The sequence below is a fragment of the Magnolia sinica genome, chromosome 13 (genome assembly GCF_029962835.1).
Source record: "Magnolia sinica isolate HGM2019 chromosome 13, MsV1, whole genome shotgun sequence".
Taxonomy (NCBI): Eukaryota; Viridiplantae; Streptophyta; class Magnoliopsida; order Magnoliales; family Magnoliaceae; genus Magnolia; species Magnolia sinica.
The window spans coordinates 22,381,944-22,453,188 of NC_080585.1; the positions used below are offsets into that span (position 1 = coordinate 22,381,944).

A 71,245-nucleotide genomic window follows, 5' to 3' on the forward strand; every position below is an offset into this window, starting at 1 on the left:
TGGCTACCTCCCCAGATTTTAACTGCTTAGGCCAGGTTGTATGGATTCATGGACATTTATTGGACGGTTGAATGAATGAAAAAAAATAAAAATAAAAAATAAATTCAATGGCCCTGTTTCAACAAGTGTAAATCAGGTTAGGATTCTGATTTAGAGAAAGTGGGTTTCAATATTTAGTAGGTTTAATTTGACTTTATGTGTGTGCTTATCAAGTTTCATAATCTTCCAGAGTATGAAATGAATCAGCTATGATATTATACAATATGGTGCAATGTGTGTTTGTTACAATCTAAATTCTCGCAACTCATGTACTGTATATAGAGTCTGGCCGTCGGAGTAGCCCGAAGATCATACTAATTGGGCAATTGTAGCCGTTCAATAGGTGATCATGAAATTGACTTGATAAAAATGGGGGCCATCATCTAGATGGTTCTGATTGGGGTTGATATATGCCATGTGTACATCTAATGAGTTGCCACAATTTAGCATATTACTGTGGCAAACACACATTGTAGCGCAACCACGATATTATTTTCACTATTGTTTTTTGTTTATATTTTATTATATTTGAATTATATATGCCGTTATGTAATCTTTTAAGAAAATCTTTGATACTCTAGCAGAGAATAATGGGAGATATGCAGGCACTTAGAAATTTCTTAGATATTGCATACGTGGCATACAGGTCATTTAAACTGGTAGTGTACAACTTACGGTCCCTGTTCAGATGTATATCATGAATAAAAAATTCCGCTTGTTTTGGCTATTAGATTGGTGGGCATTGATTGGACGGTTAAAGATGAAAAATGTCCAAGAGACCTACTTCAATAAACAATTGTCCACAAAACAAAGTTAAGGAATTTTCAACCAATCTGATTTGGGGAATGGTTTAGCAGCATATTTACTACGATAAGGATTTGAACCTTTCATGTCAAACAACCACTTACTTTAAAAGCTGGAACATTCAGAGAATGTGTATCAAGGGATTTTAACATTCCAATACGAACCTTTCTAGTGCATATGATCTGAATTTTGTATTGGGTTATTCATAGTAAAGCAAATCTATTGGATGGGTTGGTTGTCATCAACACATGATTAGGTAGGCCTCATAATAACTTGGTACTAATATCTCCTTTATTTTATAATCAAGGAAGAATTTGTAGTCATTTCATTTTCCTCACAAATTTCAAAATTACCAAAAAATAATTAAATACAATGTAAGCGAGGTCTACCATGGTGTCTGTTTTGTACGGGCATTCAAAGCTGGATGAGAATTCGGTATGGTCCTACTTATACTGATGCTTGTATATTCACCATACAGTAGAATTTGAGTAGACAGTCAGCTACTGTCATAGATGGACTCATACATGGTATGTTTGAAAGTTGTTCGGCGAACTATTCTCAACTAGGCTCATATCCTACAGCAGTTTGTTATCCCGCTGCATTGTGCTTGTACTGATGTTGGTACAAGCAAAAAGGGTACCTAATCTAGCATCCTTCAAAATTGCCCGGCAGAGTTGGCCCACCATAAACATGGAACACCCTAAAAGTCACCTCAGCCTAATCGTCAAGTGGTCACAAGATCATAGGTAACAAGGGCTAGACTGCTAGGTTAGTTCTACACACATGGCATAGAACTAGGATGGTAGAAATTACTTACCTAACTGTGACTTGACCATAATTAAAAAATTTCTCTGAAAAAATAATATGAACCATCTTATCTTCCCCTTTCAATTTGAACCACTCACTATTTTGATTTTGAACTTTCATTTGATAACCATGGTTAGGATTTCTTAATCAATGTGATTTTAGATATATGCTCTATCCAAAATGTGACCCACAATTTAGATGGTCTGGGCCCACACTACAATAGCGCGATATATGAGAAGGATGAGTCGGTGCAAAATTAATATAGTGAGTTTAGATCGACCTAGAGAATTGTACACAAACACCCAAACAATGTGTATAAATAAATTTTTACATGTATACAAATAAGTTTTAGTTGTATATGAATAATTTTTACAAGCATATGAATAAGTTTAATTTATAAGTTAAGGCTGCGAAGTTTCATGATATTTGGTCCAACCAAACACACCTTAATCTACAACTGGTACAGAGCATCTGGTCTCAAAAATGTATAGATCCGTTTTAAGTCCAGCAGATTGCGTTAGGGCTGCAACTTGGGTGGCTAACTGCGAACTGACAGTGGGGTGTACTAACCAGCAAACAGAACAAGAAAAAAAACAGACAAAAAAAGAGGGCTGCAACTTGGGTTTGGGTATACCCAATCCCACCTAACTTAACTCAAGTTCAAATCAGATTGTCATGGTCCTGGGATGGGTTAGTATTGAAAAACACAGCCTGATTTGAAACTTTGCTGGTTTAGGGTTGAAAAAATTCAAGTTGGGTTAGGTGGTCATGAAAAAGTATATGTATTTGGGCTGGATTGGATCAGTTTAGGTCTTAACTAGAGAATTTTGGACTGAGTTGGGGTTGAGTACTTCAGGTTGAAATTCCAGTTAAGTTAGGCCGCGGGTCGAGTCTTTCGAAGGTCATGTTAGGATTGGGTTGACCCTCAGCCTCATTTAATGACGCAGGTCGTACCTCTAAATTTTAGTGAATTTTGGAAGGACAACATGGGTGGGTGCGCATTCAATCAGGACTGGGGGACCCACCCTGATGTACGCGTTGTATATCCAAGCCATACATCCATTTTTCCAACTCATTTTATGACATGGGCTAAAAAATGAAGCAGATCTAAATCTCAGGTGAAACACACCTCAGGAAACAATGATCATTGAATGCCCAATATTAAAACCTTTCTAGTGTCCACCGTAATGTTTATTTTCCATCCAACCGGTTTATAAGTTCACACAGACATGGATGAAAGGAAAACGCAAATATTATCTTCGTCCAAAAATTCTGTGGCCTACCAAAAAAAAAAACAAAAAACAGAGAGAGATTTTAACAGCCAATCCCCGTTGTTTTCTGTGATGTAGTCCTCCTGATTTAGATCTACTTCATTTTAGGTACATGCCCTAGAACGAGTGAGCAAGACAGAAACGAAGTGGGTATACAATAAATACAACAAGGTGGGCTCCACAGTCAAACCAAACTCTCTCGGGTTTCTGTCCCGACCTGACTGAATCCGCGCCGGGATTAGCTGAAACCACCCTCATTTATGTGTCTGCCAACAGCACACTTTAATACAGTCGGACGCGGATTGCCTGCCGAAGCCTATGGCAGAACTTTTTTGGAAAATTAGGTGGGGTCCACTATGATGCTATTGAGAAATCCACCTGTCTATCTATTTTTCTGGATCATGTTAGGACATAGGTTAAGAAAAGAGGCAGATCCAAAACTCAAGTGGGCCACACGAAAAAATAGTTAAGATTGAACATCCACGGTTGAAACATTCATAAGACTACAATAGTTTTGGATCATGCTAATTTTTCAACATAAGCATTTTCTTAATTTTATTCTCATCATGCAACCCACTTGAGTTTTGGATCTCCCTCATGTTTAGAGCCATGTCCTAACAAAAGGGATGGATGAGATAAATTCTCACAAACATCACCCTGGCCCACCTAACCTTTTTAATAGGGTAGGCTTTTGCAGACAAGTCGCCGTCCTTTTGTATGTCGACTACGCAAGTATGTGAATCAACGTGCATGTAACGTGGCATCCCTCACGAAGATGACCATAGAATAAAATAAAATAAAGGGTGGTCCACTCATCAGACGGGCCACACATAAATTAGAACGTGGATATTAACATTTTTTATCAGGCGTCCTGCTTTTTCACGTAGGAGTGGACCACTGATGGTTTTTCGTACCCGCCTTTCACGGCACAGGGCCCCACAAAAAAGATGAACATGCAAAAAATCAGAGTTGTCTACACATCAGGTGGGCCAGAGATGCATTTTGAATTTGGATGGTCCATAAGCATTTGAAAATGTCCACTCCTTGCGTAATAGGCGTGGACCAGCTATATTTCCGTGGCCTTGCCGCTGCATAGTAATGCTCACCTAATGCAGTTTTCCGTTGTCCAGTTGACATGACATGGGGTCACATGTGAGGATGGAGATGCGTGTGGAGCTTGCAAATCTCACGTGGACTAGATGCTTCAAGGAAGTATCGTAAATACAAATCACAATTATTACCTTTGACTTTGGGGTCGTGTAGGAGGTAGCAGAAACAGGCCGACAGGGTTGGGTGGGGAGCGGATTAGGTGAGACCCGGTACTCACCCAAGATGGTGCGAGCCTTACTATTGGTCCATTTTCATGTATTTATTCTGCATCCATGCCGTCTATCTATCTTTCGGAATCATGGTGGGGCATTATCTAAAAATGAAAAAGATTCAATTATTAGGTGATTTATATTATAGGAAACAGTGGTGATTGACCATTAATAAACTACAGAAGTTTTGGATCAAGCTATTGTTTTGTTTATTTTACCTTCATTCGTGCTTATGTATAAATATTATGAAAATTGTTATGGGAAGATCCGAGCCCCTTACAATTCCAAGGGCCGACGTCATGCTGGCCCGATCGGACAGACGACTATCCTATGTCATGCCCACAACTGAAGGATTCACTGATGAGCCTCAAAGTTGCTTTGGCTCTAAGACCAATGACCGATTCGGCTCAAAACAATCTAATACTAAAATAAGAGGAAACTCAACTTGATAGAATAGGCCCGACACTTCACCTCGCACCTCATGAAAAAGCCGTTTAGAACCTCCGACTGGCAAGAGGACAAGGTCATCAGCTCAGCTTGGACTGTAAATGCGGTCACTGTTCGACGAAGGCTTGTAACCGCTCTGATTGAGACCGTATCTATCAGAAGGATCGAGCCGAGGCTAGATCCTGAGGTGGACGTTCCATGAGCTAAGTTTTGAAACTACCATAAGTGGACGTGGTCGGTTATATCGATCGCCGATACGCATGATGTGCATAATATGTTACACGATCCTTGAATTACGTGCGATATCCCGACGATCTAAAAATCCTCCTAATTGAGTGAATCGTGCCGAGAGTAATGGACTCAGACTATCCGACAGTTAGGTATAAATACGTCAAGACCCTATTGCTACAGGTACGCATGATCTTGCACTCTCCCTCTACCTTTCAACTTAGACCCGAATTCCCTTGACCTAACTTAGGCATCGGAGGGTCCCCTGGCTTAGCCAAGGTCTCCTTTGCTCACCTTTTGTGCAGGGTTAGGGTTCGACGAGCGTTCCTCTCACGAAGTGGAGGGTGATCCAGATTTTGACCTCAACATTTTTGGTGTCGTCTGTGGGAAACTGATACAAAAGGTCAGGTTCCTGTTCTCGAGCATAATAGCTAGAGGAAAGAAGAAAGCAGTAGCCGCGAAGCCAGAGCTAAATGAACAAACTTGCTCCTCCTCACTGCTTTATGCAGAATCGGCCCTGGGGCCCTCCCAGCGTTCTCGCAATCAGGCTAGTAAGTATCGAGCCATGCAGAACGAGATACAGGCTCTGCGTAATGAAGTAAACCGGATGAAGCAACAATAGGAGCTACAACTGCGCCCAACTCAGGAAAACCCTGCTCCCGAACTGATCGGCCTTGTCATGGAAGCTCACTCCGCACCAAGAAGTACGAGGCACGAAGCACCTTAACACCCCCAGATGCAGGTTTCGGGTCAGAATCCTCTTCCAACCCAAAACCGAGTCTCGGCTCGGAACACGGCCACTAGAGCTCCAACCAATGCTTCGTTCACTTCGGCCCTAGCACCAACGGACCTCCGTCATCGATTAAAACGGAGGAAGGAAAGGAGAACTCTAGAGAGAGAAGACGCCCAAGAGATCATGGCGGAAAACAAAGACCCTTGGGAAAAATGATTCACGGAGCTCAGTGACAAGTTCCTAACGCTGGAAAAGAAATAACAGCCTACGTCAGTTCCCTCCGCCGTTCAAGCGATGATGGAAGAAACCGAACCTCCCTTCACCTCGGACATTATGAACGAGGTGATGCCCCAGAGATTCCGGATTCCTCCTGTCATCCAATACTCTGGGTCCGGAGACCCATCTGAGCACGTGGAAGCTTATCGATCATGGATGCAGATCCAGACGGCAACAGATGCAATGATGTGCCGATGGTTCTCAATCACGCTCACAGGATCCGCTCAGAGTTGGTATCGGCAGCTCAGGCCAAATTCCATCAATTCCTTCGTAGAGTTGAGTCGACTATATCTTACCCAATTCATAAGTGGTAAGAGAAGTCAAAAGCCCAATACTCACATGTTTGCCATCAAGCAAGAGCCGAAGGAATCGTTGAAAGACTACATCGCTCACTTTAATGAGAAAGCACTGCTGATAGAAGATTACGATGACAAAATGGCGCTCGCTGCTGTGTTCATCAGCCTAAAAGAAGAAAAATTCACCTTCTCCATCGGAAAGAATCCACCGAAGACGTTGACCAAACTCGTTGCTAGAGCTCAGAAACATACCAACGCAGAAGAATTCTCCAATGCCCACAAAAGTGTCCAAGTGGCCAACTCGAATGGTAAAGGGAAAAAGCCTAGGAACGAAGAATCTCAGCCATCTAACAAAGGACTCGACAATCGCGCCCCCTCATGATGTCACCTGAACAGAAGACCGGAGGGAAAGTTCCGTTCCTACACCCCCCCTTAACACATCCACCAAGCAGATTCTATTGGACATCCGAGGAGAAAAGCTGCTGAATTTGCCCGTCTGTATAAGAGCCGACCCGGATCATTGAAACAAGAGTAAGTACTGTCGTTTTCACCGAGATTACGGTCATAACACGGCGGACTGTGTAGATCTCAAAGATGAAATCGAGAGCCTTATTCGAAAGGGATACCTGCACCGATATACCAAAGAAAGAAAAGCTTCTCGGAAAGAAGAGAGAGAGTGAGAGCAGTCGGACACTGTCGCGGAAGAGCCCGCCGAAATCCGTACCATCTTCGGGGGCTCATTCGGTGGCGGAGATTCGAATAGGGCACAGAAAGTCCACTCTCGAAAGTCTGAACTAGAGCATTATGTCCACTTAACCAAGTGGCCGAGCAAAGAACTCCAAGTCAGCACATGCACTCTGACCTTCATGAAAGAGGATGCGAGGAGAATCCAACACCAGCACGATGATGCCCTGGTGATTGTTATGACCATAGCAAACCGCAAGGTATACCGCATCTTGGTTGACACCAGGAGCTCGGCAGACATAATTTATTCTGAAGCCTTTGAAAGGATGGGGATTCCGAGGTCTCACCTCAGACCTGTGAAGACCCCCTTGCATGGCTTTGCTGGAGAAAGAGTAATCTCCGAAGGATCCATTTCCCTCCCTATGACTGTGGGAGAAGGGCAACACCAAGTCACCCTTATGGTGGACTTCTTAGTTATCAACATACCATCGGTGTATAACGTCATTTTGGGCCAGCCTTCCCTCAGCACAATGAGAGCAGCTGTCTCCACCTATCATCTGATGATGAAATTTTCTGCCGAGGGTGGGATAGGATATCTCCAAGGCGATCAACGCGAGACTTGGAGATGTTATGCTATAGCAGTCAAGAAGGGTCGGTTAAGCAAACACTTACCATCAACATGCTGGACCCCAGAAGACCCGCGGAAGAATCGTCTATGGAAGATCTGGAGAAAGCACTGCTCGATAAGACCGATACAAGAAGGACTGTCCAGCTTGGAACTTCACTGAACCCTGAGCAACGGTCCGAAATACTAACCTTCCTGCGAGAGCATAGAGACGTCTTTGCATGTTCATACGCAAACATGTCAGGGATCTTTCCTGATGTCTTGGTCCATAAGCTGAACGTGGACCCAGACCATAAACCAGTAAAATAAAAAAGAAGACCATTCAATGCCGAGCGGTACGAGGCCATTGTCAACGAGGTCTCTATCTTGCTCAATGCTGGTTTCATAGAGGAGGTATACTACCTCGACTGGATCGTAAATGTAGTCCTCATCAAGAAGGCCAACGGAAAATGGCGGGTTTGTGTAGACTACTCGGATCTAAACAAAGTGTGTCCGAAAGATAGTTTCTCGTTGCCTTGGATCGATCAGCTGGTGAATAGCACAACGGGACACGAATTACTCTCTTTCTTGGACGCATACTCCAGGTATAACCAGATGGTAATGTATCCACCTGACAGGCGTTGTCACGAACAAGGGGCTCTACTGTTACCGGGTCATGCCGTTTGGCCAAAAGAATGATGGGGCCACGTACCAAAGATTAGTGAATCAGATGTTCGCCAAGCAGATCGGGCATACCATAGAAGTATATGTCGACGACATGTTGGTGAAAAGTATTAAAGCATCTGATCACCTGATGGATCTCAGAGAAACGTTCACCGTCCTTTGAGAATACCAAATGAAGCTGAATCCCGCGAAGTGCGCTTTCGGAGTCGGCTCAAGAAAATTTCTTGGGTTTCAGGTTAGTTAGAGAGGCATCGAGGTGAACCCCGATAAGATCAAAGCACTCCTCGACATAAGTTCACCTCGGATTGTCAAGGAAATAAAATATCTCACAAGGCGAATCGCGACACTCGGACATTTCATATCCAGAGCAACAGATAAATGCATCTCATTCTTCCAACAGTTGAAGGGTTATAAGAAGGCAGAGTGGACGTCAGAGTGCGAACAAGCCTTCCAGCAACTAAAACAATATTTGTGCTCATCCCCCCTGCTATCCAAACTTGAAGAAGGTAAGCCCCTGTTCCTCTACCTCGCGGTCTCGGCCTTGGTCGTCAGCTCAGCCCTGATCAGAGAGGTCAGAAGCAAGCAACACCCCGTATATTACGTGAGCAAGGCTATGTACCTGCAGAAACGAGATATCCACCCCTGGAGAAGCTAGCGTTCAGCCTCGTCGTTTCAGCCGGAGGTTACGTCCATATTTCCAAGCTCATTCTGTAGTTGTGTTGACCGACTCCCCTCTCAAACAAGTTCTTCAGAGGCCCGAGGTTTCAGGTCGAATGACCAAGTAGGCCATCGAACTTGGGGAGTTCAACATCCAGTTTCGTCTGAGGACAGCGATCAAGGGCCAAGCTGTGGTCGACTTCATTACTGAATTCACCACTCCGAGCGCAAAAGAGATCAATACTAAAGTCGAAATGACTCCACCCATCCCCCTATATGACCAAAAAGTGATATTGGACCTGGGGTGGGTTCTCTATGTGGACGGGTCGTACAATATCAAAGGGGCCGGGGCCGGAATCGTCCCGATCGCACCTGATTCCACGACTATCCAATACACGATCAAACTCGGGTTCAAGGCCTCAAATAATGAGGCGGAGTACAAAGCTTTACTAGCTGGACTCAAATTAGCGGCAAGCTTAGGTGTTCAGTCCCTTCAGGTTCAATGCAACTCTCAGTTGGTAGTAAACTATATTTCTACTGAGTAGGAAGCAAATGAGACAAGGATAATCGCTTATCTCGACGAGGCAAGGAAATTAATTGAAAGATTTTGGAATTGTACTATCCATCAGATCCCAGAGTAGAAAATTCATGGGTCGATGCCCTACCAAGGCTCGCCTCGACCGGAGAAGGGAAGATCCCGCGAGTCATCCCCATTGAATTCATAGAACATCCGAACATCGACAAAGCAGAGAAGAAGGAAGTCAATCTAGTGTATGCTAATCCGAGCTGGATGGACCTGATCTTTCACTACCTCACATCCGGCGAGATCTCCAGGCGACTGAGAGTCCGAGCACCACGATACGTCATCCTGGACGGTATCCTATACAAAAAAGGGCATTCTCAGCCCTACCTCAGGTGTCTTCGACCCAAAGAGGCAGAATATGTCATTTGGGAGATTCACGAAGGAATAATATTCGGAAACCATTTCGGCAGCCGAGCCTTTGCCCTGAAGATAATCCGACAAGGATATTTCTGGCCGACTATCAAGGAGGATTCTAAAATTTATATTCAGAAATGCGACAAATGTTAATGCTTTTGCAGCCATGCCGAGGCAACCCGCTGAAGAAATGACTCCCACGAGCGGTCCCTAACCGTTCGCTCAGTGGGGAATCGACATCATCGGCCCTCTGCCTATAGGAAAAGGGCAAGTTAAGTTCGCCATTGTTGCAGTCAACTACTTCACTAAGTGGGCCGAGGCCGAGCCTGTTACTAAAATCACAGAACAGAAGGTGATTGACTTTGTTTGGAAAATCATCATCTGCTGGTTTGGGATTCCGTGCACCATTATGTCAGATAATGGCCGACAGTTCGACAACGACAAATTCCGAAGCATGTGTCAAGAACTCGGTATCACAAATGCATACTCTTCTCCTCGACACCCTCAATCCAATGGACAGGTGGAGGCAGTCAATAAAGTTATCAAACACCATCTTAAAATGAAGTTGGAGAAAGCGAAAGGCAGCTGGGTCGAGGAACTCTCATTCATTTTCTGGGCCTATAGGACCACAGCTCAGTCCTCGACTGGAGAAACTTCATTCTCGCTCTCTTATGGCACAGAGGCGATGGTGCTAGTTGAAATTGACATCCCTACGGCTCGGGTTAAGGGTTACAAAGAAAACCAGAACTCCGAGCAGATTACGGCTAACCTGGATTTGCTCGAAGAAGTCAAAGATATTTTTAAGCTCCGAGTCGCGGCTTGACATCAACAGGTTGCGCGATTCTACAATTTGAAAGTCAAGATCAGGCAGTTCTGTCCTGGGGACTGGGTCCTTCGCCGAGTATTCCAGAACACCGCTGAGCCGGGGGCTGGGACACTCGGACCTAACTGAGAAGGGCCCTACCGGGTCATTCAGTCGACCAAACCGGGCTCTTACCACTTAGAAGACCTCAAGGGCCACCAGCTTCCCCCACCCCTGGAACGTCGAGCACCTGAAAGTCTACTATCCATGACAAAATAGCCTTTGAGGCTCTCAACAGATGTACGCCTCCGAGCGAAAAGCCTTTAAGGCTCTTAATGAAATTCGCATCTTCTTATCTACATGAATGAGTTATCTACTAAGGAAAAGTTCCATCTCATATGCAGATGCGAACTAAACAAATTGATCCCTTGAAGAAGGGGTTAGGGCGTTATCCCGCGAAAATTCGACAAGGCACCCCCTCTCAGTCAGGGGAAAAGGCCTAAAGATGACTCGACTCCCCCACATAAGAGTCGGCTCATCACCGGACTAACGGATGAAGTGGAGGATTCTCGCCAATCGTGGGATGAGCCGACCTCAGTGGGTTCAGACTCAATAATGATCAGGCCATAAAGGCCTCAAAAATTCTACGAAATGACACTGGGAGGGGCCGACCTATCAAAGGGTCGGCTCGGTTATACCCTGAAATGAATCGACTTATTAACAAATCAATCCAACAATCAACAATCGACAAAAATTAACTATGGATTAACATATAAAAGAAGAATCGTGATTCATGCGCCCTCTCCAGAGAGTCAAAAATCGGCATTCATATACCTTCTTTAGAAGGTCAAAAAGTAATCAAAAAGAAAAGTTTCAACAAATTCTAAAAAAAAGGAGAGGCAAATGATCCGATCTACGCAGTCGGGGGAGGAGGAGCTTGGGAGCTTGGGCCTTCATCCGAACTGACGCTGTCGGTAGGCTTTTCCACTGCATCTTCAAGCAACAAAGGCTCTAAGTTGAGGTCGGGGTATAAGTCCTAAACCGCCTCAATATAAGCATCAAAACCGCAGTTGTAAAACTTGGTGGCTTCGGCGTCCCTCTCCTTTGATGCCTTGAAGGCGTCCACTGCAGCAGCCACCGCTATAGTGAAGGAGGCTTCGTCTTCGGCCCGTTGAGTCTCCCTTGCTTGGGAGATGGCTCGGCTCTGCTCTTCTGCTGCCTCGGCTTTAATCTGCTCAAAGACTTCACCCAATCGAATGTTCTCCTTAGCCAGCGAGTTCGCGTGAGCCTTGGCCCGAGTCAGCTCGGCAGTTGCAGCATCGCACTGAGCTTTTAAGTTATCTATGAGTCCCTATAACTGCAGCCCTCTAGCTTCAAGGTCAGTCATGACCCCTTGCAGCCGGAGCTCCCTAGCCTTTCCGTCTTCAAGCTGCCGACGCAGCTCACCCTGAGGGCCTTGAGGGTGAGCTGCGTCATCCCGCAAGACCCCCACTTCATTTTTAAGGGCCTCCACTTTAGCTTCTCTCTTCTCCAGCTCCTGCGCCCTCTCCCGAGCCGAAAGAAGCTTCGGGACAGACTGAACAAAGACGAGAATAAGCGTTCGCAAACAATAAGTGCAAAAAGCAAGGAAAGTTGACAGAAATATCGTGTAGAATACGGAAGCCATGTCATTTAAGAAGCAGTTGTCCAATTTGCTGAGGAGGCGAGCTATATCCTCCTCTGGGGCGTGTTTGGCAGCCCAAGGCGTCAGGCAAGACAGGTGGTAACCTGGTTCGAACCTTCCACTGCTCGTTCCCACCTGGGCCGAGCCTGCTACTTCTGCGAACCCAATCCTGTTGCCAACCGAGGTCTAAGCCTCAGCCCTGAGGTTATCTCCAGCCTCGGGAGGGGTATCATGGCATTGGCCATCCGAACGGCCTCCTCCCGCTCGGATGATGAAGGAATAGTTATACAGGGGGCTGCAGGACGAGCCTCTTCGATGGGGGGAACGGCAGTGGCGGAAGAGGAGTTATGGTTGCTGGAGTTGGAACAATGATTGCTGGAGTTGGAATAATGATTGCTGGAACCTGGGTCTCGACGGGCACCACAACGGGGGCTACGAAAATAAGAGTTGTAGTCAGAGCTGCAAAAACAAGAGGAGGACCAGAGGGGCCCTCCTCGCGAGGGGCAGTCTCTCGTCTCCGGATGGTTGTATTTGTCTGGGGCTTGGCCCTCGGCATCTCCTCTGCCGTTGGGGTGGTTTTCCTCCTCTGAGAACCAAATGCCTCGGTCATGCCTATGTAAAAAATAAAAAATAAATAAATCAGCAACCAAGTGATTAAGTTTGGCATTTTCAAAAGGGGACGGAAGAGAAACTTAATGAAAGATGTCGAGAGAGGTGGGGACTTGCAAAGCTCGGACCGGTGAAGGTTGGTGGCTGTGATCAGATCCGACCAAGAGCAAAGCTCCCCCGACCGTGCCTTAGCCTTAGCAACGCGGTTTTTCTCAAGGTGAGGAGTGGCGTGCCCCTTGAAAAATCTACAAGGATAAAGGAGGGCTTCAGTCAAACTGGAGTAAATAAAAGGGGTGAAGGAAAAAATGCTTAAAGTCCGACCTGGTTTCGAGAATCGGGTAGGGACCCGAGTCGTCAGAGTCCCGAGCTCCGCTGTTGACACCTCCCACTCACCCACAGCCCAGAACCATTTGTTCTTTCAATCCTTGTTGGAAGACGGAAGATTCAGCACCAACCCCGACCCTTTGTTGCCTCGGGTCGCGAAATAGTACCATAGTTCTTGACTACCATGCTTGACCAGGTACAAGCTTATCAGCTCTTCTAGAGTCAGCTTCGAATTCCTGACTTGACGCCAGATGATAAATGAGGAAATTAATACCCTTCAAGTATTGGGGGTGAACTGCCTAGGAGCTAGTTCGAGGTAGGTGATGATGGCTCGGACGAAGGGTTGTAAAAGAAGTCGAACCCCGCATTACAGCACACAAAGAAAAATAACAACTTCTCCTTCCGTAGGTGCACCAGCGGTGTCGAGAGGATCTGGGGCCCTAATCTAAACGGAGTCTGGGATCTGAAACTCTGAACGAATCCACTCCATTTGAGGCTCAGATAGTACAAAGCCTCCTGAGACTACCTCCGAGGCCCGCCCACTCTCTGGCATCTCGGCGGCCTCGGTAGTTGTGGGGTTCGGGGGGCTCGAGCGGTTTTCTTTTTGCCACCCCGATAAGTCCGAGCCCTCGTCTCCTTCGATTTTCTAGGCGGGGGGAATAGGGGCACAGTTTCAAATGGGCCTTCAAAGGCCCCTCTCCCGCCATCGGAACTCCCCGACTCGGAATCATCATCATAATCCTAAACAGTCTCCAAGTCGAACGACATCTTAAAAAGAAGAAATGTAGAGAGGCACAAGGAAGAAGACTCACTTGACAGTCACCGGGAATCGTTTCTGCCGGAAAGACCTAATCGGTCGGAATCGCCTGTTGAAAAACCTTATCGGCCTGAATCGCCTTCGCCGAAAATTGCCTCCTCCGGTAACAACTTAAACACAAAGCGTAGAAGTAAATAGAGGTCTCTAAAGGAGGCTTATATAGACCTTACCAAATCCCTGCATTAATAACAAGAAATGATGGCCACAGTCGAATCGTCGCGAGCCGACTTCGGAGCTTACGTGATCGCACACTATTGGCTCGGGCTCTATCAGCATTACGCCTCTGACATCGAACTGTGTGCTCCGGATAAACGAAACAACGCTCGAGTAAGGAAGGCTCTGTCCGAAACGCTAATCAAGGCATACGTGGCAATAGGCCATAGATAGACAACGATTCGAAATCCTAACCGTCGCCACATGCTCGCTGAATGATTGGACTGTGGGTGGGAAACCCCGAAAGCGCAACACTTCAGACTTCCAGAATCGTGTTAATATCGGCATGCGCAGAAGGTTCAACAGATGAGGTGGTTGATCTTCTGTGCGCTTACTCTCCAAGTCCGTGGCCGACCTCGAAGAGTATGGGGCTTCTGTTATGGGAAGATCCGAGCCCCTTACAATTCCAAGGGCCGATGTCATGCTGGCCCGATCGGACAGACGACTACCCTATGTCATGCCCACAACTGAAGGATTCACCGATGAGCCTCAAAGTTACTTCGGCTCTATACTAATGATCGATTCGGCTCAAGACAATCTGAGACCAAAATAGGAGGAAACTCAACTTGATAGAATAGGCCCGACACTTCACCTCGGACCTCATGAAAAAACCATTTAAAACATCCGACTGGCAAGAGGCCAAGGTCATCAGCTCGGCTCGGACTGTAAATACGGCCACTGTTCGACGAAGACTTGTAACTGCTCTGATTGAGACCGTATCTATCAGAAGGATCGAGCCGAGGCCAGATCTTGAGGTGGATGTTCCATGAGCTAAGCTTAGAAACTACCATAAGTGGACGTGGCCGGTTATGTCGCTTGCCGATACGCATGATGTGTATAATATCTTACACAATCCTTGAATTACGTGCGATATCTCCACGATCTAAAAATCCTCCTAATTGAGTGAATCGTGCCGAGATTAACGAACTTAGACCATCCGACAGTCAGGTATAAATACGTCAAGACCCCATTGCTATAGGTATGTAAGATCTTGCACTCTCCCTCTACCTTTCAACTTAGACCCGGATTCCCTTGACCTAACTTAGGTATTGGAGGGTCCCCCGGCTTAGCCGGGGTCTCCTTTGCTCACCTTTTGTGCAGGGTCAGGGTTCGACGAGGGTTCCTCTCACGGAGTGGAGGGTGATCCAGATTTTGACCTCAACAAAAACATTAAAATGCACCTTAAGAGGTTTTTAATGGTAAAGTGTTCAATTACCTGATTATTTGATTATTAGATCTATTTTATATTGTATATAATACCTTAAAATGATTTAGAAAAGAATAGATGAAAGGCATGGATACAAGGTATATACTTCTTGGGTGAGTTCCCTTTTCACCTTTTCCGCTTAAGGCCTAACAAGGAGATACTGATTTTTTTTATTTTGCAAGGTAATATTGCTAAAGATAGACATGCAAAGCATGTTTGAATGGGAAGTGGAATAGCTTATATACCACTTACCAGTGACCTCGTTAGTGTATATGCGTGGCGCAGGCAGAAGAGCCCAGCATCCTCTGATATAAACAATGGAAAGAAGATCAAAGTTAACGTGGGCCAGTAATAATGTATTTAATTATAATATTTACACCGTCCATCCATTTGGTGAGATCATTTTACGGTATGTGTCCAAAAATGAGTCATATCTAATGCTCAAGTGGGCCACATCACAAATAACATCAGGAAAATGACTACCATCATTAAAACATTCGTAGGGTTCACCATAACGGTTTTACTTTTCTCCATCCTATCTGCTCGTGAGGTCACACAAATACGAATGACCGGAAAAACCAAATATTAGATTGATCAAAACTTCTTTAAACCCAGGTAGGTTTCAATGTTCGACATTCAATCTCCCATCGCTTTCTACAGTACAATTCACTTAATCTTTGAATCTGTTTTATTTTTAGGCTCAACCTCTTAGAACTATCTCACAAAATGAACGAATGGTTTGAATATAATACGTACCTTGTGGTAGGGCCCACAGAACTTGGTGATGTCAACACACCGGCTAAGTAGACCCGCTGCCGTTTGAATGCGTCGGTTGAGATGAATTGAATAGAGTGACTGCTTTCACTAGTCCCTCGTGACCCAAAGCTCCATGGAGCCCCACCAATATGTTTGTGTTATACTTCAACCATTCATTTAAAAAAAAAAAAAAACCCTCATTTTAAGACCTGGGGTGAAACAAGGGATATTTAAAATTCAAGTAGACCATGGCTGGAGGAAACAGTGGAGATGGAGACACCCATTGTTGGTACTTCTTATGGGCGGCCATGATGTTTAAATGTCATCCAATCCATTTATAATAGGATTCCTACTTGGATGAAGGGAAAACATAAATAGAACTCAAATCCGGAGATTCTTTGACCCCACAAAGGTTTCAATGGTGGACGTTCAATACTAACACATGTGGCTTACTTGAGTTTTGGATCTCTTGGGCTCATGTCCTAAAATCAGCTGATGAATCGGATGCAAAGAGCAGAACTGAACTGAAAAGGATGAAGAGAAGATACAAAAATCAGGCGGAGATACAAAGTCAGGCAATACACCATGTGAACTTAGCAGTTTGAGCAATTTTACTTTCTTCTCGTTTGTGTGGTGGGGATTGCCTCAGATACTGACCGTTCAAATGGTGTTTTTCATCTGATGGACGGAGTGGATTTTAGCTCTACAGCATAGTGGACCCCACAGAGCTTGCACGTTTTACGCGCTTCTTAAAAGAGGTGGTGTAGATTGATTCGGATACCGTGGTGACACCACAGTACGTTGATCACAGCCTAAAATCTCCCAGATAAGAAGATCCTAGCCATCCAGTCGTCAGCCTCCTCTCAGTTGAACGGAGACCATTGCAGTAACTCTTCCCTAGGCCGTCTATTATGTAAAAGTTAGGGACCATGGCATTGGGAGATCCGTCAGATCCACTGTCCAAATCGCCAAACCAACGGCCCCAATGTATTCAAACTAAAAACAAAGGACACTGTACATATCCTCCGGTCGAGTACCATATAATTCCTAATTTTTTTAAAATCATTTAATTCCATTTTGATTTTGGCTTTGACAATAACCCCAAAAAAAAATCCTATCTCCTGAATTCAATGGAGGAGAATTGAATGGAATTTGAGAAAACCAATGAAGGAGAACTGAATGGAATTTGAGAAAACCACGCTCTCAAGCACAGAGCATGAGCCTCCAATAAATGATTCTAAACATTATCTAGACCGTTTGGCTGCAAGTGCTTGTAATTCTCCTAAAAACAATTTCTTACGGGCATGACAAACGGGCGAAAATAGGCGCGGCTTATCCACCGAGGACTGTGGGACCCCTGACTATAGGGCTCACAGTGATGTATGTGCCTTAAATCTACCCCGTCCAACCATTTTCACAGCTCGTTTTAGTGCATTATCCTAAACATGAAGATGACCCAAATCTTAGGTGGACCACACTGCAGGAAATAGCTGTTATTGAATCCACCCCATTAAAAACATCATGAATTCCACAGGAATGTTTATTATTTGCCATCTAACCAGTCGAAGAGACCACATAAATATTATCTTGATCCAAAACTTTTGTGGTCCAGGAGAAGTTTTTGAAGGTCAATTATCATGGTTTCTTGTACCGTGGTGCATCTGAGATTTGAATCTTCTTATTTTTTTGGATGATGCCCTAAAATGAGCTTTCAATGTGGATGGACGGCATGGATGTAGTCATATACATCACGATGGGCCCCAAAGTCAGGGTTCCCACTCACCTCGGTGGATCCGGGCATCCACCTCGAATATGTTCGGATTCGTTAGAATATAAAGTGATGGAATGCTATTCTTATTGTCTGTTTCCTTGATTTTTTTAAAAAATACAAGTCTCACTACTCATTTCTTGAAAAATGTTTCTTTTTTCTGTTTTCTAGCCTGAATTGGGAGTGGTTTAGGTGCGGCCCTTTTGTGGGGCCCACCTTGATTATATATTCTATATCCACACCATCCATCCATTTTGCCAAATTATTTTAGAGCATGACCCAAAACATGAAGCAAAGTTCACAGCTAAAAACTTCCTAGGGTCACTCGTTTGCTATCCAACCTGTTAATAAGTCACCTAACCTGGATCAAAGTTAAAAATCAAATGTCAACTTGATTTAAAACTATTGTGGCTCATTATAAGTTGTTAATGGTTAATCAGCATTGTTTCCTATGATATGGTCTAGTTGATATTTGAATCTACTTCATTTTTGGGCTCATGGCCTAAAATGATCTGAAAAAAATAATGGACAACATGTGTATAGAATACATTCATCAAGATTAGCCTCAAGATTAGGTATGCCCCTGCCTCACCCAAGACCGATCCATGTCAAGATGAAGGAAAATGAAGGGAAATAATTTTATTTTTATAAAGTGCTCCACCTAATAGTCACATGTTTCACTGCCCATCTTGTAAGTGACATACATAAGCAAATGTTCATTTTCAAGCATGGGATATATGCCAACATGCCACATATAATACTATCCATTTTAAAGCAGCATACATGAGCCATTGTATCTTATGTACAACAAGAGTCCTTGCCTGTCTTTCACTGCCCCGCATCTCAATGGGACATATACTCCAATACACCATGTGTCACATGTGCCACTAATCACCTTTATATGCCCCACATGTGCATAAATCTATTTAAAGTGCTCCATATGTGCCATAATTCATCATAAAGTTATAAGATTTCTATAAGGTGGGCTCTACTGATCAACTGTTTGGATTGTCCAAAGGGTTGGATAATGTGATTGGGTGTACCAGTGGGCCCCACTAAGTTGTGATACATCTAGAAATTCATGTAGGGATAGAATGTTAGAACTATAACACATATAGTATTCAAGTGGAACTGAGAATGCAATTCATATGGAGCCTTTGAGGAGAGGAGTTTTGATGGGTTTCAAACTCCTCTACCCTCAACATGTATAAAACAGAGCTGGGTCCTTAATCCAACACTATCGATAGAAGTTACAGTCCCATCACATCTTCTCTAAAGGGTGCAAGGAAAGGAAGATCTAACAGTTGGTACATCCTATATTTCTTCAGCAATGACGTCCCAATAAGGTACATTCTATATTTCTTCAGATCTGCATATCCAATGCACAGCAAGGTCCTTCAGCAATTCTACATCCAAATCTAACAGTTAGTATCAGAGTCATCTGTGCATCACATTTGGAGGATCAAATACAGTAATTGGGGATTTGGAATCTGTTAGCTAGCAGTGACATTAGGATGTTGAGCGACACCAAGAAATTCTTATCTTAAATATTTGAAATGAAGGACCTTAGTGACGCCTTTTATGTCATTGTCATTAAGATTTGTTGTGAAAGATCCCATTGACTGCTCAGCTTGTCACAGAGAGCTTACATTACTAAGATACTTGAAAGGTATGGCATGTAAAATTATGCTCCTGAACAGTCACCCATTGTAAAGGGTGATAAATTCGATCAATTCTAGTATCCCAAGAATGATTTAGAAAAGAATCGAATGAACGAACTTCCGTACGCATCAGTAGCAAGGAGCATCATATGCTTAAGTCTGTATGCGACTGGACATTGCGTTTGTTATTGGAATGTTGAGTGGATACTTGTCCAATCCAGGAATGCAACATTGGATAGCTGCAAAGAAAGTGTTACGGTATCTACAGAGAACAAAGGACATCGGACTCACATACAGAAGATCTGATCATCTGGAGTTGAATGGATACTCAGACGCAGATTTTGCATGCTGCGTTGACACTAAGAAGTCCACCTCAGGCTATACATTCATGATGGTTGGAGGAGCTGTGTCTTGAAAAGGTGTGAAACAATATACCACAACCTCATCCACAATGGGAACTGAGTTCATTGCATGTCATGAGGCATCTAATCAGGCATTATGGTTATAACATTTCTTCTCTGGTTTGCGGGTACTGAAGCATATCTCGAAACCATTAAGAATATTTTGCGATAATTCAGCTGCGATTTTTTTCTTCAATAACAACAAGCATTCATCAAGGTCGAGGTACATCGACATTAAGTACCTTATTTTAAAGGAAATAGTTCAGAATCGTCAAGTGTCTGTGGAGTTTATCGGCACTAAGCAGATGATTGTAGATCCGTTCACTAAAAAACTCTCTATCAAGCCATTTCAGGAGCATATAACATCTGTGAGAGTCATTGATCCCAAAGATATTTTCAATTAGTGGGAATTGAACGTATTTTATTTTCACAAACATTTCAGATATCTCATTTAATAAAGTTATTTAATAATTCTGATATAAAGTTAATTTTTTCTTCTCTCTAAATGTGTAAATTCTTGAGTAAGTAGAACTATAATCGTGTCTTGCCGAGGACATTTGAAAAGCTTCAAGACCTCTTAAGGATAGGCACATATCATCACATTACATGCGTAATCCTTATACCACACTTTTTAGTTTCAGATCTATGTCATCAAGCCTAATAGTATTAGTAACTGCACTTAGTCTCATTTTGCTTAGATTAAATGTTGTGATGACTACCGCGACCCGATACTAGCTGTCTTAGTGGACCAGATTGTCATGGCATTGCCTATATTATCCAACAATTGTATTGGTTAACCATTTAGATATTTCTTCAAATTAAAAACATATTTTTAAAATGTTTTTCAAAAGATTAATCATTAACATTTATCAATATAGTCGAAGTGGGAGATTATAAGAATTCTATAAGGTGGGCCTTATTGATCAACAGTCTTGATTGTCCTAAAGGTTGCATAATGTAATCGGGTGTACCAGTGAGCCCCACTAAGTTGTGATACATCCAGAAATTTGTGTATGGGTGGAATGCTAGAACTATGACACACATATAGTATCAAGTGGAACTGGGATTACAATTCGTGAGGAGCCTTTGGGGAGAGGAGTTTTGATGGGTTTCAAACTCATCTACCCTCAACGTGTGTAAAATAGGGTTGGGTCCCCAATCTAACACCACCGACAGAAATTACAGTCCCATCACATCTTCTCTTCTCTAAAGAGTGTAAGGAGAGAATGATCTCAGCAATCCGATTTCACAGCATTGACGTCCTAACAATGTATGTCCTATATTCCTTCATATTTCCATATCCAATGCACAACAAGGTCCTTCAGCAATTCTGCATCTAGATCTAACAAAAGTATCTTATATGTATCAATATGCCACATGTGCGACATGTAAAACCACCAACCGTCAAGTATGCCAACATGCCATACTTTCAAATACATCATGCACAACATGTTTCATCCTCACCCTTAAGCTCTTAACATATGCAAATGTACCACATATGCTATTCTACAACATGTTCACCACTACTTTTATGCCATCCACTTGTAACATACATACATGTGACATAATCCTTCTTCAAGTATCCCACATGAGCTAATGTCTTATGTGTGCTAATATGTCACATGTGACAACCTGACACATGTACCACAATCACTCTTCAATGCACGTGTCATCTTCTATATTTAAGTAAAAAAATTATTTTTCCTTTTTTTCAAATTACAAAACTAGCAGTGAGAAAAACTTGTCAAAAATATCTTAATAAGGAAATAGCATTTCATTTCTCAATGCCTTTTATGAAATAAAACATCATTTTCCTCAAAATTTTCCACATATCCAACCAAGCATTAAATGATATTATGGCAAGATTTTTTAAATAACCATCTATTTAAATATTGTGATATTCCCGTGATATTGACTAAAATAATAATAATAACTTCATGGAATAAGAGACTCTCAAGTCCAACAATCTTAGAAATTAAAAATTAATTAATGTTAATAAATATACAGAGAGAATGCTTATTTCACATCACTTTGAAAAAGTGTAGCGGCTTGAATCGGCCCCAATGTTAGGCACAGGGCCCAAAATCAGTCCCATCCAGATTCGGGTGGACCACACTATTGAAAATGGTGTATAAGGCAAATCTCACCCTCCAAATTGTTTCCCTTTGTGTGGCCTACCTGGATCATAGATGAGCTTGAATTTTGGGACGAAATACTAAGTTTTAGTGCGACATCTAATGGTGGGAGTGGATTGCTTATAATCATCATTTGGGCCCTCAAAATTAAGTTTTAGTCTCTCTCCCAATCGTTTCCCTTCGTTGGCCCACCTGAATCACAAGTCATCTTCTTATTTTCTAGCTCTAGTATTAAATTGGATTACACACCTAATGGTCAGAGGGGATCTCACATATGCATCAAGGTCGGCCCCCTTAAAAAATCAAGGGTGGGCATCCTTACTCGGCCTGATTCACATAAGTCAGTCATATATTCTAAAAAAAGGAGTTCCAATGTTCAACTTGCTTAACTACAAACTATAGTCAACCCATATTATAACTTCCAAAGCATTAAGTGTGTATGATATCCAACCCTTTCAACAGGTTTGGCCCAGTATGAGGATCAACTAGTAGAATGGTCATTTGTATTTACACATCAAGTGGGTCACACCATATAAAACAACATCCATACATTGATAAATAGCGAAACACATGTATGGTCCACTCAATGAGTGGTGTTGCAAAGTTTTCCAAAAGGTGATGCTCATGTTGGGCTAACCTATTTCACGGGTTGGATACCATATATGCATAAAAGGTTAAAAATTTTATGTTAGTTGGACATTAGTGTATAGTCCAACCTGTTGGAGCTAAGACCTCATTAAATAAATAAAGAAAAAGAAAACCCTAAACAACTAGGAGAGAAGTCCACCCTTGATTTTTACAGGGCCCACCATGATGATTATAGTCAATCTACATGAACCATTAGATGGCATGCAAACATTTAGGTATGCAACTCAAAAACTAGCCCATTTGTGATTCGAGTGGAACACACACAAAGGTAAACGGTATAGAGGGTGAAATTTGCCCTGAACACTATTTCTATCATGCAGTTCACCAGAATCACGGATGAGACTGATTTGGAGCCTTGGGCTAACATAGGGTGACTAGAGGTGTACATGAACTGAGCTAGCTCGGTTAGCTCGCTCGACTCGACTCGAAAAAGCTCAATTCGACTCGGATCAAAGCTGAGTTCGAGCCGATTTTTTTAGCTTGAAAATGAGTTTGAACTGAGTTCGAGCTGGCCTGACTTGGATCGAATCTAGCTTGAATCGAACTCGGATCAAACCAGTTTGGTGACTCAGTTGCTTTGTTGTTGATGCTGCTCACCGAGTGTTTGATGAAATGGCTCAACGAAGTGTGGCTGGTGGAAGGAAGGTATGTACATGAAACAAATACCGTTTGTTTTTTTGATTTTTATGTTGCTTAGAAGGTGTTTGATAAAATACCTGTAAAACCATTGCTTTTGTTTTACGTACAGTGGAATTTTGAAGATGCAGTCCGGGTGTTCGTGAAAATGCTGCACGGGGGAACTCGGCTCGATCTTGGCTCGAACTCAGCTCGAATTGGCCTGAGCTGTTGACCGAACCGAGCCGAGCTGGCCAATCAAGCTTGAGGACCAAGCAGAGCCAAGTTCAACCCGAGTTCAGCTAGTGGCCAAGCCGAGTCGAGTTGCAACTAGATGTACACCCCTAAGGGCGACGCACCTAATGATTAGGGTAGATTTCACATTAACGCTATGGTGGAGCTTGACCGAGCTGCACCACTTTTTAAAGGTGAGGTAAAATGACTCCTCTCCATTATTTTATTAACATTAATTAATCTCTAATGTCTTAACCGGTTGGACGTCCAACATATCATGCAGAGTTTCTCTGTATGTGGAAGCTAAACTTATTTAATTAATCTCTAACATTATTTATTTATTTTTCACCGAATGCATTAAGCCTTGGGGAACATATTTCAGACAACTGTACACGTGAAACGTATCAAAGATCCGGGCCATCCATTAGATAGGGTGGTACAATGAATATGTCATGAACCAAAAATCAAAACATGTACATTGAATCTGGACTGTTGGATGGCAGATCAACATCATTTTTATCCCCCATGGTATGTTCACTGTATACTCTTCTTAATGAACGGCTGGATCACTAGCACGTGTGTTGTCCCCTCACACAAGTACTCTTTGTTTAAGACAGCCCTTCTGCTCAATATAAGAAACTGATGTTTCATCAAATCCTCTAAAATATATGTTATATAAGGCACGTACAATAACTGAGGTTGTGGACCCCTGTTGTATGTGACACCTAATCTGGACATTAGCTGTGCCCATCAATTTCAGGCCGTAGAGATTCAGCTTAACCTACAACTGAAATGGGCCACACCACAAGGAATGGAGAGGGGACACCAACCATAAGTTGTGTGTAGTGCCTACAATGTTTTGTACACTTGATCCAATTCATCTATCTTGTGCACCTCACCAGAATAAATATATAGTCCAAAAATCATTCTGATACAGAACTCAAGTGGGCCACACTATGGGAATTTGAAATTTTAGACATTATTTTATATTTTTCTATGTGGTATTGCCCAATATAATTTTTTATCAGGCTGATTTTTGTAATGTACGGTATAAATGAGAAGGCACACCTGATGAATGGAGTGGATCTCACATGTAGAACACAGTGGGCCTCACAGAACTTGGGTGTTTTAACAGCTGCTTGTTATGAATTGTTGAAGATTCATGTCCCCATTTTGTAAAGGAGATATTTCGTACTCGGCAGGCATCACCATCATACTCAGGCAAGCATCACCATCACACCTAATCAGCCAGCACTCAGAAATTGTACCCGTGCCATATCTTAACTCAAACTACACTCACCAAATTGTGGGACCCATTTCACAGCTCCAAATTCATTGGTTAAATAATCCTAACCTTTAATTTATGGGCACTAAAAAACTATAGTTCATATTTTTTTTTTATTAAATATGTTTATATTTGTATAAGCATGCAATTCTTAATAAATTATTTTAAAATTGTATTTATTATTAATCAATTCTGCATTTTCCAGAAACAATGTGAAACAAGCCCTTGATTTCTTATTGCTAATGAAACCTTTTTTCCTTCTCGTTTGGGTAAAGAGGAATTAAACAATACGTGGCTCACATTTTTCAGGACCTGGATTTGGTGGGGAACCCACGTCGGTGCTCAAAAAGCTCTGTGCACCCCCACAATGATGTATGTGTTTTATCCACGCCATCCATCCATTTTTCCAAATCATTATTTTAGGGCATGATGAATCAAAAAATGAGACAGATTCAAATCTAAGGTGGACCACACTGCAGGAAACAATAGTTGTTGAACACCCACATTAAAAACTTCCAAGGACTTACTATAAGGTTTATTAGCCATTAAACATGTTGATTAGATCATACGGACCTCAATGAAGGGAAAAAAAAGAAAAAAAACAAATATCAGAATGATCTAAAACTAGTGACCTGAAGAAGCTTTTAACGATGGGTGTTTAATCATCACTGTTTCTGCAGTGTGGTCCACCTGAGATTTGGCTCTACCTAATTTTTTTTAGTTCTTGCCCTAAAATGAGCCGGCAAAATGGATAGGCGTAGATCAAACACATATATCATGGTGGGCCCTACTTAGCTTTCCAACACCTTTACAACACCAAAGAGTTTGCTACTAAATCCAAGTTTCATTTTTCATGTTTTGTCCTGGCACGTATATCTTTCAGCAAAGAATGACCGCATCTAAAGTTTCAATCATACACACATCTCCATATATTGTAAGATTCTCAGCACGACACGTCTCTCAAGTTGTCTTTTTTATTCTTAGGATCTCTCCCTACTATGTAAGCATCTTTTCTGATATTTGGTAGGAGGGTGCTGGCACATGGTAGCATCCTATTCATTGAATGTACTTGTGGCGGGTCAGGTGTAAACACATGGCTTGCATCTGATCAATTAAGAAGGAGAAATACAACAAACCATCCACATTTAACTAAATAATGACCCAGATATCTAGTGTAGATCTACCTGTCTACAAGATTTAAAAATAATAAAAATAAAATAAAATGCCGGACTCAACAAACCAATGGTCCAAATCATCAAACAGTGAGCCCCACTTGTTGGTATATTGTGGCAAAGATGTGAGCCACATGACATATAATATTGTAGACAACCCCATTCAAATTGAAACTAAACTATTTTTTAGAAGTCACTTGAATTGAAAAATTTTGTAATTCTATGATTTTTCGCCAGCAATAAATGTTGATGTAGAAATCTAGTTAGCCCTCTGGACTTGTGTACCTACACAAGAAACAGACAAGGAAAACCCTGACTAGAGCAGGGGACCTTCCGATGCCTATGTCAGGAAATGAATCTAAGTCTAGTTGAGTATTGAGGGGTTTTGGGTGTGAGATTTTGGGTACCTTTCACCATTAGAGATGTCCCTATTTATAGTTGAGGAGAGGCGGTGACGTAGAGGAGAAGCGGTGACGTAGGGGAGATCTCCCTATTTAATATGTGCATACTATAGAGGGATTCGGAACATAAACGCCTAGGGGAATCTTCTGAGATCCTTGGCGAAGATATCAGGATCCCGAGCGTATCACGGATATCCTCCGAGATCTTTGGAGAATATCTCAGCCGAATCTCTCTTGGATAAGATTTAATTATTCGAAATTAGTGAAGATGTGTAATAGGAGACCGAAGTGATCTTGGCCGACCTGACCTAGGAGTAGTATGCCGACCTTATTTAAGGATAGTACGCCGACCTGGATTCTCTGACGAGCCTTGACTCTTCTCTTAATGCCGTGTAGATTGTTGACCTGGCGACTTGCCCTTATACTTTATGTTGGGGCAGTGAGGTCAAGCTCATTTCCTTAATAAAATTCAGACGACATATGTTGTGGGAAGTCAAGCTTAAGAGTCCGACTTGGATGCTCGAATGAGCTTCGAGCCTCCCCTTATAATTTGATAAATGACCGACCTGCCAACTTGTCTTAAGAATTCGAGGTGGTCTTGGCTAACCTGGATACTTGAATGAGCTTCAAGCCTCCCTTTATCATTGGGTATATGGCCGACTTGCCAACATGCCTTCATATGTAGTAGGTAACTGACCTCTTTTCCTATGCCATTGAGGAACTCATTGGTCATGACCAGCGTTGACCAACCTTATGTCCCGCAGAAATATCCAAGCTGACCTCTTCTCTTTAACAAGTCATTTTTAGCTAGTAGATTCTAAATTTTATTTGACTAATAGCAACTAAAAAAATCAAATGCATTCATTACATTTGAGTCAACTCCACACCCCATATGCATGATTCATAAGTAGAAGTAAAGACGTCTGTTGCTTACGTACCAGAAGCGTTCACAAATATCTCCTGAGAAATTATTTTTAATAGTCAATATGGAATTACAAACACATAAAAGAGAATACCTTCGGGATCCATTTCCACCACAGAAATGATAGGCACACAGTCCACTAACCAACCATTGCAGACCGTTGTTTTCGCGGTCATTCTCAATGCCTTCAAAACGCATTTATTGCAATCCAAGTAGACTTAAAAGCTTCCAAAACGTCACTCGTGGACCTAAATTGCTTGAGAGGTGATACAAAAGGGACAGTATCCTCGTCACGCGTGGTAAGATCGAGGGCGTGCCTACAACCAACCCAGCACCATGTCGGGGAGAATGTTCATCAGATCCAACGGTCCATCAGGTCTGCTGCCATATTTTCACCACGGATCAGTAAAAAACAGTGCAATCAAAGATTTGGGTAACTGCACCATAAGTAATGGTGTAAAATAATGCCTAAAAACTCTAAATTCACAGGAAACAATGGTTATGGGTGCAGCTTAGTGGGTGTTACCCTAAAGGTAGGGCCTACCTTGATAATATATTGTATATCCATTCCGTCCATGCATTTTTTCAGCCCATTTTAGGATGAGGTCTCAAACAATAAACACATCCAAATCTCGGGTGGACCACACCACAAGAAATAGTGATGATTGAATGCTCACCATTAAAAACTTCCCAAGGCCTACTATAAGCATACCCTTAGTGTTTATTTGTCATCCAACATATTTATAAGGTCAATCAAAACTGGATGGAGGGATAATACAAAGATCAGCTTGATCCATAACTTTTGTGGCCTACAAAAAGCTTTTAATGGTTATTCACCACTTTTTATGGTGACGTGGTCCAGCCGGGATTTGTATCTTCTTAATTTTCGGTGTACTATTCTTATATGATCTGAAAAATAGATGGGTGGTGTGAATATGAAACAAATTCACCAAGGTGGGCCCCACATGGTAAAGGTAACACCCACAAAGCTATTATCGGGCAGCGGTGACGTGACAGCTAGGGTCGTACACGAACTGAGTTAGCTCGGTTAGCTTGCTCGACTTGACTCGAAAAAATTTCGAACCAAGTTAAAGCTTGCCCGAGCTCAACTCAACTTGGATCACACCAGTTCGATGGCTTGGTTACTTTGATAATGATATTGCTCACCAAGTGTTTGATGAAATGACTAAACGAAGTATCAGCTAGTGGCAATGAATATATGTATATGAAATAAATAACCTTTTTTTTGTTGATTTTGATGTTGGGCAAGGTGTTTGATGAAATACCGTAAAATCATTGCAGCTGTCTTATATAAAGTGAGAATTTGAATGTGCAGTCCATGTGTTTATGAAAATGCTGCACAGGTGAACTCAGCTTGATCTTGGCTCAAACTCAACTTGAACTGACCCGAGCTGCTGACCAAACCGAACTGAGCTAGCCAATCAGGCTTAAGGGTCGAGCCAAGCCAAGTTCGCTTGTTTACACCCCTAGCGATGGCTATCTGCTCCCATTGGTGATTGAACGCCCACCATTAAAAATTTACTGGAGTCACAAAGATCAAGCTGATGTTTGTATTTTCCCTTCAGTCTAGGTGGTTGGATGGCTCGGTGGGACCTAGGACGGTTTCAATCGTGGGAATCATTATCCCCACCGTTCCTGTGACATTATCCACTTGAGCTTTAGATCTGTTTCATTTTTCATAGGTCCATATGAATAGATGAATGACATGGATATAAAACACACACAACACACATCACGGTGGGCCCCACAGCACCTAACATATCGGCACACCACCACTGGGAGTAACGTGGGCAACACCACGTGTAGTCCCCCGCCTTTTGTTTTTTTCTTAGTCCTGGTCAGAAAACATCATAGCCCACATGACGGACGGGTGGATCTCATCCACGTGAGTCCCCAACGTCACGCCCCCACATGGCCACGCGTATTCATGCAAACCTTTTCGATTGAAAACCCACGTGGCTACGCGTAGACATATAAGTGCGTGTGGGGCAAACAACTTCACGTGCGAGAGATCCACATCGTCCATCAGGTGCATCACCTAATTTTTGTCCTCCAACATCACACTTATCCAAAACTCAAGTGGCCTCACTACAGGAGACTTTGTAAAATCATGCCTAAAACCTGATGTGGCCCACCTGAGTTTCAGAACAGATTGATTTTTGGAACATCCCTGCCTTCATCCCGGCTATTCATGTCATTCGATGAACGGATTGGATGGCATATAAAAACCACAGTGGGCCCCACACTCAACTACTGGTGGGCGTTCTTGGAAACTCTACCTGAGTTTTTGGACAGGCCTGATTTTTGGGGTTTAGGAGTGAAGATGAGGCAATGAATCCGATGAAAGGAGTGGATCTCATGTATGTTGTGTAGTGCCGCTAAATTAATAGAAGACACAATTTGACTTCTGCTCGGAGAAATTAATGAAAACGCGCCATATGCGTGTACGATGCATAAAAACTACAATTGCGCTTTTTCATTCGATGAAACTCCCCTCCTTACTTATTTTTCTCCCCAACCCCTCTTGAGGGGGGTTGCACTGTCATATAAGGTCAACAGAGAGAGAGAGATGTCTCAAGTCCAACCCTTTGAACCACAGGTTTTGGTCCACCGAGAGGAGAACATCCAATCTTTCATGGGCATGCGACATCCAATCCGTCCAATAGGTTGGCCTCACCATGAGGACTGTCTTCTGCAAAAATCAGCCACATCCACTCATTGAGTAGACAGACTTATATTTTTTAATTATCAATGGCTACGCAGTGCTTTCTATGGTGTGGCCTCACTGATGAGTCGATGGGGCTGATTTTAACTTGATCCTCATGGTGGGGCCAACCTACTGTTGGGCGTCGCAATCAACCTGATTTTTGGGCCGAGGACCTAAAGTATGATGACGCACCAGATGGCTACAGTGGATTTTTTTATTTTTATTTATTTTTTAACACACCCCACACACTCACGCTAGTGGAATTTCACCACCTACGGGTATTCGAACCCTTGACCCGGAGTTGAAACTGCTGAGAGGCTACAGTGGATTTCACATACATTAGGATGGCCCTGTAAAATATCAAGAGTGAGGGTCCCTCCCACATACATCAGGATGGCCGTTGGGGTGACCCAACTGAATCACGAACCACCCTGATTTTTGGGCCCAGAGCCTAAAGTGTGATGACTTATCTAAGGGTCTGAGTGGATTCGCATACGCAACACGGTGGACCCTATAAAAATCAAGGGTAGGCATCTCTATCCCAACTGTTTTCCTTGGTATGGACCACTTGAATCCTGGAGCAGCCTGATTTTTGAGCCTTAGGCCTAACATGGGCTGATGCATCTGTTGATCGGAATGGATTTCAAATACACCACGGTGTGTGTGTATATATCTCATGTCCAACCAGTTGGACCACAAGTTATAGTCCACTTGGTGGCTAACTTCCAACCTATTAAGTGCATGTGATATCCAAGCCCTCCAGTGGGTTGGCCCCACCCTGAGGATCACCTCATGCAAAAATCAGCCATATCCAATCATCAAGTTGGCCACACTTCTCTTTTTCTATTTTATCAATGGTTAGAAAACCTATTGGAATGTTTCAATGCCCCCATCACTCAATAGGTTGGAAGTTATTCACTGGATGGACTGTAAACCATGGTGCAACCAGTTGGTGTGGATGCCCCTCACACATCAAGGTGGGGCCCACTGAGCTATATATATATATATATATAGGTGCGCTCCGCCTGGTTATTAAATAACTTTAAATAAATAAATAAATTACTTATAATTGATCATAAACCAAACTTAGTCATCTCAAGTAGGTTACTTATCTACTGATGTAAGCAGAAATGTAACTTATTTGGTGGTATCCAAACGGGGCCCAAAGGATTTATGTAGTAGCGAGACTGCCAGAGCTTACTGATCAGATGAATTGTCCACACTTCAAATCAAATAAATTGGCCCCATCATAGGTATAATACAAAAATCTTACTGATCAGATGATCCAATCCATCTTTAATCCACAGCCATCCATTTCCGAAGCCATGGATGAATGGTTACAATTACCTAAGAAAAATGATTCTTTAGAGTCAACAGCAATCCATGACAGGCCCTAACAAACAGACGGTTCAAATTGTTGATTGGAGCTACTTTTGTGTAAATTACCTTGACTGTCCATATTAACGACTATTGATCAAATGATTCACATTTGTCGAATCAGCATGATGCTTACATGATAGCTCATGAAATGTGGGCTGAACCCGATGAACGGTCTAGATCAATGGATTGACCATTTAGACGTCCAATACAACCCAGTGCAATAACTTATAGTGCTGTGAGAGCACTGGAACCTCTCTCTCCCAGTGCTCCAGTACTTTCAGATAATCCGTCCATTTGAACAGTTCAATTGATCAATCTGCACCATCTATCAAGTCCATAACAAATTTCATGGACTATTATGCAAAAATTTCCCTAACCAGATTATCTAATCCAACCTTGATTAGGCCCCATTCTACAGCCATCCTATTTTCCAAGCTATGGCTGAAATGACTATGATCGCCTTAAAAAAAGTTAATTCTTTGGAATCATAGGCAATCCATGTGGACCCGAACAAAGATGGATCAGATTGATAATTGGACCTATTTTTTGTAGTACAAACAATCTTGACCATCGATATTAAAAGGTCGTTAATCTATGTTTAGTATTTGTTGGATTAGTGCAATGTTTGCATGGTAGCCCATGAAACATGGGTTGGACCTAACAATCAATATGGATCAATGAATTGGATTGAATAAGACTGTCCAAGTGGACCAGATGCAACTAGGAGCTCTATAAGTTAGCATTCATTTCTCATACGCACGCACACGCGCATGCACATGCACAACACTGACCACACACACACAGATAGTGCTAGGGTTGAGAAGTGATAGGGTTGTTGATTGAAGAGGTAATTTGCAGAGCCCATGTGGCACCCATGTGGACAATCCAGGACATTTGTAGGATGGGCCCACCATGAAGATCCTGGACCAGAATCAGGCCAAACCACCCCCATCAGGTGGGTCACAGGTCTATGAGAAAAGAAAAAATAAAAATAAAAATAAAAATTGAGTGGTTACAGGAAGATAACTGAATTTATTCAACACGCGGTCCGCTTGTTGAGTGGGCCTTGATTATTGGGCCAGGCATGTTCATGGCGGCACCAAAATGATACGTGCAACTTGATAATTGGGTCATGGCATGTTCATGGTGGCCCCCACCTATGAGTGGACCTCGATTATCAGGCAATGGCATGTTCATGGCGGCCCCCACCTGATGAGTGTAGAGCCCACACACATGCAGCACGAACTGCCTCTTCAATCACACTCCTCAAGTGACTCCCCAAAGATCAGAAAGAAGACATGGGAATAACATGAAATATGATATGTGAAAAATGTCTTTGTGACGAGAAAGACAATTACTCTTTAAGCCATTTTGATCGATTAGTTGGTGGAAACGGTCTCAGGTGTGGACCGCCTGAAGGGTTGGCGTTGATCAGGAACTCCGTCTTTGAGACGCTTGTCTTCAAACCATTTCACCACTGTTTTCCATGGAAGGTTTGTCACATGCACTATGCTGCTGATCATCGTATTCTGCATGATATAACACACAAAACAAGTTTTTTTTTTTTTTCAAAGGAACCCATGAATTCTTTCCGAATGATGAGAATAAACACAGAACTAAAATATAAATCAACAACAAACAACACATGCATAGGCGTTTGTGTTAGTGTTTGTGTTTGTGCATGTACATGTATGGGCGTATCTTGACACAACTCCAGCCAATGTAATGCCAAAAATCCACAGCCAAGAAATCTCAAAAAGATCTATGACAGAACACATTCTGTGTACCATGAATCCACTCTAGTTAGTGCAATTCCAATGAGTACACAATTAGAAATTGGCATGCCGCACACATGCCAACCAGTTATGCGTGGAACATCCGTCTGGTGCACTGGTGGCCCCTACCACGAAGATGGCCACAAGAAAAAATCAGGTTGGTTCACTAATCAGGTAGGTCACCCATAAACCAAAAGAATGGACGTTTAAAAAGATCTGCCAATGGCTGCCGTTCATCGGCCTGATTTTATGGATTTGTTATCTCATGGTGGGGGCCACAACATGGACTGCTTAGATGCCCAACATCTCGTGGGTTGGCATGTAACAGTGCATATGGACAGTGGTGTCTCTGCCCTCTGGGGCTATCAAATCTCTGATTTCCAACAATGAGAACCACCTGCTACCTTAATTCCATCTTAAGCGTGCTGTAGTATAGAAAACAGAGATGTAAGTAAAAAGATGATCAACTCAAGTAGGCCTGAATTCTAGGATCTCAACCCAGATAACCATTGCAAGTGCACAAGTGCCAAGTGATACATATGAACCATTATCGAAATAAGAACCCATAAAAAACCATGACTGGGTTTGCAGCTACATAACTTGGATAGTCAAAGACAGTTTAAAAACTCAAACACTCAACTCAATATCCAGTCAGGTTGGGTTGACTTGAAGACTTGATTTTACTCGCCTTGATATTGAATAATTAAAGAATAACATTACACTAATCTATATTATAATGCAAATGGTAGGGGGCATTTTTGCCCCCCACAATTAGTTTCCAATGGCTTAGGAATGAGTCGGTACCCAAGTGGTTTCTGACTTGTCCTCTGCCCAATCTCTCTTCCTTTTTTCTCTCCACGTGCCTCACACATGCCATACAGCCTAGTCATAGATAATTAGGAATGCTATTGAGTATAAAGTAGCCAAACCAAATCATAAAAGTTGAACTTGGCTTGCTAATAGACACTGTTCCCTTGACTGCTTGAGGTCATGGGTTCAAATCCCGCAAACCACTTGAATTATTTATTTAAGATAAATCAACTTAGCCAGTGACTCGGTTCAAGTTGATCAAGTTGACTGGGTAGTCGAGCCGACTCAAAAACTTGTCCCAAGTTTGAACCAAATCACCTGACATTCATCATCATTATCATCATCTAAGCCGTATCCCAACAAATTGGGGTTGGCTATTCATAATCATCATCTAAAAGCCGTATCCCAACGAACTAGGGTCAGCTACCTGAATCTTGTTCTGCCATTCCACTCTATCAAGGGTTATAACTTCTATTAGACTCAACTATTTCTCATTGCAACCAGGTTCCGATGCAGCGTGTCACTTATAGGGAACAACCTAGCATGAGTTTTGAATGTCATGTCGTTGGGATTCATGAGGAAAGCTTACTTCAAAATAAAGAAGCATTCAAGATGAAATTATGGCAAAATTTTCACACTGGCTACCAACCTAATGCAACCCTCATTTACCCAGATTGGAACCAGCAATGAGAGCACAAAACAAACAGTCGACATAATAGTCTATCAGATGTGCTGATTAAAATCAACGAGTAAACAAACAGTCGACGTTCAACAGGTGGAAATTCCACCAACCATGAGAATTTCATTTTGGAAAGACAATATCAGGTAAAAAGGCAGGGATTTTGGCTTTTAAAGTACAACTTAAGGTTGTGTTTTTAAATTCATCTTTCTATTCCATAATGTTGTGTATGTAACCTTGAGTTTCTTTACTTTTTCTTTTTAATCTAATGGTGCAGATAGAAATTGTTAAATTACTCACTAAAAGAAAGAAAGACTCTTGAATTACAAAAGTTTTTAAAGATTCTTGATTTACAAAAGTTTTTATCACCATTACCAACTTGTCTAAGATCTTGATTACAGAATCTTGGTCAAAATCTTTTGTAATTACATGCTATATTGAGTTATCTTGTTTTCTTACTAAAATTCAAGTTGTCAAAATATTTAAGCTAGACTATGGTGATTTGATAAGAGTAGTTCAAGATACCAACAAACAAAAAATATCCAAGCTACAAATACATAATGATACATGCATAGCCGTTCATACCCCTTCATATAATCCAGATTAAGGTCCAGGCCAAAATTCAGGCTGTTTTGTGAGTAAGGTAGGCCCCCATGAAGTTCAAGGGTGGGTGTCCCATACCAAATCATTGCCTTATGTGGCCCACCTTAGTTTTGGATAAGGCAGAGTTTTGGTTCATGGAGGTTTTAGGCGATGCATCTGATAGTCAGGTTGGATGGCAAGGATGTCACAAGGGCCCCACAGCTGCTCAATACCACCATAAGCTAATGGTGGTGCCTAGAACGTGCCCCTTCTATAATATGGGTGTGTTGGTAAGGGTCCATGTAGAATGTCCACCAAATGCAGATGGATGTGTCCACCACCCTGAATAAGAATGGGATGATAACAGATCCAACCCATTCTCATTTGCATGCTCTTTTGGGATGCAGTTTGCATACAGGAGCATTTGCTGCATCCCACCATCCACCTTTTCTGGGTGCACCAAACGGATCCAATTAGACAAAAATGTGCACACCAGGTCACATTTGACTCCATTCTCATTCGGGGGCAAGTCAAAGCAGCCAATCATAATATTTTTGCAGAATCTCGGCATCATTTAGATGCATGTGAGAAATGGCCTCTCATGCATGACATGGAAAAGTAATTATGTATTCATATATGGATTGATTATTTCCTCTACTGTGCAAATACCAACATAAAAATTTACTCACAGTGGGACGTTTCGTGCGACAGTAGACTCTTTCAAGAGTTTCAAGTTGTACTTTCTTCAGCCGTTTTTGGGAAGACCACCTGCTTCGCATAACATGGACCGGTGCTTTTACCACAGGCTCACACTCTTTGACATCCACCAACAAAGGAGAAGATTCGACCGGTTCGCTTTCAGGCTGTGGAGATGGAGGCTCTTCAGGTGCTGAGATGACTTTATCGGGTAGAGAAGCGCACATCAGTAGAAGGTTTGGAGGGAGTTCACGAAGCAATTCAAGGACCACAGCCCTATCGAGTCCAAGCTCTGCTGCAAGACTTTTGATCTGGAAAAAGAGAAGTGTTAGATTTTTGGGAAAGAGAAATGCAGAGGATATTCACATAAGAGGGGTAAGAATCCTCTTCGCGGCACATCGAGCACAGCTCATGTGTGAGCTCTGAGCCATTCCAGGCAGGTCCCATATTGAACATGCCCCAGTCCCAAAATCAGGCCGGTCCACCACACATGTGATTGAATATGGATCATCAGTCGAAGTATTTAGACCACCAGCTGTTATGGTAAATGCGTGCCCACCTGATGAATGGACCAGATCAGCCTATTTGTGAGCAAGCACATGATCATGCCAGGGCCTGCATGATGACGGACCAGACATTGCAAACAGTTTCGCTGCTTGTCTGTAGATGCCATCGATCCACTTCAAGGGGAATCATTATCAGGGTCTTCACGAAAATGTATGAGCAGCAGGAATGATTCAAGCCATAACCATGCTTCTAAATGAAGGTGGATTACGCTAGTTTTGCGGCGACCGATCTTTAAAGCAGATGCCAATCTTCGAAGTTGCCAATTTTTAAGCTTCAAAGGCGGTTCTTCTTCATCATCATCATCTTCGCTTCCGACAACATCTGTGTTTGAGTCTGATGCACCGGATGGTTCATCATCAAACCCATCACCAAATGAATCCTCCAGCTCTTGTTCTAGCCTAGCTAGGTCTTCCTCACTTATCTCATCATCACCATCAAATGCAGACATCTCATTGTTTTTTAGATCTTCTTCCAGCTGACTAAAGAGTGCCTCAATCGCATCTTCATCTAAATCACCTTCTACCTCATCATCATTTTGCCGTAATTTTTTCTGCAAGAAGAAACCGATTGTGTTGAGCCTATGATTTCAAATACAAAAAAATCACCTTGCCATTGACCAGCATTCTCTACTTTTCCTTATGTGAACACAGAGATTTATAATTAGGAAAAAGAAAAGAAAAGGAATCAAATCATAGTTCTAAAACTCAGTGATTCGACTAGAAACTTCGTCAATTCACCATGAAACTTGATTGTGAGTCACTCGATCTCGACTCAGTGTCTCCCCCCGAGTTGACTCAATGACTCAATCAACTAGACTGCTCGCCACGACTCAAGCCAAGTCACTTACCTGAAAATCATTTTTTATAAAAAGTGAGAGGGAGGGTTCAAGGTCGAGACCTCTCCCAAGAAGTACCAAATGTGTTGCTAACCAGCAGGCCAAGCTCTGCTGCTTAGTATCTCTTTATTTTTTTTATTTTTTATTTTTGACATTTTATCCTAATACAACTACATAGTCTACATGAAATATTGATAAAATTATTAAATTAGTATCTCTTCATTTATATATATATATATATATATATATATATATATATATTACATTTTATCCTAATACAACTACATAGTCTACATGAAATATTGATGAAATTATTAAATCAATTATTACGCAGAGGCGAGTAAAAACTCATCCAAGTCTTCAAGTCAACCCAACCTAGCTGAACATCAAGTTGAGTCACGTTTTCAAGTTTTTAAACCATGAATCAAATAATAAGTTTCAGTTTCAAGATATAAATAAAAGATTCTGACTGATTTTGCTAGGAAAGTACTCCATCAAGCTCAATTTGTGAACTTCAAGGCCATTGATGAGGCATTCTTCCATGAGTTTGTAGAGGTAAAGTGGAATGGGGCAGCAAGCTACAAGGATGACATTGATGACTGTGCCAACACATGGCAGCGGAAGCAGGTACATAGACATATTCTGTTTTAAGTAATCAAGTTCCAAAAGATTGGCCAGGGCAGGCATCATCTCCATCTTGATGACACATCCCTCCACAATGCAAACAGAACTGCAATGAAGAGAGAGAAGAGCAAGCTCATGTTTCTTGCATGGGAATTGTATAATGGGTATGAAGAGCATCTCACCAGTGTTCAAAATGAATATCTGGGTATGAAGAGCATCTTACTAGTGTTCAAAATATATGTAAGTATTGGGTAGGAGCATCTCATGCATTTGGTAACTCCAAGAAGTTAGTTTTTAATACTTATCATATCCAATGTTTGCAATATCGATAATATCAGCTGATATTATCGATATCGCATGTCAGCGAGACGAAATCGATGGGTACTAACAAAAATAAAAAATAAAAAAAAATGAAGCCCAGATTCTTGAATATCGACGATAATATTGCAAGATATCGCAAAGTACCGTTATGTCTCGGTGATGTCAACGTTTTTTTTGTAAAGGTTTTTACAATGTATCAACGATATCGTTGATACTTCACAGGAAACGCAATGTTGCCCTTCCCAAAACCCCCAAAAACTGATTTTTTTTATTTTTTTTCCCCCTTTTTCTTTAGATTTCACTCTTCTAACCTGTTGGTGGGTGGATTTCGGTCCATCCTTTGCTTGGATTTGGGAGAAAACCCCACATTCGAAATTAGAATCAGGATTTTCTTGCATTTGAGGCCATTTCTCATTCGATGAGTAATTTTTCATTTTAATCCCTTTTTTAAAATCATATAAAATGAATGTAAAATCATAAGAAATCTTTGATTCTTCATGTTTTGCATGCAAAATTAAGAATTTCAACCTTCAATTTAGAGATTTGAGTGTAGGTGGACCAATTTGGGGAAAATTAGGAAAAATTCAAAATTTTCTTAATTTCTCCCAAATTGCTTGCAATGTTGCATTCCAAACATGAAATCAAGCAACTATGAGGCATGATCTACAGATTTGATAACTTTTTTTCAAATTTCAAAAAATAAAAGTTATTTTTAATTAAATTATTTTTTTTTCAAAATTTCCCTTCAACTGGCAACCAATTGAGTGCAATTTGAAACTATTTAGGAGTGTTTGATGAAATGATCATCACATACACTCTAATTTCCAGATTTGAGTGTAGGTAGCCCGATTTAGGGAAAATTTTGGAAAATTCCAAATTTTCCTAATTTCTCCCAAATTGCTTGCAATGTTCCACTCCAAACATGAAATCAAGCATGTAATAGGCATGATCTATTGATTTGTTAAGTCCTTGTCAAATTTCAGAAAATAAAAATTATTTTTTAATTCAAAATAATAATAATAAATTATAAAATATATTTTTTTTCAAAATTTTCCTTTAACCAACTGTCAATTGAGACTAATTTCAAAGAATTTAGGAGTGTTTGATAAAATGATCATCATATGCACTCCATTTTCAAAATTCAAAGTGTAAGTGGCCCGATTTGGGAAAATTGAAAAAAAAATCAAAATTCCCCCAATTTCTCCCAAATTGCTTGCAATGTTGCACTCCAAACATGAAACCAAACATGTATGAGGGTTGATCTACTACAGCATTATGGATATGGCAACCAGTAGGGATACCCAGAAGCTCCTTCTATGCCCATAGCAGATCCATATCAGCCACAGACTGTGACGATTATACAGTACCCACAAATGGGCATATTGGTTCAATTCGAAGAGGATGAGTACCAGTGTTATGTTAGGGAGTATCTTAATTAGTATCATTCTACTATGACCTGAGCACAGTATTGTCGATTTGTGAAGCAACAATACTATTCCTAACCTTATCGAGATGGAGACAATGATTATGAGCTACCGCGCAACTTTATACGGGTCTAGGCCATTGCCAGTTACGTCATTCATAGGTATATTTCTCAATTTCTACTTCTTGTTTTGCTTTTGAATAAATTGGTTGTATTTTCATACATTTCTTCTTACATTTATAAATGTTATGAATTCAATTTGAATATAGTTGCATTAGTTTAGTCAGACGGCACATAGCTTAGGACCTCATACAAAGGAAACCTATTATGTGCACTTTTTTTTAGATATTATGATTTAGAAGTGTATTAATGTATTTTTTTTAATAATCCCTGAAGTTTCATTGAAAAAATCAACCAATTTCCTAATGTTTCCCCGTGTTTCCCAAAAAGTGCGATAAATCACCCAATAAACGATATATCCCGTGCGATAACTGATGTGTATCTATATCCCAAGGGCACGATACGTAACAAGATACTGACACTGCGAGCATTGATCATATCCACTTGAAGGAGAGATGATGAGTCTTAGGTGCCAAGTTTTAGTTGGGTCATAACTTCATTACAATTCATAACAAACTGTACCGTAGAGAAAAATTCCGCAATAGAACACCAACAAAAGTCTTAGATGCATTTTTCACCCATTAAAAGTATATACATGGTGTAGATCAAACACCCCCAAAAAAAAAAAAAACCAACTATACCGTAGAGAAAAATTCCGCAATAGAACACCAACAAAATTTAATTTGAATTGAAAAAAAAAAAAAAAACCCAAAAATCTCCACACCAGATAAAGCAGTTTCAAGCATTCAAAAAGCATGTCATCCCATCCCCAATCGAAAGCAACATCCAGAAAAAGAAATGGCAAAAATGGAACCTGATATGGTAAATATCATATTTTTATAACTGTAGAGAAAGAATGAATGAATGATAAACCCCAAAAGAAGTAAAGGACGAAAAGAAAGATTATTTTTTTAACCTTTTCCTTTGAAGATGGTGTTGTAGCAGAGGAACTGCTGTTTCTGCGGCGAGAGAAAGCGAGTAAAGGGCGAGGCTGCGTGACACTTGGCAGGAGAAGCGAGGTTGGTCTGGTGGGGCCCACGAAGAGCCGATGAGACTGGTGAGGAGCTGTTGCTGCTGATATAATCTTGAGAAGAAGCTGAGATGGAGCAGAAGAAGAAGCCATGGCTACAGAAGATTTTCTCTCTTTCGTTCTGGCTTGAGCTGGGGAGTTATTTGATACTCCGCAGAGAAGGCCACCTGATGCACAGGCACTCAGAAATTGGACACGTGGCCTATACTAACTCGGACGCGGATTGCGTACTACCCCCGCCCGTTCCTAGCTCCGAACGGGCAGTTCTGTGGGCGGCCCCACCGTGATGTATCCGTATATCCAAGCCGTCTATCCCTTTTCTCATATTATTTTAAATATGGGCACAAAAATGAGGCAGATACAACACTTAAGTAGACCACACCAAATAATAAGCTTGGTTACACTAAAATGCACAAAGCATTAAATGTGGTGTGGCCCATTTGAGCTTTGGATCTGCCTCATTTTTGTTTTAATGCCTTAAAATAATCTGAGAAAAGTGATAGACGGCCTGGATATACAGATACATCACGGTGGGGCAGCCCACAGAACTGTGCGTTCAGAGTTAGGGACGGGTAGGGGTAGTATGCAATCCGCGTCCTAGTAACTCAACTATAACTAGAGGTGGGCATCAAGCCAAGTGGAGTCGAGGTGGGCCAAGCTTGGCTTGGCTTGTCCATGATGTACTCGAGTTCGAGCTCAAGCTTGGCCTCGAGCTCAACATTGAAGCTTGGCTTATTTGCCAAAGCTATCGAGTTGAGTTCGAGTCGAGTTAGTGGTTTGAGTCGAGTTGAGCTCGAGCTTGTTGGGTGAGAGAGTAATGGATTCTGTTCTTAATCCTCTTCCATTGATAAAAAAATTCAAATACCTTAAAAGAATCAAAACAAAACCCAATGAAAAAAAACAAACAAAGCTTCAAATCGAATAAGGAAACTTGTAAGAATCGATCTATTCTTGATCTTCTTTCACCAACAGGAATCCGAGTACTAGAAAAGAAACAGAGCAGAACACAGATCAAAAATCCAAGTAAAGAGCTCTAGCCAATCAGATCATTGGATTTCCTTGAAGCTCCAACAAATCTGAAAAGAACTCATTTCGAATTTCTTGGGTTTCTCGCCTAAGAAGTAGATCTCAAGAGTTAAAATCATACTATTGTGGAGCTGAAATGAAAACTGGTGGTGGTGGTCAGAGCGGGCATGCGGTTGGCAGTAGGCAGAGAAAGAGAAGAAATGGAAAGGGAAGAGGGTGCGTGTGGTCGGGTAGAGACTCCAGGGTTTGTTTTTTATTTTTAAGTTTAAATTTAAAACTTATATTATATTATATTATATTATATTTTATATATATATATATATATATATATATATATATATATATTATATATTGAGCCGAGTCGAGCTCGAGTTCGAGCTTTGAGTCGAGTCGAGTTCGAGTTGAAATGCCCCCTGGTCGAACTTGGCTTGAACTCAACTCGAGCTTCAAATAATTAGCTTGGTTTGGCTCGAATCGGCTATTCAAGCTGAGTCAATCCGAGCGGACTCGAGCCGAGTCGAGCGAGCTTTTCGAGCTAGCTTGACTCGTGAGCAGCCCTAACTATAACGGACTATTGTTGAACTCTCTCTCTCTCTCTCTCTCTCTCTCTCTCTCTCTGTCTGTCTTTCTTGCCCGCTGCAATGGGTCGGGCCTAGCAGCCCAGCTCTTTGGACCAGGGCTTGCGCCCAAAAGTCCATTAGCCCAATAATCCTATTTTTGAGAATGATTATATGATAATCATGCTGCATGTGACGCTTGACATGGACGCACTAAAAAATTGTACACATCGCATATATTAATTTAATTAAGATTGATTAAATTGTTCGTATCAGTGTCACAAGATTTTATACTGTCACAAAATTAAAATCCTATGCTGCATATATAAACCTAAATGAAATTGATTAAATTGTTCTTATCATTGTCATAAAATTAAAATCCTGACCACTGGTTCATGAACACTTTTTTGTGGAAATTGGACTAAAAGATTTTATTTTTTTTCATTTTTAACTGTCCAATAAATGTCCGGATCATGAGATAATCATGAAAACTTAATTTTTTGTTCATGATACACCAACATAGGTACTATAATTTGGGTCATTTATTTGACTACATATCAATATTGTTCGAAGTATCCCGAAATTATCGAAATATTCTTGATATTATCGGTATCTCCAACTCACTGGTACCGATAACATTGATAGCGATACCGGCAACATTAGTAATATCATAAAATCCAATTATTGAAAATGTATCGCTAAATATTGCTAATATATCATCAATATTTTTTATTGTGTAAATTCCAAGTGTTTCTTGTATTTTCAATGTATTGATATCGTCAATATTTTTTTACCATATAAGTTCCAAGTGTTGCTTGTATCGGCAATTTTTTCATAATATCCCTAAAAAATTGTTTATTAAAAAATTCTATTTCAATTTTTTTATGAGTGCATGGTTGTACGCAATGTTCAATTTGTTGATGATTGTATCGATAATATCACAATATTATCATATCGCAACATGGGCGATATCAAGACCACAATTTTTTATTTCTTTTTCAATTGTCGATGATTTCTCGACGAAATATCATATATTGTTGACATTCCAAAATACTGATGGATGGTTGGATGGATAGATGGGATGGATGGAAGGGTTGGACTAATTTCTCACGACAACACATGCATTTTGGCTCCCATTAAATGAAAATTATTATATATGCATTCTCTTTTATTCCTAAATATATAAATATGTATATTTTTACATCTCTTAAAATTTTACTAAAAAAATTCCACCGTTTTTTCCATGTTTATCTGCATTTCCAATCATTGACGATATCAATATTGTTTTCATGTCCCTCCCGAGAACGAAACTTGTAGCAATGCCGATATGTTGAATACTAACTCATGAAAACTTCTTTCTTAATAGGGAGGACTTGTCGGGAGGTTGAGAGAGAGAGAGAGAGAGAGAGATAAGAGAATACAAAAATAACATAAGAGACAGTTTGGATAAGAGAGGGAGAGGAGATACGAAATCTGACGCAGGGATGAACGTGATGAGGATAACTACTCCGAATCCACGGAGCTTCTCTGGACTCCTCACAGAGACTTCTCGAATCCACGAGGAAAGAAAACAGAAAATAGAAATAAATTCTAAGAAATTCGAAATTGATTAATTGATGAATAAAAACGAGTTCACAACCCTTCAAATATGGGTACCAAGCAATGGGAAGGAAATCAGAATCAAACTACAACTCAAACTCCTAGAATCCGTGACTTACTATAAATAATAAACTTACCATTTATAGACGGTCGTGATGTATACTAGTGCGCAAGGTTTTCGGCCAAAAATAGTAAGTGTCCTATTTGGCTTCACCAAACCGTTCTCCTAATTATTCTAAGCTCTTTTCACATTGGGCACAACTCCTAAAGCCCGACGGATGAAGAGTTATAATCAAACTAAAACTTACTATTTATAGTAAAAACGAAATTAAAACAGGAAAACAACCGTCGATCTAGGGGTTTTTCGCAATTCCGGGCTGTGCAACCCGGCGTAGCGGGGTTGGTTGGCTAAAGTAGCTCGTTCTATCCCAAAATCATATATTTTACGTCAGGTAACTCATTCCGGATTGCGAGATACGCCCGATCTAAGGTCCGACGGTCCGGATCACTTCTGTCGTCGACTGGGCCTTTTCTGATCCATCTTGGCCATGAAACTGTCCGCGACCCGCTCTACATCAAAATCTCTCTCTCTTAAATTTAAATTTGGATTTTATTATTATTATGTTTAAAAAAAAGAAATTTATGGGTGTTACAATGTGTCTACAAGCATCGCCCATGCTTTAATCATCAAATTTTGATATAGAGAGCTCAAACAATGGAGTGAGGGCTGACGATCCAATTCTAAGACCATTCAGGTAAGCATTGTGCCTCTTAATTTTTGGCACATTTGGATATGCATGTCCATGGAATGAGCAGCTCTAAGTGATCCTTCCTAAATACGACTATAATAGCTGAACTAACATAATCATTAAAAATAAAATAAGCACCAACTAGTGTAATGGTTCCAAAGAGTGACTTCGTTATTCTTTTTGTTCACCCAAGCATTGGTACATTCGAGGCCCATGGAATAAGCACTGGTAGGCTAAACCAAACATATGTTATCATTACGATTTTATGAAATCATCAGTCCAGTGCAAATGTAGTTATGAGATTTTTTTTAAAAAAAAAATTTATAATCATTGCACTATTTCATAACATTATGGTAAAAATCTTAAATCCAAAAGGCCAGATCAATTTCCTCTAATAATAATTTAATATTAAAGTAATGTAAAAATACCATTATTAAAATGTTAATGTTGATAAACCAAACACAAGAATAATTTGTAATCATTGCACATTTCATTAGTAAAAACAACAAACCTCAGTTCCTAACTTTGTTATGCCAAATATCAATTCATGCAGCTATTGGAACTGTATTTTTTAAGATGCAAGATCATTCACCATCTGTGTATCTGTTTTTAATAAGAAATCATTTTTTGAGAAAATTTGATTAGTTGCTTTGAAATAATCAGTCAAGAGCCAGGTCTTAACTAAATGAGTTTCTGGGTGAGTGGGGGCTGCAACTTCAGTTTGGGTTAACCCGAACTAGATTGACCGGAACCGGGTTTTGCTGCTCCACTCGTTCTCCCCTTCTTTTTCTCCTTTGGACTCGCTTCTACTACCCTTGGTCATTCTAACTGGGATGAACTGATTCCTGGTTGCAGGGCAGCCACTGTGTTGCCTACCCTGATGTATGTGTTTTATATCCATACCGTCCATTCGTTTTGCCAGGTAACAATGAAGCAGATCATAAGCTCAATTGGAACACACCAATCGAAATATTCCTACTGTTGAAACCTTCCTAAGGCCTATCATGAAGTTTATTTGCCATCTAAACTGTTCATATTAGGCCACACAGATGTGATGAAGGGGAAACACAAAAATATCAGCTTGCTCCCGAACTTTTGTGGCCCCTAAGAAGTTTTTAATGCTGGGCGTTCAATAACTACTGTTTGTTTCTTATGGTGTGGTCTACTTGAGTTTTAGATCTGCTTCAATTTGGGCTCCATAAGATGAACTAGCAAAAGGAATGGACGGGAGAATATTTTTTTTACTGTAAATCCCTTACAGGTAAATTTTATATATATAAAAAGTTACATGGCAGGGACTCATATGTTCACTTATTATAGCTTATAAGCCAATTATCTGATTTTTGAAAAAAAGAGTAAAAAAGGAGAAAACATACTTTCATTACAGCAAAACTTGAGCCATTTATGAAGCTTCAGTAAATTCTCTCTCTATGCAGTCAGCTGAGGTCGTTAGGGTTTTTATATATATTTTTCTTCTTTCCTTTTCATTATTTTTTGCATTTGAATCAAGCCCCGTTTCGGTTAGGTCGTGACATGAGGCCCACATGTGTTTTGTATATCCACACTATCCATTAAGTTCTAACTCATTTTGCGGCATGGGCCTAAAAGCAAAGCAAATCCAAATTTTTTGTAGGCCACATCATGGGAAATAGTGTTGATTGAACACCCCCTATCATTTGCAACTTAAAGAATTCACTGGCATCCAAAAGCTTCTTGGGCTTGTTTTATGAATATTTTCTTTTTCACTTTCAAATTTAGATTAGTATTACATGATCCAATCAAATCCCACAACCTCAAGTCATGGGGGTGGTAGCAGGGCCACTGCGCAATCTACTCCAACTCGGCCCAGTCAATTGGAACACAAATTTGCTGCAACCACAGATCTGAGCACATGGATGCGATCCTGACCATAGGACCCACGTTAATACATGTGTTGTATATACACACTGTGGACCCGTTTTTCCAGCTTATTATTTTTGAGATCATGCTCTAAAATAAGCTTGCAAAACAGATGGCCGGAGCCCCACATTCAAGGGTCACAGCTAATCGGAGTCCAGTCAACTGACAGTACCTATTCTTGTTACCTGATCAGGATTCAATTTTCACCTATTGAAACTGGACCACTGCTTACTTCAAGATTGCTGAGCGATGGCACCTTCATGCCGCCATACACCAGATTGACAAAACGGATTAAGCCCTCTTTCTATCTCTAGACAGAAAGATTAAAGCTATTCAATGCATGGTCACAAAAGAGCAAAATCAAGCTACAAAAGCCAAAACAGGAACTAAGTCATCAAGGGTCCATCTCCTCTGACCGTCAAGTCTATCAACTTAAAAGGACACCCATTGAACAGCATTGCCACTAACAAACCCCCAAAATCCCAATTAACAGCGCAGCACAACCAGACAGTGTTTATTTGGGTGCACCATCGAATTGAATTGGAAATAGAAATGATCGACTCACAAGGACCTCCGGTCGCATTCCTATTAAGCCCAATGCACTGCTTCCAAGTTGGGAGTAGAAAGAAATGCAACTGTAGCTATAGAGAACATCATCCCATTTGACCACAACGATTGAGAAATTGGCATTTCACTTGCGAATCCAATCAGAGAGGAAAGGGCTCATGGTTCAATCAAAAGTGCAAATGACAGAATTTAAAGATGTGGTCCCACCATCCTTAATAAGGAAGCACCACTGTTATGTTCTTCCAAGTCCAATTCCAAAGAAGGTGGTCAGTTGCTTTCATTCCATTAGATTGGCAATAACAATTCAATTTGATTGTGCATCCAAACACACACCAAAGCCCTTATAAAAGAGAAATGACGAGAAAAAAGAACACCAGTTCATGGAGTCAGCAAAATGGGACGGCTTTCATTTTACGCAGCCAGAAGCAATCAAAATGGGGCAAACCCTACAGCATTACCCACAACACAATACAATGATTAAGTGAGATTAACTAAAGAAGAACACTGCATGAGTAATGGAAAATCAGCAGCTCTATACAGGAAAGAAAACGCAATACTAAAATCAGGACAGATGATTGTGATGAAAGCATTGAAACCTATTGTGCATTCCAGATGGGAGCCTGCCCTAATTCATCTACTTCTAGTAAGAGTATATGCCAGAACCAGATAAGAACCAAGTCGTTTGCGTTGAACTTTCAAAAATTAAGCAAGTATGCCAGCGAGCTTTTTCTCAAGCCCGTCATCGTCGTCATCGTCATCATAGACAGACTCAAATTCATCTTCTCTGAGTTGCTTTTCATTGTTTCGCTGATAACCCGTTTCCTTATCTTTGTCTACATGCCAGTCATCCATCTCAGGACGAGAAATGGGAAGCTCGACATGCTCATGCTCCGAACCAAGCCTTCTTTTGTCTTTGATTAGTTCACGAAGTGGTTTGGGGCCCTGAAAATCTTCAGACTCACCTCGAGTTGTACGTTTATGAATGACATTGCCAGTGTTTCTGGAGTTACCTTCATCTGCCCCTACTCTCCTCTTTTCTTCTTTGATCTGTGCAAGGGTCTTTGGTCCTGTGAACGATGTGCGATTTGTATCATTCCCAATCATACCTCTTGAGATCTCTGAGGAAAGAACTGTCGGCTGTCTTGCATGTCTTCTCCTTTTCTCCTTCCCAGGAAGCCTGGGCCTATTGTGCTTAGACTGTGAGTGTCTCAACCGGCCTGGTCTGTCATTACCATTCAAGCGAGACTCAGATTCGCTGTGCGACCCGATCATATTCTTTCCAACCTCTGATGCCAACCTTCCATGGAGACGGCGGCCCACAGCACGTCTCACAGGTCGCTCCCTGCTACCATCATTAATATGAGATGAGTGGCGCTTCTGAGAACGGGACACTTGATGACCATCCCTCTTGCGCTTCCTCAGGTGGTCTCGAAGATCTACACCATTTCGACCGTCGACTTCCAGTTCCCTAGGCAACAATTTCCTTCTCTGGAACATCATTGGTGCCAGCATCCTTTCCCTGGAGTGGTCAGGAACTTTTCGAACATGCTCAGAAGGATGGTCCTTCTCCAAATGATCATAGGAGTCATAAGCACTGTGCTCATATAAAATCTCTGGGTAATCCATGTGGTCATACTCAACTTGATCTTCATAATCGTATTGCAGCAAATGGCCATGAAGCCTCCTCCCAGTCTCCCTATCATGGGCTAGTAAATATTCTGGGTCATCCTCATAACCCAGCTGCTCTGACCCATCATCCACAAGTACATCAAATCCAGGTGATGATTCCCATCTCTCATCTGGCTCTACACATTCATTTGCTGGCTCCTCAGAACTCTGATCTGAGCATAAAAGGGGTCTATTACTATTGATGAAGTGGGCCTCCGGGGGTGGCGTGTTTAACAGCTTTCCAGTTGCCTCTTCGCAGTCGGGAACAGATATCTGTGGAGAGGGGCTATGTTCTATGACATTATTAGGAGCCCCAAGTTGAAGAACATCCTTAGACTGAAACTGTACATTCACCGTCTTTGAGGTTCTTTCAACTTGTTTGGGAGGTGCTTCTACAGACCCTGGTCCCGTGTCACTTCCAGTGGAAGGCTTATTTTCTAGAGGATGGGTGTCTGCACCTGCAGAGGCTGCCTTTGTGGATTTCAAAGCAGATGAAACTCCATTTGGTCCGTGCAGAAATGGACAGCTTTCACCTTTAACGCAGTATGCATTAAAGTAGAAGTAGCAAGGCACATTTGTCTTGCTTGTGGCTACAGATAAATGAGGTGGTACATGGACCGTGTCTGAGGACGTTTCTGTGCGCCCATCTAACGGCTGCAAAAGAAGCAACTGGGCGATCAAAAGAAGACGATACTATTTCCAAAAGGCAAAAACTAATAACAAATTTTTTAAAAAAAAGAAAAAAGATGTCAACACAGTGAGTTAACCATCACCATTCACCACTACAAAAAGTGGCATATTCTTAGGATGAGATCATGAGCAAGCAAAAGTGTAGTTATAATGTACAGCATGAACAGACAATATTCTGAAGCTAGCACCTGATTGACTTATTTATTGATCGATAGAAGCTAACCCGTTTTTTGTGTGTGATTTCTAAATTCCTTTAATTTCCTACAGGATAAATGAAACAAAACCTTGAGGCTTGTAACAAAATGCCTTGGGCTCCACCTCAAGCTTTCTAGGTGAGGCTATTAAAAAACAACTCACTTCAAATTTTACCTTCAGAAACATCAGTTGTTAGCATTAGTTTATGGTAAATACTTTTAAAACAAGTTTCACAAAAAAAACACACACACACACACACAAACCGAGACATCATTGCCTGTTCTATACCATAATGCTAAATTTGAGATAATTAACGCCCTCTAAGTCCACTTCAATAGTACGAGCTCATTGGAAAGGGGTGAAAGACCAGCATGGTTCAATCCTTTAATTTGATCAATCTGACAAGCTAGAATGTGAGTTCGGAGAGGAAGCAATAGCTAAGGCAAATATTGATGCCAAGGGGGCTCAAGGGATGGATTCCCACGGATCTTTTATCAGAGATGCTGGGCCATGATCAGGATGATTTATGAAGGTGTTCTTCGAGGTTCACAGGCATGCTTCCATAAGCAAAGCTGCGGGAGCCTACTTCCTTGTATTAATTCCTAAGAAAGATGGCGCGGGAGTGGTTCTGCTACAGGCCTGTTAGCCTCATTGCCAGCACATACAACATCACTGCAAAGGTGTTGGCATTGAAGCTGCAATGTCATTTCTCCTTCTCAGAGTGTTTTTGTGCGAGGGAGGGCAGTCTACAATGGGCCGTTTACTTCAAATGAGGTGGGAGGACAAATACACTAGAAAGGGTCTCAATGGATTCCTCCTCAAGGTGGGCGAGGCCAAGTCTTAAAAGTGGTTTAATTGGAGATCCCTTATATTTACCAGGCTGGATAGGTATTGGGCAGAAATAGCGCAACTTGATCGAAGCTGACGTCAGTTGTCCTTGTTCCCTATCCTAATCAATGGAAACCTCCAGAGGGTTCTTCATTTTCGGGTGAGGAATCTGTCAGGAAGATCCCCCCTCACCACTGTTATTCTCGGCAGTGGCTGAAACTCTCTCTTGATTAATCCAAAAAGGTCTGGACAACAGGCTGATCAACAACATGACAGTGGGGAGCAACAGAACTAGAGCCACCCATGTCGACTATGCAAACAACTCCCTATTGTTTGGGGACAGATCAGCTGAAGAAGCTTGCAATTTCAGGGATATTCGTATTCTTATTATCTCTGAAGCAGTATCTGGTTTAATAGCGAACTAAATGAATAGTAGTATCGCTGGTGGGTTTTTTTTTTTTTTTTTTTTTTTGAAGGATAATGAACTTACTTTATTAAGAGGCTGCTTGACAACTGACAAGACAGCAAAGAAAACACAAAAAGAAAAACAGAGAGAGAGAGAGAGAGAGAGAGAGAGAGAGAGAGATACACCCCATTACAGAAAGAGCAGCACAAATATTTACATGACTGAGCCCAGCTACCCATTCTAATGCATCTCCAAAAAACTTCCTCCCACAGCCCCAGCTTGTTGCAGAAACAACGTGCATTGCGCTCCCCCCATGTTCCAAAGGACAGCAAGCAAATTCAAATGCTTATGGACGAGCCTCTCCTTAGCTAGCTGAAAACCATGCACATCCAGTACAGATGGCCTACTGAATGATCCATCACCCAGTCGATGCCTAAGATCCTTAGAAGATGCGACCACACTTGACTTACAAATGAACAGTGAATGAATGAGTGGTTGATCAACTCCGCGTCATTCTTACAAAGGAGGCAAGTATTGGGAGGAATCATGACTCTCTTATGGTTTTCAACGGTTAGGATGTCCTACCTCCTGACTAGCCAAGCAAAGGAAACCACCTTAGGGGGAGCACCGTATAACAAGAAAGCATGAAAAAACTCGCAGCTTCTAGCAGCCTCCAAGCCCCAAAACTTCTCATAAAAAGGCTTAACTGAAAATTGGCTGGTATTAACTTGGCTAAGTCTTCAAGTTTTACCTCACAGACAGCACGTCTAAAATTGGCTGTGCAATGGCTGAGTTTCCAATCAAGCATTTGGGAATGTCAGTCTATTATAACAAGATAGGTATGGATGCATGGGACAGTGTGATCGAAAGGTTCAACAAAAGACTCGCCACTTCCCGGGCTGCAAAATAACACTGCCATTGGCGACCAGGTGCCTTATGCAAGTTGCTGCCAAGATCGAGGCAATCAAAAAGCAGTTCTTGTGGAACAATCAGGATAGCGCCCAAAAACTCCATCTGGTAACCTGCTAGGAGACTAGCAAGCCTATTTGAAGTGTGGGCCTCGGTGTGAGATTCATTAAATTGATGTCTCTTTTAGGAAAATGATGCTGGTGTTTGGGGAAGAGGGAATCCCATCTTTCTTAGATCTATCCTGATTGGAGAATATGGGGTATCAACAATAACTTCTGGATACGCCTGGAAGTGGGGCTCTAAAATCCCAGTTAATGATGGTCCAACAAAAACTGGGATGTTAGAACCGCTTCCAGGCATGCAGGCTCACACATTTGTTGTTTGAATTTCTGTGCAAACAACATCTGCTTCAAGGTGGCCTCCAGTCCTAACAAAAGGTCACCTGGATTGTGGGTTGCTATAGTAGGATCATGTGTGTCACTCCATGCATACACAGTGTCTGCAATATAGTTTTATATATGAACTCATGTAGCAGTTTATATATGAAATGATGAATGTTATTATCATAGACTACGCATGCTTAGTGCTATATTATAACAAAATAAATAAAAGTACAAATCTCTACATTGTAAATATAAATTCGCATTAAGTTAATCAATAATAAGAATAAAGAGCCATAATGTCGGGTTGCTAAAAATAGCAATCCAGATCACAAATGACCCATGATCCAAAACCACTCGATCCAGAACAGAAAATGTGGGGGTTTCATGTTTTAGGTAACATTGGTGTTAACATCAGGTTTTGAGAAGATTTTTTGTGCAAGGACGTCCCATTTCTGAAGAATTTACTGGGTACTATGCAATTGCCACAGATTGCAGGATAACTGTCAATCAAGTGGCGGAAAGAAGGGGAGCAGTGCTGTTTGGTGTCTGACTTCCCACCGCAATCCAACGGAGGGTGAAATCAGCAGCCTCGCATGTTTGGAGCCTGGAGCCAAATGGTCGTTTTTTGTAAGATCTCTAGCTAATTCACTTTCTGAGAGAGACGCATCCAGAACGCCACTGTTCAGCAAAATCGACTTTCACATGGACAACATGCTTAGACAAAATACTCACTATGGAACATCTCAGGAACAGAAGTTTTACCCTGCCAATCCCCTTTGTTGTGCACAAAAAGAATCAGTAAACCATCTTTTCATCAATTGTAGCTTCTCCAGCAAAGAATGGATTGGCATTCTATCTCTGTTTGAAATGGCTAGGGACTTTCCTCGAGCTATCCAGGGCGTGGTCAGCAGTTGGTCATCCTCAGCTGAGGCTTCCTTGGTAGGATCCTCTGGAATATGGCACCCCTGAGTCATGGTCGCCATAGCTCGAAAGGTACAAGAGGATCTTTGATAGGTTAGAAATGTTGCAGGCAGATCCTAGATACAGGGGAATCTCTTCGGGGATGTTTAATCACAAAACTGTTTTGCAATCGGGTTCATCACCACGTGGCTGCATCTCGGTCTCCTCGGGCTCCAGTTTTTTCAAGGGGAATTTTGATGGGTGCTCCCTGGGCTGCATGGGTGGGGGTGTGATTCATAACAGCAGCAGCAGGATTTCAGTCATGATTAAAGCTAGGATAGATTCATCAGACTCTAACACCGCGGAAGCGATATCCCTTTTCTAATCATAAAATCAGTTGCAGAGTCAAGTTTAATTCCTGACATCATCAAAGGAGAAGAGTCGAATGCAATTTCCTAGGCTAAAGGTGGGCAGCCCCCTTGGAGGATTGAGGATCTTGTTGAGAAGGCCTGCAATCAGAATGCTCATCAGATTTCCTTTACCCATGTTCATGGAGAAGCGAAGAGTGAAGCAGACATTTTGGCCAAGCAGGCTGCAAGCAGGGATGATATCCTCATAGAAGATCTGAGATGATTATATCTTTTTCTTTTTCTGCTTGGGGGGGCTGATTTCTTTTCAGTTTTGTGGTTCCTGTGCTGATGGTGTTGGGCTTTTGAGGATTTTATTGTTTTTTAATCTCTTTATGGGGCGTGCCTGTTTGTGTTTGGAGTGCTGATCCAACTCTTTGCATTGTATTCTGTATTCTTTTCTTCCTTTTTGCAATAAAAATTCAGCTTATTCATCAAAAAGGATTAAGGATGAAACAGACTTATGTTTAAAAACGAGACTCAACATGAAAATCAATTCTTTTCTTTTGGTAAGTAATCTGAGCTCAAACGACTTTTGACGCCGAATTCGACTCAGCTCGCTTGGAAATTGTTTATTTCAATTTATAAATTTGACATGACTTGAGATGGTTCTACATGATGCTCGAATTCAGTAGACAATCCAAGCCTAGCTAAATAGTGTCACGTCAGCCAAGTTCTGAGCTGATTATCACATTCTGGACAATGGTTACCAGATACAGGGTGCATGTAGTCATGTACAGATTCTGAAAGCAGCAAACAGTTTGGTTACAATTTACAGGGTCTTTTTTTTTTGGAATAACAACGAAATTTATTAACTGGAAAAAAAAAAAAAAAAGGCAAACAAGAACAGCAATATGCTAGTAATAAATGACTCTCTCATCAGTATCTCAAGCTCGATACTGTCAGCTGAGAAGAAGCCACAAGTAACAACAAAAAGGCAAGGTGGCAAACAAAATCCCGCTGACAACAGTGTGCAAATGCCCCCCTCAGGAAGACAATTAGGACCTCTCCTGCTCCATTTCACACAGGACTTCCTCAAAAGAGCAGCTCCAAATATCCAAATTGGATCCTACAATTTTTTGGTGGATCTTAGTTCATGATTTGAATATTATGATTTCATTAGAATCTTACAATCACATAAAAAGATCAAGGATTGCAGTTCTCGGTTGAACAATGATCCATATGAAGTATCAGTTTCTTTTTTTTCTTTTCTTTTTCATTTGATTTTTAGGGCATCTTTGGGTACACAGGATCCATGTGGAAATGAAACTTGTATTTCACTGACAAGACAATAGAGCAGTTTGGACACCGTGGTTTCCACACAGTAATCATTACTCTTATCCACAGTCGGAATTCTCTGGCACAAGAAACGAGGTGCCTGTTGTCTAATGAATTGAGGATCTAATTGCTAACCAAAGAGGATCCCATTATTGCAATCCAATTTTCTACTGTAAAAAAAAAAAGAAATGATCAGTGTATAATCATTACGTTTTCCAGGGAACACACATGTATTCCATATACACAAACATGTCAGGTAATCAGGACCATTGAACTGGTGGGTTATGTGGACAGGACCTTTAGAATCTGCCCCCTTTGGCTGTCTGCCGGGAACTATGGCTCAAAAGGAACAAGCAATTTTTTTAGGATGAAGAAAAATCAGCTCTGGCCATCTCAGAGAAGATCGAAGCAAACTTGCATTTGTGGTCCCTAGATCAGAGAGGATTCAACAGGCTCTCTGAGTCGCTCGCCAACAATTGAGAAGAGATCTTTAGGTTGAAGTCCATACCCAGCAGCGCAAAGGGAAATTCAAACACCAGTGAATGGGTATTCATGGTACCGAGGAATCTGGAGTGAGCAAAGCAGGTATTGGCAGTCTTCTTCTGAACCTGAGTTAAAGGTGGTGTTGATCCACTGTTCTTTCATTCACTCTATTTGGGCGGTCATTCTTTCATGCTTCAAGGTCAATTTGTGTTCTCCGAGAGACGTGGATACGCTTCTCAAGGCCTGGCACGGTGTAAAACTAGGCAAACCAAAATCTCGGATTTGGAGGATGGCAATTTTGGCGACTTGGTGGGCTGTTTGGTTAGAAAGAAACAACCGGTGTTTCCGAAATGAATCGAAACCCTCACACTTAGTGGCGTCTTTTGTTAAGTGCTTGATTGCTGAATGGGTTTCCCATATGGATGGGTTGAATGTAGATATTGCCTTCTTGCAAGACCTTTAGGTTCTGCTACCTCAGCAGTTCCTTTTTCTTGTCTTTTGTTCTCCTTTAATGCAAGTTATTTTTCAAAAAATAAAAAAAAGGTGGTGGTTCTTCTCTGGGCCTGTCCAAGCTGTATGCTCAATTCAGGCTTTCAGTTTTGTGCTGAAAGAGTGAATGAGTATTTTCCAAACGCACTTCCATTTTCCTCGGGGATTCTGGCTGAGGATGACCCCACCATGCCCCTATCTGTGGCTGGGGCAACTCAGCCATTTTTGAATTATGGAAGCTCTGTTTCGTCCTTTCTTTAGTTTAGTGCACTTTGTGTTATCATTTCAAAAAATATGTAGACAGGCAATGGACAAAAAAAATCAGTGATCAGACAACTCTGACCATCCTTTTGTTTTGAGTTTTACTGGTTGGTGGGCTGTTGACTCGAACCATTTTACAAGCAACCATAGGATGAAGACAACCGTCCAACCCTCCTGCCTTTTGGGATATGGCCTACCAATGTGTTACTGTATCAGAACAACAGCCCCGATCACTAGTCCTGTCTGCCACTTGTATAAGCAGGGACCTTGATAGAACAAAAATGCGCCATCATGCATATTACCATCCAATTTTATCGTTGGAGAAGCTTGGTTCTATATTAGATATGCATGCCAACAATACTATCAATTAACAAAGAAATTGTAAGTTTGTAACAGATTATATATGAAAAATATATATAAATAAATTGAACAACAGCCCTGGACACTAGACCTGTCTGCCATGTGTATACGCAGGGACCTTGATAGAACAAAAATGCAGCATTATGCATATTACCTTCCTCTTTTATCATTGGAGAAGCTTGGTTCTAAATTAGATATGCATGCCAACAATACTATCAATTAACAAAGAGATTCTAAGTTCGTTACAGATTGCATAGGAAAAATATATAAATAAATTGAAGACTCACAGGATGCCGAAAAGCACAGGTTGGATTAAGACAATTCCCACCCAACCAATACCAACAATCCCTTGGATTAAGCCGTGCACTCTCGCTATGCCGATACTCGCACTCACTTCCCTGAGAGAAATCCGAACATGAATGTCATCAATAAATCAAATACCATGGTAGTTACAAAAGAGAAAAGCATTCATCTAAAGACAAAATCCATCTTGAAAACAATTAGGAAAGCTTAAATTTGCACCAGCAGAACTCCTAAACCCCACTCTCACCAAAATACCGCTGCACTAGTTTCCTTTGTCTTTTTAATTGGTAAAAGAGTCCTAGCTTATAAACCAAGCCATTTTTTCTAATTATTCTTTATTGATTTAGGGTGATTTAGATATTTCAGCTGCAAACCAGATCATCTATCACCAATCAAATTTAAGCACACTTCTGTGAAGTATATATTAAAAAAAAAAAAATTTAAAAAAAAAAAAAAAAACAGAAACAGAAATCGTTTTTCCAAATTGCAATAGAGACAGAATACAAAAGTTTGCAACATTTCTTTCCACAGCTTCAAAAAATTTCGAAGCAAGCCCAGAAATCAAAAAACCTAGCGACAGACCAACCCAAACACACTGAACAAAAAACGGGGAAGGAAAAAAGTGCAAATTAAAACCTGGTTCACATAAGGCAAAGGTACTGAGATTTCATGGCATTTCATTCCACCTTACTTGAGAAACCACGGACCCTAACCCTAAAAGATTAAGATCCTATATAGACACCATAACCACACATGCCCATAACAATATAATGGGAACTCAGTTAACAAATCAAAATAACAGGATTATACTGAAATTCCCATGACATTTCATTCCACCTCAGGGGGGTGGCGGGTTCGTCAATCTAGCTGGAAAGGAACAAGCGCAGTTTCCATAATCTTAGGGGCTCCAAGATTGGGGTGTGTAATAGGGTTGCGTGTATATCAGGGAGTGGGCCCCCCGAGGGTTTGTGTAGTTTTGTTTCTTCATTTTGTTACTTGTTCTTCTTGTTGTATTGTTTTATTTGCTTTCAGCTATCGGCCCTAATAAAGTTGCTTCATCTTTCGGGAAAAAAGAAGAAGAGGAAGAAGAAGAAGAAGATCAAAATCAGAAAACAGATCATGACAATCCAGAACAAAATCCTGAGAATTCAATGTCCCAGTTCCCAAATCAGTAGAATAACCATAATTTCACACTACAAGAACGCAGAAACCCTAACCCTAGAACATACAGACCACAACCACACTAGCCCAAAAAAATAAATGAATAAATTAAAACTAAAATAATAACTCAAAAACATAACCCAACCCCCCCGCGCAATTAGGAGAAGAAAACAACACCAAAATTTCACAACATCACTCTCCACCTCCTTCGAGAAGGCGCAAACCCTACTCCTAGAAAATCAAGATCACAGCAATAAGGCCCTAACAAAACGACAATGACTCAAAAACAAAACCCATTTCCCAAATGCCAGGAAGAAACCACGACATTCCCTTCAACCTCCGTCAAGAACCAACAAACCCCAGCCCTAGAAAACCAATACCACAAACGCACAAACCCAACACCAAACGACGAAAAACCGAAACACCATTTCCAAAATCGACCTAAGAGAACAACCATATAATTCCCCGCCATTTCATCAAATATCCTTCAACAACCCACAAACCCTAGATCAATTCCCTCAACCAAAACCCTAGAAATCAGGATCCTCCCAATGCACCCCCACAACAAAGCAACAAAAAGATAATCAAACGAAAACTCAAGATACAGAATCAGAAACCAACGAGAAAAGGAAAGATATCGAAGCAAGATACGAATCAAGAGAAATCGACATAAGAGGAAGGGAATGCCGTTGTTACCTTCTTGCAGGTGAGGGGAGATGCAAGGAAATACACGCAATCCGTGTTTCGCTTCTGCAATTCGTCTTCCATCGGGAAGAAACGGAAGATGGAATTGCAAGATAGAGAGATTGAGAGAAGATATCAGATAGAGATTGAGAACCTAAGGCTCCGATTTGCAGCCATGGCGGAGAGATCTCGATCAATCAAGGGAGAGAAGGAGAGATTTTCTTTTATTTCTTGGGTTTTATATAGTTTGGGGTTTTTGAAGTTGGTTTTTGTTGAAGGGAGATAGTACGGTAGAACCGGAATACAGTAGAGCTATCTCTCTCTACTGAACATTTGAAAGAATAAACTATCAATCTGAGCCGTCCAAATAATTTTTTGTACTCTGGATGAAAATTTACTAAATCCATATTTATGGAACGTTTTTGAACGTCTGATCAGTGGCCTCAAAAAGAGACGGTTAGAAATATATAATTTTAATGGTTTGTATTATATTGTGAAAAACGGTCGGATATGATTGTCATTTATTAGGTATTCTTTAAAAGTGATTCATCCAAGACATGTCCCATTAAATATACGGTCCCGATTGATACTCACTGACACGTGTACTTCGGAGAGACGGATATGGCATATTCGGGTTGCATAGGGTCTACCTTATCGTTGATGTTTGTTAAAATCTGGTACCTGGTGCGCTTTCTAGAAGCTACATGCGTTGGAAACGGATTGGCTACTCCCCGTGCCACCAGGCCCGTAGCTGCTGATCGGTGCTCTGTGGGCCCCAACATGATGTGTGTGTTTCATCCATTTTTACAAACCATTTTATTGCTTGTTCCAAAAAATGAGAGGGATATAAATCTCAGGTGAACTACACTACGTGAAAACAATATTGATGGAATATCCACAATTAAAATTCTCCTAAGGCTTACTATGCTTTTTATTTGAAATATAATCTATTGATTAGGTTATATAGGTCCTGATGAAGGGAAAAAAACAAAAATCGGCTTGATCCATAAATTTTATGGCCCCAGGAGGTATCTAATGGTCCACGCTCATTTAACCCTATTTCCTGTAATGTGATCTACTTGAGATTTGGATATACCTCATTTTTTGTCTCATACCATAAAATGAGATGAGATGAGATGAGATGGAATTGACAAAACACATACATCATGGTGGATCCCACATACCACTGACTTTCAGCCATTGGCCAGCGGCAGAGGGAGTAGCCAATCCGTTTCCACATGCGTTAGAGATTGCACCACGGGGTACCGGTACATGGCTAATGCGGGTCCCACCATTGCATCCGATTTGCCCCGATGCGCCTTTGATGTTAGGGAGTGGGGCCAGCCCGAACAGAAACTCAGGTGAGCCACACAACAAGGAACGGTTGTGAAGGGATGCCCGTTAATGAAAGCTTCCTCGCTGATTTTGGGTCCTGATACATTCATTAGACGTGCCCTACTAAGATACATAGAAACAGCAACTGTGCATCGACCAGGCTTAATACATTCGTAAGCCTGGGCCCACATCAACCGTGCATTCAATCCACATGATATATGGGCTACTGTGGGACCCACGTCAACTGTCCATCCGATCTGAGCCACACCACATGTAGCAGCTGAGAAAAGGCAAGCAAGCTAAAAGAGAGTGCTTCTAACCAGGGCCTTTTTTTTTCTTTTTTTTTTACCACACGCACACACACCTTCACACACTCACGCTAGTGGAATTTCACCGCTTATGGATACTCGAACCCTTGATGGGGTGTTGAAACTCATGAGAGTCTACCACCCGGGCAAGAGTAAGGAAGCACACAAAACATGTTTGAAAGTATACTAGATGCAACATGGCAGACTGAGTGGAGCTACCTTCTTTCAACACTTGAGGTCTTGGGATCGACCCCCACCGGGGGTGGCTAACATGGAGTGTACGTACTGACATGGGAATGTACTAACAAGCTAACCCAAAAAAAATACTAGAAGCAACATCACAGGTCAGACCCAATGAAAGCCATACCCAGTAGAGCCTTACCAAGTTTGATTTTACCCTAGCCTTACTGAATCCAGTTCTAACCTATAGATGGGATGTTTTAAGTGGGTCACAATAGATTGATGGTCTTAATCAAGTGAGATACAATTCAGCCATTTAATCTTAGGCAGCAGGCATGTTATGGTCCACCCAAGATGTGATTGCATTTGTCATAACATGGATGGGCACACTTAATCATGTGTTGGAATCCTATCAATTGTCAAAGTGGATTGTTTCCTTCCTTCTGCGAGGCCCACCATGCCATTCATCCATGTCGGCATATCATTTTAGGGTACAAACTCAAAAATGAGGTAGATCCCAAGCTTAAGTAGACCACATGGTAGGGATTGAACACCCACCATTAAAAACTTCTTGAGAGCCATATAAGTTTTGGATTAAAGTTGATATTTGTGTTATCCCTTCATCCAGGTCTATATAACCTTATCAACATGTTGGATGACAAATAAATATTGGCCCTTAGGAAGGCTTCAATGGTGGATCTGACTCGAAAAGTTGAGTAATGATATGAGCTTTGGATCTACCCTAGAACAAAATAAGGCAAGGAGTTCTAGTATCTTGAAGGCTCAGGAAAGCTACATTAATCAAATGTGATTTAGATATTCATGTATGTTTATTTTCTCAATGTTTCAATGCATTGGCATTTAGGGTAGATGTGTCTACACATATTTTTTCCACAATCTGAAATTCTAATTACAATAGCCTGATGATGAATGGTGAGGAGAATGTGACCCAAAATTTATTTTAAACCATAGATCAATTGATTATCTTATCCATCTAATTTTTGAGACAATACATCAATATCACACACTTGTGCCTGACTTCCATTTGAGTGGGATGCCATGTGACAATGTGGGCACATGTGCGAGCCCAGAATTAGCACGTGATAGCCTTAAATCAGGCCCCGTGGGCCACACACTACAAGAGAAATGGACAGTTAGGAGAAAGATGACCCCATTCCTATTTTCAGTGTACGCATGCGACCGCCTCAAGAGTGGCTCAGATCACAAGCATGTGTAGCTTGTGCTGAAACTGGGCCAGACGAGGTCCTGATCAGGTGCGAGACCAGCTTTCGGATGGATGTGGGCCGAAGCTAAATACCTGATCAGGTGCGAGACCAGCTTTCATTTGCCACCGTTTATATTTTATGGTCACTTGTTAAGCGTTAGAAAAATTCTATCTCGTACACTTCCGGTTCACTGTCCATCTACAATGGGGTCCATAAAATCAATGGTTTGGATTCTCCGAAGAATAATACCCACCAGTCAAAGCCACGGTATGTTGGCTCAGGAAGTGGATAAACCATGTACTTAAATCTCCCAAATTACACTTCTTAACCGTCTATTTGTAGCGCACGGATTTATATGTTATCATTGGAACCAGCAACATGTGCTTGACATTGACCGTAGGGCTCACCTTGATGTATGCAGAGTATCCAAGCGGTCCATCTGTTTAGCTTATTTTGTGGCATGGTCCCAAAAATGAAGCAGACAAACTTCTGGTGGACCACACCGCAGTAAACAGTGGTCATTGAACAGACACCATTAAAAACTTTCTAGGGTCCACAGTAATGTTTATCAACCATCCAACCTGTTGGTAATGTGATGAAATGAAAAAACAAATATCAGCTTGATCTAAAACTTGTGGACCATTTATGGCTAATAACCAGTTTCCTGTGGTGTGGTCCAACTGAAATTTGTATATGGAACATGCCCTAAAATAAGCTGACAAAATAGATGGACAGGAAAGGGGTCCTATGGTCAGGATTCTAATAATCCCATTATCCTATCATTGCAACTTTCAGAGCTCTTGAGCCACCCACCTCAGGACCCGTATATTACAGACGCTCTGTTTGTTAGATCTGAAATCTAAAGACTGAATTTGAAATCTCAAGTCAAAAAACATGTTTGGCAACTATAGCTGAAGTCTGAAAATTAATTACTGATTTTGAAACAATTTGTTTGTTAACAAACATCAAAAATGTCTGAAATATGTTAATTTGACACATTTGCCCCTATCCATCTCCAGTTTGGAAATGCTTTACATTATAAATAAATTATTTTTTATTAAATAAAAATAAAATTATTCTATTTAATTCAAATAAATTATAAAATACTTAATAGAAAATTAAAATATCATTATTCATAAAAATAGATAAAAAATTAATGATTTGCATGTATAAATATGGCGGCAATTTTTTTTTACATATTGGACATAATAGTTTGTTCAAAGTTTTCAAATACTCCTACCACTTCAGGCATATCATTTTCTGATTCGATATTCATCTCTGAAAAAACATTTTCATTGGAGATGGATTCTTTTCTGATGTAGTTGTGTAGTGTCATGCATGCAATAACTATATATCTTTTCGTTGGGAAGGAATATGGTGTCATCCACTTTAAAATTGCAAAACGGGCCTTCAACACGCCAAAAGACATTTTGATTACCTTCTGTAACTTTGCATGTATACGATTAAAAACCTCTTCTTTACTAGCATGCTGCCCACCACTATGAAAGTTACCCAACCAATACCGAACATTACATGTCATCTATACCGTTCATAACGTCATTCCTACTGAAAATGAACTGAAAACACAAATATTAGCATGATTCAAAACTTCAGTGGCCCCATGAATATTTCAACTGTATACGTTTAATTATCACGTTTTCGGCCCACTTGAGCATTGGATATGGTTTATCTTTGGCGTTATGTCCTAAAATGAACTCACACACAAACATCTCAGTGGCCTCACGTGCTATCCCAGCGCAGAAACTTCCCACGAAAGGCTTTCGGTGGTAAAACCTGCGTCCAAGACTGAAATAGATTAGCTACTCCCCCAGCCACTAACCCGGTCGCTGATGGTCGGTGCTCTGTTAGCCCTCCATGATGTGTGTGTTTCATCCATTCCATTCATCCATTTTTACCAATCATTTTAGTGCTTGGATATAAATCTCAAGTGGACCACACCATAGGAAAACAACAATGATTGGATACGCACCATTAAAATCCTCCTAAAGCCCGCTGTACTGTTTATTTGACATCCAATCTTTTTATTAGATCATACAGGCCCAGATGAAGGGAAAAAACAAAGATCAGCTTGATCCAAAACTTTTACAACCCCGAAAAGGTTTTTAATGGTTGACACTCATTCAACACTGTTTCCTGTAATGTGGCCCACTTGATATTCCGATATACCTAATTTTTTGTCCCATACCATGAAATGATCTGAAAAAATAGATGGATGGCATGGATGAAACACATACATCATGGTAGGGCCCACAGAGCACAGAGCACCGACCATTGGCTGGTGGCAATGGGAGGAGGCAATCCGTTCACGTCCCAGGCGGCGCGGATTTCCTGCTAAAGACTTTCCCGGGAAGTTACCGCGCAATGTTGCTAGGTAGGGTCCACTGCAATGCATGTGATAAATCCATTCCGTCCATACGTTTTGAGAGATCAATTTAGTTCGTGATAACGAAAATGAGATGGATGAAAAACTCATATGGTTCATACGAGAGGAAAATTTGGGGAAAGAAATCCCTACCGCTGAAACCTTCCTAGGCTCGACGATGTTTATATGCTATCTAAACCGTTTATAAAGTCGTTCCCAATGGAATTAATTGAAAGCACTAAAAATATAGCCTGATACAAAACTTTTATAGCCATAAGAATGCTTCAACAGTTCTTAATGAATTCCCACTGTTTTCTCTCGTGTAGCCCACTTGAGTGTTGTATACACCTAATTTTCTGTTTCACGTCCTAAATTGATCTCCCAAAACGAATGGACGGAATGGATTTATCACATACATTGCAGCGGACCCCACCCAGCATCCTTGTGCCTTTCGCAGGAAATCTGCGTCTGTCCCAGACGAGCGCCGAGTTGTACGAACGGTTCAAAGAGATCGTGTAACCTTTCGCAGGAAATCCGCGTCTGTCCCAGACGAGCGCCGAGTTGTACGAACGGTTCAAAGAGATCAAAGTTACATGGGCCTACAATAATGTATTTATCATATGCACATCCTTCGTCAAATTTTCGAGATAATTTTAGAGCATTATTCAAAAAATGAATTATATCCAAAACTCAAATGAACCACACCAAAAATAGCAGCGGGATAATGATCTTCACCATTAAAAATATCACAGGTCTCACTTTAACGTTTATTTTTCATAATCTATTCATAAGGCCAAAAGTATCCGGATGAAGAGAAAAAACAAATTTCATATTAATCTGAAACTTCTGCGACCATGGTAGATGTTCAACACGCCGCTGCTTTTTGCAGTGTGTCCTATATAATAAATACATCATGATGGGACCATAGAATTTGCTGACGGCAATCCGTTTCCCAATCCCTCCCAGGCTCGGACGGTCCAGTCAGAGATCTGTAGGCCCACCATGATGTAAGTGTTTTATCTAAGCTGTTTATTATTTTTCTTATATTATTTTAATATAAGAAATAAAAGATGAAGCAGGTCCACAGCTTTAGTGAGCCACACCAAAAGATGCTGCAATGATAATGACATCCATAGTTGAAAACTTTCCAAAGGCCACTGTGATGATTTTTTACCATCCAACCTATTCATTAGGTCGTGTAAACGTGAATGAAGTGAAAACACAAATATCAACTTGATCCGGAACTTCTCCAACTCTTAAGAAGTTTTTAACGGTGAACGTTCAATCCCCACCTTGTGGTCCAATTAATCATTAAACCCAATTAATCATTAAACCTACTTCTTTTCTTGAATCATACCTTAAATTATCTGAAAAAGTTGATGGACAGTGTGAATCAAACACATAAATTATGATGGAGAATAAAGAAGTTTCACATGTTAAAGGTTGATTTTGTATCGTGCAAATAGTTTAAAAGAAAAAATTGTCATATTAACTTGAAAAGGGAAACTTTTGGAAGTAAAAATTTTTGCTTAATGAAAAATCACGGACAATGCATTAACAAACACCACTAAACACAGAAAAATTTTCCAATTCCACGTTAAGTGGATAAATTCAGCATTAACAAACACAGCCTAACTGATTGTACGTGGAATGTTTCCGCAAAGAAAGAAGCTATGATCCTTTAAAGTTTCAGACTACTTTGTTTCTATGGCCCATTCAAGAGAGAACTCATGGAATGGAAAGACATGCTATCCAAAAACTCATCTTATGTTTATGGTGAGTTTGGTTGCACCAAATGCAAATGGGTTTACTCAAGTGTGAGATTTCATGAAATTTGATGCAACCAAACACACTGGTTTCCTGTTAAGCTGTACATCCAAGCCATTCATTTGATTACACCCATCATAGATAGCCCCACCTTGAAAAATCTCCTACGATGGAGATCCTAACCATTGAGTCTCTTCCACTAATTGTGGTTTGTTTTCTTCTTAAATTTGTATTTGCATGTCAAGGATGGAAAGGTTTCACCAATTGAGGAGATCCTCGGGCACATTACATTCATGATGGGGCAAATAGCTTGGTTATAGCTTCACAAGTACAAACCCTTGGGATGAAAAACTACCTTGCCCCTGATTTGGCTCCACAAGTACAAACGGGTGTGGCAAAAACTACATTGCTCATGTTTTAGCTGCATTGATGAAGAATACCATTATATCAAAAATCTTGCCATACATCATCCATCATCTTAGTCTAAAATGAAGACATCAAAATCATGTGCATTCCTGGTGAATTTGTTGTTGATCATCCCACATGAGAACTTACTCATGTTTTGACTACATAGATGAGTAATACAAACAATCTTGCCCTACATCATCCAACATATTGCCTTTAGACCAAAATCCAGATATCAAAATTATGGCACTCCCCAATGAAGTTGTTGTTGATTTTTTTCAGGATAGTCGTCTTGTCGATTCATCCCATTTCATATAATCTGACAACGCCCACTTCAACTTCTTTAAGCCAACCTCGAACCTTACACAACATTAGGTTCATGCCTAGAGCCAATTTGCTAGGCTTTTCTTCAACAGCATCCATAAACGATTTGTCCGCCACAACATTAAAGAAAGCGCCTTTACTATTTAAGCGACGTATATAGTTGAGTTAAAGAGCAAAGGCGCTTCCTTTGATATCATGGCGGAAAAATCGCTTCTTGATGCTGTTAAAGAGAATACTAGTAAATCAACTATAGGCATGAACCTGATATTGGATAAATTTCGGGGTTGACTAAGAGAACATGTAGTGGGAGTTGTCGGAACATATGGAATGGGAGGAGTCGGCAAGACGACACTCCTGAAAAAGATCAACAACGAGTTCATCGGAATTTCCCCTGATTTCAATGTGGTGATTTGTCTGTCATGACAACCACGGGTTTCTTCACCACCTTCTTGCAGCCCGACCAACAATTGAGATGGCTTTGAGTTACTGTCACCTGGTGGCATCCCCCTTCTTCACTTCTGTCCCTTCTAGATTTTAACTCGTTCATGGCATTCTTTAGGGAATCAATGTTTTCTTCAAGCTTGAAGATGTATGCTAGGGAGTTGGTATCCCACAAGTGAAAGACGATTTCAGTGGCTAATCTGATGAAATCCACGATTGTGAAGGCCTGCAGAAAATCAGCAAAAATGAGCTCTAACGAGTAAGGAATTCAATGTCAATTTCTTTGGGGAAAAAATATCTAATATTAGCTACTGTATGAGGAATATATTAGTCCATATACAAGAATGCTTAAAACATTTGGTCTAAGATCCAGATGTTTATCGCGTGGACTTCATCGTATGTGTCCAGGCTCTCTAGGTGCGCCAAACATATTCTTTGAATGTGGACCACTAAACATTCTTTTCCACACGAGGAATAAGTGGTTAGAAATAGCCAATCATCTACAAGTTTTGAGATTGGCACAACCATGAAGCAGCCTTTTCAATGGTCAGTCCACATTGGTTAAGCCCATGGCCATATGATGCATGGTGCACAGTAGACCTGCCCTTTAAAATAATGAGCATGCATTCAGTGTACACAGGGAACTTAGGGAATTAGTGCTCAAATTAATTACTATCCCCTACCACTTGAAATAGAGAACTTCAATACTCAAGCAGAGGGTGATAGATGATACTTACAAATTACTAAGATATTGCAAACATGGAATCAAGTAATTCAAAATAGACTGACTGCGGGCCCCAGTTTAGATGTCCAGTGACCCAAAATTTTACAGTTTTTTTATCTACAGTTAGATTGGTGGAAATTTATTGGGCAGCTAAAGAAAAACATCCAATGGTCATGTTTCAACAAACAAGCGTCCATGAATTATAGCTTAGGATTCTTCAACCAATCGGATTTTGGGCCTTTGACCAAGCAATATTGAGTTTCAAAATTTAATCAGTTGTTTAATTTAAGTGGAAGTACTCCACATGTGAATTTTTAAAAATTTTTGAATGCCTACATATCAAAATAACCAGAATCTGTAAGCATTTCAAAGTTCTCAATTTTGGGGCACACAAACCTATGTTAGTTTTGCACAATTCAAAAAACGCCCTCACATGTGGCACCGATGCGCAGCTATCCAAACCATCTAAATTGTGGTTCGTTTGTGTACGGAGCACATCACTGATCAAGCAATCCTAACCATCCTAAGTAGCTATACAATGGATAGACAGTTGAGAGTAAAGTAGTGAGTGGTCCAAATTCGAAGGAAGCACAGATAATTAATTTTATCTTCTCACTGCAATTTTTAAATTATGATCCATCAACACTTGGTTACGTGATTTGGAAAATCTAAGCCATGAATGTGGTTGAAGAGTCTCCACATGAAGAAATGAGTGCACTGAGCATCTCCAAGGCAATTGCGGCTAGGGGAGACTAAAGAAGAATCCACCACACTCATGCCCATGTGGCACAGTGTGGGTCTGGGCTATGCATCAAATGGGGGATCCTGTGAACATGTGGTGGCCTGAAATCAAGTGGCTACACATTATGACAAAATGAACTGTTGTGAAGAAGATGACCACAGATCAGTGGCTGGACTATCCTCAAAAATCTCCTCCATCCATAGGATGATATCTTTCCAATCAGGTCGCTCTTGGTGCATATTGATGGCAAAAGGATGATTGATGAGTTTTAAAAAAATTTCTTATTTATTTATGGTTTTCATTTCTTTTCTTTTCTTTTTTTAAGAAAAAATCTTACCATTTATGATGCGATTTTCAATTCGATATGATTCAACACGTATTACAATTTGCAATAGGTAACGATTTCAACAACATTGGTCAAGAGTGAGTTGGTATGAGTTAAAAGGCTATGAAAGGGCAAGGGGAAGGCCCAAAAGGAGTGAGTTGGTTAGAAGGCTATGGTCTAAATGTTATGGCGCTTGATAGAGTGGAATGGCAAAAAAGGATTCATGTAGCCAACTCCAATTAGTTTGGAAAAGGCTTAGATGATGGATGACAACATACACACGTGCACACACACACATCTCAAGTCCAACTGGTTGGACTATAATTTATGGTCCACTCAGCAAATAACATCCAACCTTTCATATATGTGAGAAATCCAATCTGTCCAATAGGTAGGCCCAATCACTGGGATAACCTCATGCAAATAATCAGCCACACTTTACTCATTGAGTTGACTACACTTTTATTTGTGATTTATCAATGCCTAAGCATTATTTCTATGTTAGGTCCACCTCATTGAGTAGACTACACTTTAAACTGTAAATGATTGTCTGTGTTTGGATAGCCTGTAAATCGTTTGTCCTATAAATGGAGAGCAAGTCTTTCCATTTATAGCTGTTAGGCTGCAAATGGAGAGCCTATGAATGAAATCCAAACTTTTTGCCTGTAAATGAGATGGGGGTAAATGATGTAAATCATTATTTACATGCAAAAAAGGCCATCCAAACACAGTGTAAACGATTTACCTGTAAATCATTAACAGGCATTCAAATGACTCCTGAAATAGCCATAACTGTAGATCAGGATCTCACCATTATCAGAAGAACCAAGATCCCACTTGTAGAAATGTTTTAACTGTGCGTGTAAGCAGTGATCATGCAAAGACAGTGAAATAACCAATCACCATAGATTTGGGTATATATGAAAATGAGTAGAGAATGAGACACAAGATAACCAATCACCATAGATTTGGGTATGTGTGAAAATGAGTAGAGAATAAGACACAAGATACATGAGGTTTGTTACAACATGACTACAGACATGGAGAAGCACCAGCCAATCATTCTGCTAGTAAAATAAGGAGAATATAAGATACAAGATAAGTATTGCTTAAATACAATGAACAAAACATAAATACCTCTCACCTCTTCTCATCAAACACCTATATGGGAAAACCATCCCACCTCTAGTGGAGAAAACCCCTCCCTCTTCCTAATATAAGAGATGACTGTTCTACGCTCTAGAGCGAAAATACCATCTCTTAACCTTTCAAAACCTGCCTTAACTTGACTAAGAAATCATAGGTGAAAAGACCACTTTGGCCTTCAAGAGATCACCTCAACAAGGAAACACACCTAACACGCAAAAAATACATACCCAACACAACTAAAATGCAAGGGCGCAGTTTTGGTAGATCCCAGATCCACCGACGTTGGTGGATCCCTAACTGTGGGGGCCACTGTGATGTATGTGCCCTACATTCACACCATCCCTCCATTTTAAATGAGGCAGATCCAGATCTTAGGTGGACCATACCACAGGAAACAGTGAATTGAACCCCACCATTAAAAACTTCCCACCGGAATGTTTATTTTCCATCCAACCTGTTGATAAGGTCACAAAGATCTGGATGAAGAGACCACACAAATATCATCTTGATCCAAAACTTTTATGGCCCATGAGAAGTTTTTAATGGTCGATTGCCCGTGTTTCCTGTATTATGGTCCACCTGAGATTTGGCTATATGCTTCATTTTTGAGATCATGCTCTAAAATGAGTTTTCAAAACGGATGGACAGCCTAGATACAAGGCATATACATCACGGTGGGTCCCACCGTCAGGGATCCCACCCACCTCCTGGATCCAGGGAGCCGTGCCCAAAATGCAAATACTCCCTCAAGTAAGAACCCTAATGCATGAGCAAAAATAGATCTGCTAAACAACAAAATGAAAAATCACAAAAAATCTACAACAACATCACAATAGAGATTACAGACAGTCATATTTTCTAAAAACTCAAGATAAAATCAAAAACAAAATAATACAAAAAAAAAAAAGATTATAGATTTAGAGATGTACAAAAATCGCAAAGAAATAAAAAGAATCACCAAAAAAAATCTCTAGATCGTCCAACGAGCCATAACATCAAAATCCCCAAATTTCTAGGTCAGATATATATAAAAATATAGAGAGAGACGAACCATTTCTTCTTTTTCCTTCTCCTCCTCCTCATCCTTTCAGATCGTCTTACTCGATGGAGAGAGAGAGAGAGAGAGAGAGAGAGAGGTGGGAGAT

At 41.0% G+C, this 71,245-nt stretch overlaps 3 protein-coding genes across 6 annotated transcripts; 1 reads left to right on the plus strand and 2 right to left on the minus strand.

The window, feature by feature from the left end:
* The first annotated feature begins 5,945 nt into the window (after positions 1-5,945).
* Positions 5,946-6,602, plus strand: LOC131224158 (uncharacterized). Its single transcript, XM_058219701.1, has one exon. The coding sequence runs from the start codon at positions 5,946-5,948 to the stop codon at positions 6,600-6,602; it is 657 nt and encodes a 218-aa protein (XP_058075684.1).
* Positions 6,603-27,366: 20,764 nt separating this feature from the next.
* LOC131223217 (protein OVEREXPRESSOR OF CATIONIC PEROXIDASE 3) lies at positions 27,367-41,159 on the minus strand. 4 transcript variants are annotated; one of them, XM_058218541.1, is made up of 5 exons: positions 40,876-41,159; positions 36,845-37,186; positions 36,063-36,380; positions 32,886-33,056; positions 27,367-27,797 (listed from the first exon to the last, which is right to left on the minus strand). In XM_058218541.1, exons 1-4 carry the CDS (start codon positions 41,080-41,082, stop codon positions 32,907-32,909), a joined length of 1,017 nt encoding a protein of 338 aa, XP_058074524.1. In that variant the 5' UTR covers positions 41,083-41,159; the 3' UTR covers positions 27,367-27,797; positions 32,886-32,906. The 4 variants fall into 4 exon arrangements, with proteins under 4 accessions (XP_058074524.1, XP_058074523.1, XP_058074525.1 ...); XM_058218540.1 differs by having other exon boundaries at positions 27,367-27,800; XM_058218542.1 differs by lacking the exon at positions 27,367-27,797 and adding an exon at positions 32,198-32,495.
* A 6,608-nt stretch (positions 41,160-47,767) lies between these two features.
* Positions 47,768-59,073, minus strand: LOC131223218 (zinc finger CCCH domain-containing protein 34-like). Its single transcript, XM_058218543.1, has 3 exons — positions 58,804-59,073; positions 56,931-57,041; positions 47,768-49,708 (listed from the first exon to the last, which is right to left on the minus strand). The coding sequence occupies exons 1-3, from the start codon at positions 58,873-58,875 to the stop codon at positions 48,089-48,091; spliced, it is 1,803 nt and encodes a 600-aa protein (XP_058074526.1). The 5' UTR covers positions 58,876-59,073; the 3' UTR covers positions 47,768-48,088.
* Positions 59,074-71,245: the final 12,172 nt, after the last annotated feature.

Coding starts and splice junctions, on each gene's coding strand:
- LOC131223218 (XM_058218543.1), bottom strand. CDS start 58,875: ATGGAAGACGAATTGCAGAAGCGAAACACGGATTGCGTGTATTTCCTT. Junction 57,042..58,803: donor CTCCCCTCACCTGCAAGAAG/GTAACAACGGCA, acceptor GATTTCTCTCAG/GGAAGTGAGTGCGAGTATCG. Junction 49,709..56,930: donor CCTGTGCTTTTCGGCATCCT/GTGAGTCTTCAA, acceptor CTTCTTTTGCAG/CCGTTAGATGGGCGCACAGA.
- LOC131223217 (XM_058218541.1), bottom strand. CDS start 41,082: ATGGCTTCTTCTTCTGCTCCATCTCAGCTTCTTCTCAAGATTATATCA. Junction 36,381..36,844: donor TCGGTCGCCGCAAAACTAGC/GTAATCCACCTT, acceptor CTCTTTTTCCAG/ATCAAAAGTCTTGCAGCAGA. Junction 33,057..36,062: donor GTCGCACGAAACGTCCCACT/GTGAGTAAATTT, acceptor TATATCATGCAG/AATACGATGATCAGCAGCAT.
- LOC131224158 (XM_058219701.1), top strand. CDS start 5,946: ATGGAAGAAACCGAACCTCCCTTCACCTCGGACATTATGAACGAGGTG.